Source organism: Myxocyprinus asiaticus, chromosome 13 (genome assembly GCF_019703515.2).
Source record: "Myxocyprinus asiaticus isolate MX2 ecotype Aquarium Trade chromosome 13, UBuf_Myxa_2, whole genome shotgun sequence".
In the NCBI taxonomy this organism is placed as follows: domain Eukaryota; kingdom Metazoa; phylum Chordata; class Actinopteri; order Cypriniformes; family Catostomidae; genus Myxocyprinus; species Myxocyprinus asiaticus.
In genome coordinates, this window is record NC_059356.1 from 589,881 (window position 1) to 661,969 (window position 72,089).

The following is a 72,089-nucleotide window of genomic DNA, read 5'->3' on the forward strand; positions in this document are numbered from 1 at the left end:
GTGAAGCCAGGCTTACAACTGTCTCATACAGCTTTTTCCTCCTGTTGCAAACCAATTCTGGTTTTATCTAAGGGTACGTTTACAAGACAACAATGTACTAAAAAAAACGAAAAGTTTATCCTTTGTGTTTTTGAAAAGTTTCGCATTCACACGGATCCGCGAAAATGACTAAACGTACTGTATTATGCATGCCAGGCCAGTAGTTGGCGATGTCACTTTGTAAAGAAACACTACGTGCCTGCGCACATAAGCGCATCTATGGAGTCATGATTGCGATGAGTATGGCTGCTGCGTTGCGAGCTCCGACACAATATTGCAGTTTTTTTTGTTTACAATTCTTATGTTTTTTGTCTTGGATGTTGTCTACGACAGACAAACACTTTTGGACATTGGTTCTGCAATTGCACACCGTAAACTGTACTTCAAATTTCTCAATGCCGTCCCGCTGTTTACAAACACGGCAGCGGAGCCCTTTGTCTGGGCAGCCCGGCCACGGAAAAGCAGAAGGAAAAGGGGAAGGAGAGCTGGCATTCTCATCAGAGTTTTCAAAAGTTTGCGTTTTCAGGCCCCAAAACGCCGTTGTCGTGTAAACGAACAGCCAAAACGCATAAAAAGTTTTCAGTTTTCAGTTCAAAACATTGTCGTGTAAACGGCCTCTAACATTCAATGAGATGATTATTTAAATCCAAACGGCAAACTTACCTTGTTTAACATCTACAATATCCATGTGCTCCACGTGAATTCCAATTAACCACTTTAGAAATTATGCCCACGAGTTGGGCTGTGTTCAGGCCTGCACTGCAAAAAGTACAAATCAAACACGGAGAATTAATGCAAGCCCACATTATATTCATCAGTTGTATCACCGGTGTTGATCTGCAATTAGATTTCCAACTCGACCAAACGCTAACTTGGTGAGCTATACCGTTAATCACTGTGGTTACTTTCTTAAGCTACCGTTAGCTGCATAACTAATATTCATTTAGCCTAAGAAAATAACCACAATGTATGTTCAACGTAAACAAAAGTTACACTGCATAAATTACATATTCAGAATAAACATTTTAAAGCCTGCAAAACATATGTTTGAAAATGTCTACTGATATCTTACCTCATTTTCTTAAACTTGTTTCTGTTGAGGTAACATGTGAGCAGCTGAAGGTAATGCTGCTTCTATAAAGAGTAACATAACACCCTCGCACTTTCAATAAGCAGGAAAAAACAAAATAAATAACTAATTACATGTATAGGAAGATTGCACTATGATGCTGTATATAAAGACTTAAAAATATATATATATATACATTTTTAAAGTGACTGGATGGGTAAAGTTACTCACCAAAAACAGATGATTTCCCATGAAGACCCTAAGGGAGTACAGAATGTTAGGGAATACAAAGATGGCGGCGCAGTAGCTTCACTGTTGTGATGTCATGAGCAATCCAGTTATATAGATCAGTGTTTTCACCATTTTAGGTAGGACGTAACCCTACGTATAAACTGAATATTTACGGAAGCCTCCGACCAGGAGTAACGGATGGAATAAAAAAAGTAGACTCACTTAATGACATCAATGAGCTCATGTTGTAGGGTTGCCACCTGTCCTGTAAAATACGGGATTGTCTCGTTTTTAAAGATGAAAAGTCGCGTCCCGAATGGAATCAGTACGGGACGCGATTTGTCCCGTATTTTAAGCTGGTCAGATGGCGAAATTGTTCAAAATTGTTCATTTAACCTTGATATTAACTGTAAATGTTGCCTAATGCGGGTAAGGGACCGTCTGAAAAGTCTACACAAGCGATACACTGGGTGTCAAGTTTCAACATACGAAATATCTAAAATATTAAAATGAATAAATGTCTATTTTTCCAGCCTGTTTGTATTAGTATTTATTTATTATACCTTATTCATTTTAGATACAGTTATTGAATATTGTTATTTACATAGCTAAATAGCCTACATCATTAATTAAATCTTTTTTTATGTATCATATTTTAATGGGGATATAATTTATTACAGCTGACAGTTACGTGAGCAAACAAGGTTTGAACTTCAACCGTAACAAGATCAAACTGAAATTCACAGCTTTTTAACACTTTGGTGTACAAATGTTAAGGCTGTTTATTGGATAAATATAAACATCATATTATGCGACTATGTATTACTTTACGGAGAGTAATGCATAGTGCAGTTTATCTGGGATATGTGAAAACAAAGAAATGTCACTGTATATATGAACAAAGAAATTTGTTTCTGTATATATGAACAAAGAAAGTTCACTGGATATATGAAAAATGTATAATGTGTGACAATAATAAAGGCTTTCTTCTTCTTCTTCTTACGACCGGGTGTTGTGTCGAAGTCTATTTCCCCGTCAGATTATATTTCCTCCTAGCCCCGCCCCCGTCCTAACCGCGAAGGAAGGCGCATTCTCAAAAAACTCGCCCCCGAGATGCTGTGCTCGTACCACTGAGGTGCTACGGAGAGCGCTAAGGATCAAAACTAGAGTTTTGAACAAGTTTTATTTGTAGAATGTATTCTAGAAGTGAAAGGCAAATTTCATGACTGTCTAGTTATATTTTGAAAATGGGGTAACAGAACCTATGTTTGTTAGATTTGTATGTCTTTATGAACACAACCACCTACTGTTATTTCTATCAATAAATAATATTATGTTTGTTGCATTTTATGTCTTTATGAACACAACCACCTACTGTTATTTCTATCAATAAATAATATTATGTTTGTTACATTTTATGTCTTTATGAACCCAACCACCTACTGTTATTTCTATCAATAAATTATATTATATTTGTGAGAGTTTTCATTTTGAATGTTGTAGACTTTTGGATGTGCTCACTCACATAACTGTGATTTTATAGGCTAAATATGCGAACACTCTCACAAGGCACAATATCTGGACATATTGATCATATTTCTCTTTTTTCCCCTTAGCTTAGCTTAGCTTTTTTTAAATTTTTTTTTTTAGAAATGCAATTGCTTGATTTGGCCATAAGAGAGCTCAGATTCAGATGTTTAAGGTAAACTAAATCTGATGGTTTTCTGTCCCACTTTCAACGCAATAAGAAAATGTAGATTAAAAAAAATAACATCACACAAGTTTTTAGGTTTTATCTTTGTCTTAAAACCACCTCCATTATAGCAGGGGGTATGCATCCTGACAGCTGACAATGATACTGTCAGATACTGTTCCCCCTGTGATCAATAAGAAAGAAAGCTCACACGTGTGAAATTCATACTGCTGACTTGTTTCCCCAAAACAGATAAGTCCTGTGATTTGTAGCCTTCTATCCCTAAATTTGTCCATTATAGCAGGGGGAATGCATCCTGACAGCTGAGAACGTTACTGTCAGATACCGTTCCCCCTGTGTTCAGTAAGAAAGAAATCTCACACAAGTATTACATGGAATACTTTAATAACGTTAAAAAAATAAATTGTGCATACTTACCTTTTAGAATATACAATACTGCTCACTTAGTTGAAACCAGCATGGTAGCAGCTTGCCTTGCTGTCTACATTTTTTTCACAAAAGATATAGATGGTGATAATTTGTTATATATCACTACAAATTTCAGTAAATACAAAACTAAATGGCAAAATGGACAATATTTAACATTCCCAGCTGTCAGGATGTGTTTCCCCTGCTATGATGGACAAATTTAGGGATAGCAGACAACAAATCACAGGACTTATCTGTTGTGGGGAAACAAGTCAGCAGTATGAATTTGACACATGTATGAGCTTTCTTTCTTATTGAACACAGGGGGAACGGTATCTGACAGTAACATTCCCAGCTGTCAGGATGCGTTCCCCCTGCCATAATGGGGGTGGTTTTAAGACAAAGATAAACCTAAAAACTTGTGTGATATTATTATTATTTTTTTAATCTACAATTTGTTTTGACCTTTTCTCAGTAATTGTGGTGAAAGTGTACTTGTTGCGGCAGAAAACCATCAGATTTAGTTTACTCTAAACATCTGAACTAAAGTGGACAACGGAGCTCTTTTGTGGCCAACTCACGCAATTGCATTTCTATAAAAAAAATAAAAAATAAATAAATAAATAAAAAAATAAAAAAGCTAGGCTAAGGGGAAAAAGAGAAATATGATCAATATGTCCAGATATTGTGCCTTATGAGAGTGTTCGCATATTTAGCCTATAAAATCACAGTTATGTGAGTAAGCACACATTTATTCCAAAAGTCTACAACATTCAAAATGAAAACTCTCACAAATATATTATTTATTGATAGAAATAACAGTAGGTGGTTGTGTTCATAAAGACATAAAAAAATGCAACAAACATAGGTTCTGTTACCCCATTTTCAAATCATAACTAGACAGTCATGAAATTTGCCTTTCACTTCTAGAATACAACATTCTACAGATAAAACTCGTTAAAAACACTAGTTTTGAGCTTTAGCGCTCTCCGTAGTCCCTCAGTGGTATGAGCACAGTATCTCGGGGGCGAGCTTTTTGAGAACGCGTGCTTTCTTCGCCGTTAAGACGGGAGCGGGGCTAGGGGGAAACAGAATCTGACGGGGAAACAGACTTCGACACCACACCTGCTAGTTAAGTCTTGCCTTAAGAACAGATGGTGCAACCAAATTAAGCACTGACTTAGTTACAGACAAACTAGTAGTTACTAAGCCCTTAGTGTGAACTTTATGTCTCAACTTAAATGACACCTTACGCACAGCTGGTGCAACCCTACCCAAGTGAACAGAAACAGGGGCGACATCGAGTAAGTGTCGTTGAGGGCGGTGCTTATATGTTACTGACAACGAGGGGTGGGGCTTGTGCTACACTGATTGATTGAATCAAACAGCTGAGAAGGCGCGTCAACAGCTAGGGGGAATGTTGTGCTGCAGATGCTTGAAAGAAGAAATGCAGAGAACCCTGCAAAAAACATTAAAACATACACCCATGAAGACGAACCTTCTGCGGCGAACGTACCCAACTGAAGAAAGCGGACAATAGCCGTGTGTGTGTGTGTGTGAGTGAGTGAGTGAGTGAGTGAGTGAGTGTGCGTGCGTGCGTGCGTGCGTGCGCGATAAAGAATGAGGACGTTTGTCAAATGTCATATCGCGGTGGAAACTGATGAACGGCGCGCTGCAGCATAACTGAAGCTGAAGCGCGAGTGAGGATTCCGGTTTTATAAGGTTTTTTTTTTTTTTTTTTTTTTTTTTAATTATTATTCTCAACGCATTTTGTTTATGAATAGATGACATCATTTATTAATCAGATGAAGGGAATATTCAGCAAACGCTATATTGAGCTGAATAATTAGAAAAACAAGTAACCATCTTAAAGAAGGATTGTGGGATTGTTCGCATGTGTTAAGCAGCTGACACTGAACAAACGGAAATGTGACATTTTTCACGACCGCGACACGCACATTCAGCGATCACATCGGATTCTTTAATCGGTTAAGGTACGTGCACAGAGCAAGTATGAACATGAATAGTGAAATAAATAATCACATCTACTGTGTTCATTGCCGTTTTCTTGCAGTTATCATCTTTGTTCATTCTGATGTTATTTTTTTAAATGTGGGCAGTGACTACTGAAGGTCTCATGCTGCTTTAATTTGTAATTTTGAGGAAATTTTATTGAAGCTGAAACGATAATGAAAAGAGAGGGGCATGGACATGTCAACAAAGCTTTAGTTTTATTTATTTTTATCAGAACTCATTTCCTCTGGTATACAGAGTCTTTTATTATCTTAGTTATCCAGTGCCTTTTGTTATCTAATCAAAAATATTTGTAATTAATATACCTTATCATTACTAATTAATAATTACATGAGACATAGAAGAGCACATTATGTGATTTTCTTTTGAACAAAAAAGTAATCTTTGAGCGAATGCAGAAATGGAAGATGGGTTAAACATTGGCAGTTTTAACTGACACGTAAATTAGCATATGGCCATGCAGTGAAGTCACATGATGATGAGTTGTAATTAAGCAGGAGCTGGGATGCCTTCATGCACCACCATTAAATGCCATTTGAAAGAACTGGTTTTGTTTCTCTCTTAGCCTATGCATTAAATTTCACCAGCCATGTTTGTGGATGCTCAAACCCTGTGGCAGGAGATCTGTAGAGTTGCCTCCAACCCTAAACAAACACAACAGTGGGGTATGTGCCTGCATAAAAAAACAAGAAAAAAAAAACACTTTGTCTTTATTGGAAATATTAGGCAAAATAATTCCTGCCCTGAAAAAATTAGAAAAGCTATAAATAATATTTAACTATGTAAACACTATCACCATAGTGACTGGTCAAGATATCTTTATTGGTCAAGGGTTAGGTTAAACATATTAGAAAAGTGAAAGCGTACTGGGAAGTCTTTTAATATGACTTGGTAAGCAAATACTTAAAATGTTTACCATTGATTTTCAGAGCATGTGTTCAAAGAGACATCCGATAGCACAACAATTGCCTTTGAACAAAAATGACATGCTGTTTTATCTAATAAAGACAGTATTGTGCTAATGATTCAGAAATGCAGTCACCCAAAACAAATTGAACATCTAACATGATTGGTCATTAATGGTCCTAAACATAGGCTTCATTTTCTTAATTCAAAATAAAAATGTATTTTAATTTTGGGGTGAAATGTATGGTGGATTTGTTATGATAGGCACCTATGATTAATTTGGGGTTTAAAAAAGCTCATTGGTATGTTTATCTGTCTGTCATGATGTTTGCTTTAGTTAGAAAGACTGCACAGGCTCACATGACAAAGCCTCAATGTGAGCCATGCAGCAGAACTGGTGGGAGCTGGATCCTTTTTATGTAATAGGAGACCAAAGCAGCACAAAAGAGTGGGAGCAGATTGAATGGGGGTGCTTTGGAAAGCTTTGAGCAGAGGAGGGCAAAAGATGTCTCACTGGATATCTTCAAATGATTCAGAGATTTCAGGCATGACATACATTTTAAAAGCATATCAAACATTTACACAATATGTTGTGTTCAGATGCTGTGTGAAGCTTTCTCTTTTTTGGCTCAATTACTGACGTTACCATGGCAATCGCAGCACAATGGAACATGGCATCAGCTTTTCCCTCTTTTTTCAAATTGTGAAAAGGGGTGGAAAAATATAAAACAACTCATGACAAAAGAGTTAAACTTTGAAGATAGTACAAATTTACAAACTATCACTTGAGTCTTTAAAGATTCTGTGAAATCATAATTGTCGAGTGAACTGAATCATAAGGGAACTACATTGCGTCATGCTGACGAATATGGGAAAATCCTTTTCTGATGACCTAGATGAAACCCTTATACAATAACGGCAATTCTATGATTGGCTATGGTGTTTAAGCCCTGCCCTTTTAGGTGCGAAGCTGTCCGGTATATAAGCGGCTGCGCAAACACCATTCCTCAGAATTTTCTTCCTTCAAGACCTCACTCTCAGTTTGAAATTAATCTTCCCTCCTGAATTCACTAGATAGGGAAATTAATCATTATTATTAATCACACTTGAGGTGTGTATTAATTAATATTTTGCACAACCGCTTCCCGGTGGCGGGTGGCACTCAGTCTCATTTTGCGAGCTAGCCGACATACCCGTTATCCCGCTCCATGGATGCGTGGTGGGATCACACGGCTACACGATTCAGTTCGTACGTCGGCAACCTCGCTCTCAGTTTGAAATTAATCTTCCCTCCCAAATTCACTAGGTGGGGAAATTAATAATTACAAATCAAACTTGAAGTGTGTATATTGAAAGCTGTCACCGCCCTGTGTGGTCTGTGGCATCCTGAGTATTTCCTTCCTTATTACTAATCACACTTTGAGGCATGTATTGAATACTGTGCATAACCGATTCCCAGTGGTGAGTGACGCTCAGTCTAATGTAATCTTATTTCCTTCCTCCAGGACCGGGATATTACTCATTGTTGTTTCTGTGTATTGCGTTCAATAAGATCATTCTCACAAAAGAGCAAAGCACTCTTTGCATGAGATGCACACACATTCTGCTACACGCTCCAATATGGAACGCCAAAAGGGTCATATTTCACCAATGGTGTCCTATCATCCACTGTCCCATCGAAAAATGGGGTGTAGTGGTGCAGTGTGCAGACAATTCACAGTCTCCTCACAGAAAGCGTGATAGGGATTGTTTAGAACTGCAATGCTACATGCTCCAATATGGAAAGCCACAAGGGTCATATTTCACCAATGGTGTCCTGTCATCCACAGTCCCATTAAAAATGGGGTGTGATGGTGTTCAGAAAATTCACAGTCTCCTCACAGAAAACACGATAGACCCTATGGTCTGTCCCTAGCTCCTGGCACGTTCACGAAGTATATCAATGCGGCACTCACCCTGTTGAAACTGAACGGCATGCACATTCTGAATTACCTTGACAATTGGCTATTGCTAGCCTAATCAGAGGCTCTATTGTGTGAGCACAGAGATTTAGTACTTCAGCAATTGAACAGTCTGGGTCTCAATGTCAACTGAGCAAAGAGCAAACTTTCCCCCAGCCAACAAATATCTTATTTTGGGGGTCCGACTCAACTCTGCGAGCATGCGTGTGTACCTCACGAGCGAGTGCGTTCAGACCATTCTTCATTTCCACTGAAGTCTTTTCAAATAATGTTGGGTCTCATGACGGCAGCTTCCACCATCATACCGTTTGGTCTCTTACACATGAGACCTCTTCAGTGCTGGCTCATGCGTTGTGTGCCGCGGCACGCATGGCGTGGGGGGCACATTCACATTGCCGTAACTTCCCGCTGTCTGGCTGCTCTAGCACCATGGACAGCTCCAGCCTTTTACCATTAGGGTGTTATGTTGGCTCAGGTTTTCAAGCAGTGTGACCACAGACGTGTCCAACGCAGGCTGGGGTGCGCTGTGCTATGGACGTCTAGCCTGAGGCACCTGCACATCAACCGTCTGGAACTGTTAGCCGTCTTTCTAGCCCTGAAGGCTTTTCATTCTGAGATACAGAATCACCATGTTCTGATTCAGTCGGACAACATGATGGTGGTGGTGTATGTAAATCACCAGGGCGGAATTCATTCGCAGTCAATGAGGAGCCTGGCACAATGCCTCTTCCTTGGAGTGAACGCCATATCCTCTCACTGTGGGTGACATGTCCCAGGCCATCTGAATTATGGTGGGGACCTGTTGTCATACCAGGGAGTGATGCCGGACAAATGGAGAATTCATCCTCAGACTGTCCTGAGGATTTGGAAAATATTCTGCAAAACGGAGATCAATCTATTCCTCCATGGAGAACGCCCACTGTTCCCTCTACTCCAAGTCCCAAGCTCTGCTTGGACTGGACGCATTGGCCCACAAATTGCCTGCAAAACGCAAATACGTGTTTCCCCCGGTGTGCCTCCTTCACTCTGTCATATGCAAAGTCCAAGAGGACATGGAAACAGTTCTGTTTGTTGCGCCATAGTGGCCCAATCGGTCCTGGTTTCCAGAAATTATAGAGATTCTGGACGGCCTTCCATGGTAAATACTGCTGAGGAGGGATCTCCTCAAGTGCAGGGCACAGTCTGGCATCCTCAGCTCAAGCTGTAGAACCTGCATGTGTGGCCCCTGAACGGGCTGTTCAGGGCCCTGTTAAACCAGCCAGAATTGGCTCAGTCGGTAAAGAACACCACTTTATAGGCTAGAGTGCCATCTACGAGACGCCTTTATGCACTGAAATGGAATGTGTTCACTAATTGGTGCTTTTCATGCAGCAAAGACCAAGTGAACTGCCCCATACCTGAAATTCTTACATTTCTTCAAGCGATTGAATGCAGGGCTCACTCCGTCAATGCTCAAAGTTTATGTAGCAACTATCTCTGCATATCATGCACCTGAAGCCGGCACCTTAGGGGAGCAAGGCGGCTAAATCCCCCTCGCACGGCTACAGTCCCGGCTTGGGACCTAATTTTGCAGGGCCCCCCTTCGAGCCTCTGGACTGTGTTGAATTGCGTGTACTTTCTCTTAAGACCACATTACTGCTGGCTCTGGCCTCAGTAAAACAGGTCGGTGATTTGCAAGCGCTATCAGTCGAAAATTCATGTCTGGAGTTTGGTCCAGGTCTTTCAAAAGCCACCGTCAAACCCAGAAAAGGCTATGTGCCTAAGGTACTTTCTTTCCCATTTAATTCAGATGAGAAACAGTCCTTGCATTTGTTATGACCTGTGTGAGCACTACATGCAAACTGAACCGCCAGTTCAGACTGTCTGACCAGCTCTTTGTGTGCTATGGAGGACACACATAAGAAATGTCCATCTCCAAGCAAAGACTTTCTCACTCGATCGTTGATACGATCGCCCTGGCTTATGAGTCGCAGGGTGCGAATTGCCTAATTGGGGTTAAAGGACACTCAAATAGAGGCATGGCCTCTTCATGGGCATGTAAGAACGGTGTGTCCTTACAAGACATATGTTTTGCAGCAGGTTGGTCTTCTCAAAACACATTTGCAAGGTTTTACAAACTAGGCGTTACGGCTCTCTCTTCGCAAGTCCTCTCTGTGTAGAGCGCTTGCTATTTCGTTGGCCAAACATGATCTTGTGCCCCTTTTTAAGTACGGGCTCCCCCATCATTTTACACAACTGCCTGCATTCAGACCTTTGTATTTCCCATAAAGTTACAAGCACTTTTATTGTAAATAAAACTCACTTCCCGACTAGGTTCGTGAAGTGGTTAATTTATATTATATGACTATAGTTCATATATCCATTCTAAGTGCTCCCCTCCTGGCTCACCATGAGGGTCATTTTCACTTGCGGTATACTCATGTCAGTTGCCGTCCCGTTGCGTCAAGTTCTTTCGAGTATTATGCTTCGGTATCCCTCTCTGGGAGGTTTTGTCATGTAGTGCGGCATGATGGGACTCTGCATCATGCTGACACATATGGGAAACAATATCGAGTGAACTGAATTGTAAGGGAACGTCTCGGTTATGTATGTAACCTTGGTTCCCCGAGATGAATGGAACAAGACATTGCATAAACTGGTCGCACTACAGACTGTTTTTTGAGGTGCGAGCAATGCGCTCTTTCTCCCTCAGTCAGAAAATTCTGAGGAATGCTGTTTGCGCACCCGCTTATATACTGGACAGCTTTGTTCCTAAACGGGTGGGGTTAAAACACTATAGCCAATCTCAGATTTGGCGTTATTGTAGAAGGGTTTCAACTAGGTCATCGGAAAAGGATTTTCCCATATGCGTCGGCATGACGCAATGTCTCATTCCCTTCGTCTCAAGGAACCGAGGTTACATACGTAACAAAGACATTTTTTGGCTTTTAGTTGTAAGTTTCCCAAAATACAAAGTCTGGGGCAAAATAAAATCTGAGTGCTCAAGACCTCACAAATAAAATTCTGAACCTTCAACCAAAACTCTTGAATCTTAGTACAGAACCAAAAAACATGGGCTATGTCCCCATCCTCCAACTGGCATCACCAGTAAGTAGGTGCGTCGTTAAGGCCAAGCCTATGGGGAGAGACTGTAGTTGGTAGTTGAATTTTGGAATACAATTCATTTTTATAACATTAACATTTCCAGTCATAGATAAATGTAGTGAAGCCCACCTGTCCACATTGCTTTTATTAAAGGGTCAAAATTAACTCTGACTAAATCACATACATTTGCTGGGAATAAAATACCCAAATACTTAATGCCGGAAACGAATAATAAAATATAATTTGCGTAAAGCAAAAGCTTATGCGCCATACCTCCCACCACCACCCCTGGAAAATCATCTTCCTTATCATAGCTCCAGGGGCAAGGCAGAACAATAATGGGGAAAGAGGGCAACCCTGCCGGGTGCCCCTATCCAGAGTAAAATAATCTGAAATTAATCCATTTGTTTGTACCGCTGCTACCGGTTGTCTATTAAGTAACTTAATCCATCCAATAAAAGTTTTCCCGAACCAATATATTTCCAAAATCTTAAAAAGATAATCCTATTCTACCATATCAAATGCCTTTTTGGCGTCAAGTGTGATGGCAGCGACTGGAGTCTGATCATTCGCCACTGACAACATATTGATGAAACGCCTAATGTTATCAGAAGAGCTGTGGCCCCGAATAAACCCCACCTGATCTATATGTATAAGAGATGTCATAACATTACTCAATCGGTTAGCCAGAATTTTTGACAATATTTTAACGTCTAGCTGGATCAGGGAAATTGGACAGTAACTCTTACTCTCACTTGGATCTTTGTCCTTTAAGTATCAGACTGATCCAGGCTTGTGTCATGGTTGGTGGAAGCTTTCCATTCTTTAATGATTCCGTATAAACTTCTAGCAAAAGTGGGGCCAATTCTGTAGCATAAGATCTAAAAAATTCAGCGGTAAAGCCATCTGGCCCTGGAGCCTTGCCTGTAGGCAAGGCGTTAATTACCTTTCCAAGCTCCTCCAAGGTTGTCTCAGAATCAAGAGATTTTTTTTTTTGCTCAGTTGTCATTTTAGGGAGTTCTAATGGTTCCACAAAGTTTCTAATATCTTCATCAGTAGACAAAGACGTGGAACTACAAAGATCAAGATAGAATTCTTTTAAAAGCATTGTTAATATCAATGGCCGAGGTAAAAATTTCACCACCAGCAGATTTCACTGAGGGAATGGTAGAAAAAGACTCTGCTTTATATATCTAGCCAAAAGCTTCCCTGCTTTGTCCCCTGACTCAAAGTATGACTGTCTTGCCCTGAATAGCAAAAACTCCACCTTTCATGACAAAATAGTATTATATCTGTTTTTCAGTCGGGTCCATCAGACGACATTCGGACAAAGACATAGCAGAAAGTGCAAAATCAAACCACATGAAATCATAACTTCCCCCCGAACATTAACACAAACAAGCACTCCAGTGGTCAACAGCCAACTGACAAAGACAATAAAACAGCAACAAATATTTAGACCTAAATTTAATTAAAAAAAAAACACTAGTTCCTCTCTGCTGCCCCTCCCCAGAAAGGTCAGATAGCCACCCCACTTCCTGATGTATATATCCAGGTTGCCCAGCCTTCTATATACCATCTCCTCAAATGCCGCCACCCTGCCCAACTCGACGCCCCACTCACGAAATGAGGGCGCACCAGACGACCTCCATCCCCTGATCACGCCGGTCAGGACCCAGCTCTCCATATATCTATCACCCACATTCAGGACCGCCCCATCACCCAAAACACACAGTCTGGGGCAAAACGAAAACTGAGTGCCCACCACGTCACACACGAAGCTCTGAACCCTCAACCAAAATTCTTGGATCTTAGCACATCCCCAAAAAACACGGGTTGTGTCCCCGTCTTCTGATTGGCATCGCCAGCAGGTGGGTGTGTCTTTAAGACCAAGCCTGTACAATCTAGAGGGGGTCCAATAGAATCGATTTAAAATCTTAAATTGTATAAGGCGCACCCTTGCATCTCTAGATGCAGACTTGACGTTTTTAGAATCCTAGCCCACTCTCCCTCCTCCAATACCAAGTTTAAATCTTTCTCCCATAATCTCTTGAGAGAAGTTGAAGCTCCGTCCCCCAGACTCTGAATTAGCAGGGAGTAATACGCTGATGCCTCATGACCTTTTCCAAAAACAGTAATCACCAATTCCAGAGTATCTGTCGCATTATGGGGGTGTATGCTACTCCCAAAAATAGTACAGAGCAGGTGGCGCAGCTGTAAATACCTAAAGAACTGAGATCTGTGAATCCTAAAATGTTGAACCATGTTTTCAAAAGATCTCAGCACTCCACTGTCATATAAGTCACCGAGCGTCTTAGCCTCCCTCACAATCCACTCTGACCAGCAGAAAAGGGACTTATTCATAATTTTGGGTTCCGCCATATGCTTGAGGCAACATTTAAATAACTGTCCAAATTAAACACACTGGACACTTTTGTCCATACCACGTGCAAATGCAAGAAAACGGGGTGTGACTTAACCTCTCCAGTTAGTTTAATACATAGGCTTTGCAATGGAAAAATAGGGGCAAGAACTTTCTGTTCGATACAAAACCAGGGAGGGGCTCTCTCAGGTGGAAGCGACCAATGAGCCAAATGTCTGAGACTGGATGCATAATAATAAAATTAAATCTTGTGTAGGCCTAGCCCACCTTTGTCAATTGGCCTATGTAACTTATTGAAATGTAATCTGGGACGTTTACCATTCCAAATGAAGGACTTCTCTATACTATCAAATTGCTTGAAATAAGAGAGGGGGACATCTACAGGGAGAAATTGTAGCAGGTAGTTGAATTTTGGAATACAATTCTTTTAATAACATTAACGTTTCCAATCATAGATAAATGTAATGAAGCCCACCTGCCCACATCGCTCGAAAACTGTTTTATTAAGGGGTCAAAATTAACTTGAACTAAATCACACAAATTTGCTGGGAATAAGATGCCCAAATATTTAATGCCCTGTTTGGCTGAAAAGTCGTTACTGGGCAGTATGCTGTCAGAGCCAAATCTTCGGATTTAGACCAATTGACTCTGTATCCTGAGAACTTAGAAAAGGAATGAATAATTCTGTGGAGGCAAGGCATAGATCTAGTGGGGTCAGAGATGAATAAAATATAATCTGCGTAAAGCAAAAGCTTACTGTATGATCCGACCCCTAAGAACTGCCTTAAGTGCCTCCAAAGCCACGCCCACAGAGGATACTGAGGACCAGTTGGTCTCCATATAAACACTGATTTCAGCCTTTAACATTTGTTGGAAATCAGGATTTTGCAAAAGGAATACATTAAAGCGGCAACAATATGATTTCATTTTCTCCGTACTAAAATGTTTCCAATTGAGCAATCAACAACAGATGAAATGAGGGACTTGGATATATATATATATATATATATATATATATATATTCTAGAATAAATCTTATGGACTGATGGAAAAAAATGTGTAGTCCCTACCAGATGGGTTCAAAATTCTCCAAATATCTGTAAGACCAAGATTTGTACATGTCCTGTGAAGCGTCAAAGTTGCTCTAGGGGGCTTGCACACTTTTGCTTCACTATGATCAAGGACTGAGTCCATCAAAAGATTAAAGTCTCCTCCCAATATTATATTATGAGGGTGCCAGTGGCTTGCAGCATCCCTTCAGGATCTATAAAAAAGCCCTGATCATCAGCGTTAGGTGTGTAAATATAAGCCAAAATCAACCTTTGCCCCTGAATTTCTGCTAAAACAATAATGACTCTTCCTAATTTATCTTTAATCTGTTTGAGACATTTGAATTGTAGATGTTTCTTAAAAATGTAATGACTCCCCTGCTCTTACTTGAGCCAGCACTAAAGAAAACATGTCCACCCCCTATTTTCCCAAATTTTTCCGCTTCCTGCGGGGAAAGATGTGTTTCTTGAAGAAAGACTATATCAAATTTCTTATGTTTAAGAAAATAAATAACTTTCCTTCTTTTTATGGGGTGCCCCAACCCATTCACATTCCATGTGGAGAGAGACAATCCGCTTATATTAACATTTGACGTGAGAAAAAGTGGATTTTGTGTCAAAAATAAAATGATAAAGACCACATTCCAACATTGGTGCAACAATCAACCCCCGAATATCCCACAGAACTAAAAAAATAAAATAAAAAAAACCATAAAGAAAAACATGTGCATTAACCCCACGCATGAAAGCACCAACCAACCGGCGTCCATCCCTCTAAACTCAAACAGTCCATGTATGCCTACGAGAGTCCCCGTGGCAACTTTGCCAATGGATTGCTCAAGTTTGGTGCATCTATACAAATTTTGTGAGACAGAATTACACAACAGAAAATAATCTATAAAACAAACTCCAGCCAATAGGTGGAATAAGCACAAAAAATTTGTAGATTCATCCACATAACTGTCCCGAAGGTGTGTTCCTCCACAAAACAAGCTCTAGCGGAACCAACACAAAAAATAAAAAATACTACAGTTTCCTCGGGCAGTGAGCCGGCCCATTCAGCTGTTACATGTGTTGAACAGATGTCCTACTCACTCCAATGTTTGCAAGAAATATTCCACAAAACAAACTCCATCCAGTAGGTGGAATAAGCACAAAGAACGTGCAGATTCATCCACAAACTGTTATTCCACAAAACATACTCCAGCCGCTAGGTGAAACCAACACAAAAAGAAACTCATAAGGTGCTCAGTTTCCTCGGACAGTCAAGTGAATGTTCAGTGAGTCAGGTCCACTCGGCTGCATCGAGAGCATCACACAAGGAATTAATCATTCCATTGACTTTATAAAGGACATCGTTTGCTGTGAGCATGTAAATATTTTGCGACCATCCTTAGCATCTATTCTCAACTTGGCCGGGAACATAAGTGCAAAAGCGACCTTCTGTTGATGTAAGAGTTTCTTGCATTCAATCGCGGTCCTCTCGTCGAATTCGCAAAGTCTGGGAACAAGAAAATGCTGTGGTTCTTCCAAGAAAGCCTTCCTTTACTCCTCGCTTCACATAACACGAGATCTTTATTGATGATTTCAGAAATTTGGCCAGAATTGATCGGGGCCTGTCTCCCTCAGCGGATCTCCATGCCGGAATTCTGTGAGCTCGCTCGATTTCCAGCTTATGGCCTGTTATGTCGAGCAGACTCTGGAAGAGCTTGTCTAGGAATTTCACCATATCTCAGCCTTCTTCGTCTTCAGGAATTCCAACAATTTGAACGTTGTTTCGCCGGTTATGATTCTCCATATCTTCCAACTTTTCCCAAACGCATTCCAAGTCTGTCTTGGTCGCTAGCGGATTAGCAGCTAATTCCCTCTCCGATGACTCCAGATAAATGATCCGTTTCTCAACATCCGACACTCTTGTAACCAACTCGGTGAATTTTGTCTCCATTGCAGTGATTGATCGACATATTACAGCAAGATCCTCCAAGTCACCAACGACCTTCGTCAGTATTGCCATCATGTTCGACAGTTGACACTGAATCTTTTCCACCACCGGCCAAATTGAGTCCCGGGCTTTCGGCCTGTTGCTCAGGGGCCTCAGCTTGAGCACGTAAGTGTCTTTTAATGTCTCCAGAGCCTGAGGATTTTGAATTCTTTGACATTGTCTTCATAGAGCAGTTATGGAACAGGGTGTATTGAAGCTCACCGGTTTATGACACAAAGTATTAAAACTAGCAAAGTGCGCAGAGCTCGCCATTCACATGAACCTCGTATGGCACCACCTCTTCCATCATGAAGATTATTAAATTATTTTATTAAAGCATACTGTTGATGAAAATATGACGATAAAAATTATACTGCAATATATTAACAGTGCAAGATATAAACAGAGGAAAAAAGATCTTGAATCTGTATATAGAAAAAGATATTAGAAATGGATTCATCTGATCCATTAATCCAATATATTGGGGATTTCTCCGCTTGAGCTGTGTTAGTTGAACGCGCTAACACCGACAAAACTAACCGTTATAAAATGGGGTAAATACCTCATTCAAACACATCCTATTTAAACATGAGATTGATCAATATATCCACAACATTTATGGAACAATTTACATCTGCACAGTGAAGCGACGTGCTAGTCAGAATATGTGTAATCTGCATTGCGTAACTTGCATTGTGAATATGCTGTTTTCATAAGAAGCATACTACATGCAATGTTCATCCTTTCACGGAAAATGAATACGTCTCTAAAACATGAAGGATTCAGAATACAGTAGGCTAACTTCTAAAAAAAATAGATACTTCAGTCTATGCATTATTATTTCAGGAGCTCAAGTTTTTCTCAACAAGGACAGTATGTACATTTATGTTTAATACAAGTTTGGTCTGTTACAGCTTGACATTTTTTGTCCATTTTGCACATCAAGTAAAATATATTATTTTCATTGACTAAACTTGTCACTTTTGTCAGAGTAAAACTGACTAAAATGAATGAATATGACAATTATTTTTCATAAATACATTTCAAATAAATTGATTATTTGTCGAAATATTTACTATTTTTAAAGGACACAAACTATGACTAAAACGAAAAACTGTGAAACAAACGAACACTGGTATAGCCTCAGTTGAACTGTAATAACGTTGTAAACTATAAACAAAACGAGCAATAATGATGGGGACAAAATATACTTTATTAGACATGAAAATAATATACTTTAATATGCAATATAACAATGAAAAGAAGTCAATTTCAGAAGTCGTACATTTAGTAAACATGCACAATAACTTCACAGCACAACGTAGATACATCGCGATTGGTAAATGCATGGGTAATGTTTGATTCATAAAAGCATGACTACCCTACCAGACAACATACTGTATTCAAGCTTTATAGCAGGTAAACAACTTCGCCAAATGGATAACAGATAAACATCCATCCAGATTGCAGCGATGCTCTCCTGAACAGTGTGAAAGTGACTGACTGAACTGAACAGCGTCCTCAGCCGGAAGACGAGACAGCTGGTACCTCTTTCTTGATGTAATGATGTAAGGAGGAATGACATAAGCCAGGGATTTTGCATCAAATCCAACACGACAGCTCAAAATACAAATACTTTTTACAGGCTTACTGTAGTGAATCAGGGTAAGTACATTGTTTTGAACAATGATTGTTTATGTACTCAATCAGTAATGGCAATTTGTTAATTTTTAACCAAAAAATCTTACATAGTGCAGTTTGAAGTGATAAGAAAGCACTTAAGTCAGTTGTCAAAGTCTGAATCAACCATCACTAATGGATGGAAGAGTTACATGGTAGAACTTTCAGGAAAAGCAAGAGCAACCTAATAAAGCTCAAAAGCAACGTAAGAAAATAAAAATTGGTAATTTTATAAGCACAATTTGTTGTAACCTTATACGTTTAATTTATTCAATCTAATTCTAATCTAATTATGAGATACTATAGGCCAGGGGTCGGCAATCTTTTTGACATGGAGTGCCATTTTTTATTTTCCTGGTCAATGGCTGTGCCGTGAAAATTTTGTGTAAAACCCGATGATTATGATATAATCATGATCCTTCATGTGAATTTTCACAGAGCATCTTAAGTGCTTTAATGAAAGAAAACCTGTCCTTTTGTACAAAATGAGTTAACACAGATTTGCTTATTTGATTACTGATCACTAAATTGTTTAGAATCTTAAATATTTCTTATATTATGTCATTGTAATCACTAGCATGCAAGCAACAGCAGTCTATTTTAATTATATGAAGTTTTTCGCACATGTATTACAATATACATATTGATGTAATCCTTCCTCATGATCATGCAGCGTGTTTTCATGAGGTGAATGGGAGGCTAAACACTTAAAGTGTGATGAGACTCACGCAAACCATTCGTGCATCACAAGCCGATCAACTATTTAGACCTTTTCAGTGAATCACACCTGCAAAATCCTAAAACTTTATTTCCAGGTTTAATTTATATTTTGTATAGACTTGAAAAGATTTTTGAACCCCACGATGTGGGTTTATGTTTTCTCTTTTAATCGTTTAATGTAATTTTGAGTGTGACCATGTTTTAAGGAGGGTGTACTTGTATGCTGGGTTGGAAATCTCAAGGATTAATAGTGGTGTTTTCCTTATTACATCACGTGTTGTTTTGAAAGCAAAAAGAAACAAATGAAACGCGGAATGTAGGCTGTCATCCTCACAGACTGACTGAAGCAAAGTGGACACGTTTACTCGTGTGATTAACTGAAAGTGAAGCGCTGCCAGCTTGTGATGGGCTTGCACGGGCTGCACAAGTCTGTTGGGTATACTTCAGTCTCGTCAAATTTTAAATTTTTATTTAGCCTCCCATTCAGCTCATGAAAAAGCGCTGTGTGATCATGAGAAAGGATTACATCAAGATGTAGATTGGGATGCAGGTGCGGAATTTATATAAATAAAATAGTCTACTCCTCTCTCGCCGTTGCTGGCATGCCAGTGATAGGCTGTTGTGAAATTAACATTAATTGATATTTGTAGGGCTGGGTAGTGGCACTGATTTCCGGATTTGATTAGATTCAAATAGTTTCCATTTCCAATTTTGATTTGGTTTAGTATGGATTCATTTCATGAATACAATTCATGATATTCAACAAATATCATCATGATGGCGCCTCGGTGTGGAGCTCCTCAGTTCTTTTGTTGTTTTTGTTGTTCCTGTGTTTAGTAATCTTTTTCCAGTCAGTTTTACCAGAGATGAACTGCTGAACATTCGACAGCATGTACCAGATGATATTTCCCATTTTTTGAATATTCAGATGTTTTGCTAGACATTTTAGTTGGAGGCACGGCTTTGTTGTTCAGGAGACCCAGGCAAGGAAGATGAGCCGGTGCGCTGGTCAAACTCTTTTGAACTTTCGAACAACGCTGCCGAGTATTCACTTAGCGAATCTCCGCTCTCTTCCTAACAAAACGGACGAACTACATCTCCTCACCCACACAAACAAGGACTTTTCAACCTCTGCTGCCTTGTGCTTCACAGAAACCTGGCTGAGTGAAGCCATTCCGGACAGCACGTTACATCTGCCGGGTTTTCAGCTGTTCAGAGTGGATCGCATCACGGAGTTAACGGGGAAAACGAGAGGTGGTCTTTTATATCAATGAAAGTTGGTGTACAGATGTAACAACGTTAAAGAGGATGTGCTGTCCTAATTTGGAAGCACTCTTTATTAACTGTAAGCCTTTCTACTCACCGCGGGAGTTTTCCTCGTTTATTCTGGTGAGTGTGTATATCGCGCCAAACGCGTGTTTGAACACAGCGCTGCAACAGCTGACTGATCAAATCACAGACACGGAACAACAATACCCGGACTCAGTTATTATTCTTGGGGATTTTAACAAAGCAAATCTCACACGTGAATTGCCCAAATACAAACAGCACATCACATGCCCCACCAGAGACAGGAACATACTGGATCATTGTTACACAACAATAAAGGATGCATATCGCTCTGTCCCTAGAGCAGCTTTGGGACTCTCTGATCACTGTCTGGTTCATCTTCCAACCTACAGGCAGAAATTAAAATCAACCAAGCCAGTAGTAAGGAATGTAAAGAGATGGACCAATGAAGCAGAGCGGGAACTACAAGCCTGCTTCGATTGCACGGATTGGAGTTTTTTTTGGAGGCTGCAGCCACAGAACTGGACGAGCTCACAGATACTGTTACATCATATATCAGTTTCTGTGAGGATATGTGCATTCCTATTAGGACTTATTTAAAGTTCAACAATGACAAACCGTGGTTTACAGCAGAGCTCGGCAGCTTCGTCAGGCCAAAGAGGATGCTTACAGGAGTGGGGATAAAGTCTTGTACAATCAGGCCAGGAACACACTGAACAGGGAAATCAGAGTGGCTAAAAGAAGATACTCTGATAAGCTGAAAAACAAGTTTTCAGCTAACGACCCTGCATCGGTGTGGAGTGGCATGAAACAACTCAAATTACAGGACTCCTATCCCCAACCCTGTAGGGAACCAACAACTGGCTGACGACCTAAATGTGTTCTACTGCAGATTTGAAAGGCACCCCACACCCACTCTGACCTTCACTTCACACAAACACCAACACCTCCTGCAACCCCCCTCCTGCTACTCAACCTGTACTTATGACCTTTGAGGATGATGTGAGCCGTGTCTTCTGGAAACAAAAGACAAGGAAGGCTTCAGGCCCAGATGGCGTCTCACCTGCATGTCTTAGATCCTGTGCTAACCAGCTGGCCCCCATCTTCACACAGATCTTCAATAGATCACTGGAGCAGTTGTGAAGTCCCATGCTGCTTCAAATGCTCAATCATTATTCCTGGCCCAAAGAAACCAAAAATCACAGGACTTACTGACTACAGACCTGTCGCCCTGACGTCTGTGGTCATGAAATCATTTGAGAGACTGGTGTTGGCCCACCTGAAGAACATCACTGGACCCTTTCTAGATCCCCTTCAATTTGCTTATCGAACAAACAGGTCTGTGGATGATGCAGTCAACATTGGATTGCATCATACCCTGCAACATCTGGACAGACCAGGGACATATGCAAGGATCCTTTTTGTGGACTTCAGTTCAGCTTTCAACACCATCATCCCACCTATTCTCCGGACTAAATTACACCAACTCTCTGTTCCCACGTCTATCTCTGCACTTCAATAACTGTCTGGTTTGGTTCAGCTATGAAATCAGACATCAGAAGACTACAAAGGACAGTTCGGACTGCTGAGAGGATTATTGGTTGCCCCCTGCCCCCCCTTCAAGAACTATACACTTCCAGAGTGAGAAAAAGGCTGGAAAAATCACTCTGGACCCCACTCACCCTGCCCACTACCTTTTCGAAATGTTGCCTTCTGGCTGACGCTTCAGAGCTCTGAGCACCAGAACTGTCAGGCACAGGAACAGTTTTTTTTCCCTCAGGCTATCCATCTCATGAACAGTTAAATTGCCCCATTGAGCAATAACTATGTGCAATACACAGTTTAGTCTTTTTTATATTTATCCAACACATCCAACCTATTCTGCCATTTCATTCCTCTGAAGAAAAAAAAACAAAAATCATTTGCACTGTACATAACAGATTTGTATTTGCACTACCCATGTGTATGTGTGTATGTATGTATGTGTGTGTCTGTACGTATGTGTATAATTAGTTTTTTATTTTTTATTATTATCTGTGTCTTGCTGCTGTTTTTGTATTGTTGTACACTGGAAGCTCCTGTCACCAAGACAAATTCCTTGTATGTGTAAGCATACTTGGCAATAAAGCTGATTCTGATTTAAAAATGTTATAATGTCAACAGTCATGTTTCAAAGTTAATGATAAGTAATAAGTTATAAAATCATTTAACTAAGCCTAGAACTATATCAGATGTTATAAATAATTAAATAAAACAGGAACTCATGTGGGGGCATTTTTTATCCCCATATTTTGAATTTCCAGGGCATTTTTGTAAAATTTTTACCCCGAGCCCCCATTCATTTCTGCCCCTGATTCAAGCGTGAATCTTATTTTTGGCCACCACTGTATATTATGTTTCAGGTTATTTATAAAGCAGACCATGTGTGCACTATATATATCACAGATGTTTTGATCTGTCGCATAGCCCAATAGCATAAACACAAACTGTTACATTTCTTATTCAAATTTTGTACCAGGAGCATAAAATACATATACACTACTGTTCAAATGTTTTGAAATACTTGACTGAAATGTTTCTCATGATCTTAAAAATCTTTTGATCTGAAGGTGTATGCTCAAATGTTTGAAATTAGTTTTGTAGACAAAAATATAATTGTGCCACCATATTCATTTATTTCATTATAAAACTAAAATTAAAAAAAAAAAACAAGTTTTTTAAATTGATGACTTGGTCCAAATAATAAAGAAAAGCAGCCAATAAGTGCCCAACATAGATGGGAACTCCTTCAATACTGTTTAAAAAGCATCCCAGGGTGATACCTCAAGAAGTTGGTTGAGATAATGTCAAGAGTACATGTCTGCAAATTCTAGGCAAAGGGTGACTACTTTGAAGATGCTAAAATATAACAGTTTTGATTTATTTTGGATTTTTAGTCACAACATAATTCCCATAGTTCCATTTGTTATTCCATAGTTTTGATGACTTTACTATTATATTAAAACTTAAAAAAAAATTATAATAAAGAACGAGTGTTTCAAAACTTTTGACCGGTAGTGTACACTGATCAGCCACAACATTAAAACCACCTGCCTAATATTGTGTAGGTCCCCCTCGTGCCACCAAAACAGTGCCAACCCGCATCTCAGATTAGCATTCTGAGATAATATTCTTCTCACCACAATTGTACAGAGCGGTTACCTGAGTTACCATAGACTTTGTCAGTTTGAACCAGTCTGGCCATTCTCTGTTGACATCTCTCATCAACAAGGCATTTCCGTCCACAGAGCTGCCACTCACTGATGTTTTTTTTTTTCTTCTGGAGTAAATTCTAGAGATTGTTGTGTGTGAAAATCCCAGGAGATCAGCAGTTACAAAAATACTCAAACCAGCCCATCTGGCACCAACAATCATCCATGCAATTAACTAATCAACCAACCATGTGGCAGCAGTGCAGTGCATGAAAACATGCAGATACGGGTCAGGAGCTTCAGTTATTGTTCACATCAACCATCAGAATGGGGAAACAAAATTGATCTCGGTGATTTGGACCGTGGCATGATTTTCGCACACAACAGTCTCTAGAATTTACTCCGAATGGGCCAAAAACAGAAAAACATCCAGTGAGCGGCAGTTCTGTGGACGGAAATGCCTTGTTGATGAGAGAGGTCAACAGAGAATGGCCAGACTGGTTCAAACAGACAAAGTGTACGGTAACTCAGATAACCGCTCTGTACAATTGTGGTGAGAAAAATAGCATATTAGAATGCTATTCTGAGATGTGGGTTGGTGCTGTTTTGGCAGCATGAGGGTGACCTACACAATATTAGGCAGGTGGTTTTAATGTTGTGGCTGATCGGTGTTGTTTGAACTGTGTTCACAGCGCAATTTATTCATGTGTATGGAATGTGAAATATGCAAAATTTAAAAACTTTCTTTTGCTGTGCAGGGGTCCACCACAATTTTCAAGAGAACTCTTCTGCCACTGAATAAACAGTATCTCATACTAAGGTAAGCTGTTTACATTGTTGTATGAGTTGAGTCAAGATACTATTAACTCATGAAACCCTTTTACTGCACATGCTGTTATATGGCACATGTGGAGAGTATTACTTGAACAGTATTACAATAAACCTGACAACATTTTAAAACTTATTGTAAATAAAAAATATTTGGACACTTAAGTCACACTTAAAATCTGTGGATGTTATTGCATTAGATCAAATATCAAAGTGTCATCTGCAAATGAAATTTAGGAAAAAAGTTCTCAGATATAGAGTTCTTAGAATTCTTTCTAGCAATACTGGTGTTCCAGTGATTTTAGTGGATGTATAAAATCTGTTCCCCTTAAGTCTACACGGGTGTCCAAGAAGAGTAACCTCAGGTGTAGTTCATAACATTAACCAAGAATGTGCTCCACTAATGTTTGAAAACCATGAGGTTTCATAATACTTTTCATCATTTTCAACACTATATATCTATTGTTTTTCATCTTAAACTTCTTTTTTGAAGTGTTTTGCTCCAGTGTGTTTGTGCTATTTTTCAGTGAAATTATTATTTTTTTTAAGTCGAGTCAAGGTTTACATACAAATATTAGCTAACGCTATAGATAGATATGTTGTCAATCCACCAAATGCTGAATAAGGAAGAGAAAAAGAAAAAAACAAAACGCTTGGCTTGACAACGCCTCCAATCAGATCAGCTGGCAGCTGCACATGTGTGCATGCTCTAAATAAATGTAACCGGTTAATAACATGGAGACTGACATAAAAGACACCAGTAATATTTCCATTGCAATTGTACAGTGTGATTGTAGCTCAGATTCGTCCATTATGCATGTATACACCAGCTTAATCAGAACAGGCCTCCGCGTTCTGTGCATGTTGATGACCGGTCTCCTTTTATTGAAAGACCCATAACAAAGTGTTAGTTACTTGACAGTTACGAGTGCTCCATATCAAATCAAATGGAGAGGCTATAAATGGGAGAATCAAACATCCACCAATACTACTTTTACCATGATGATTCAAAAGATCACTAATTATTGCTTTGTTCTGTGATGTTTCAATTGTATTGCATCGATAGCCAACATTTGGGTAGCAATCATTTTGACAAACTTTGCGAGTTGAATTGTAAAGATAAGTCATTTCATATTGTTGAATTACTCAGCGTGTACCGCTAGAGGGCGCTGTGTGCTCACACAGCACTGACTGAAATAGTGAATGCAGATTATTAGATTTTAAAACACAGCCTTTTGCTTTTAAATAATCACACAAGACAATATTGTTTGACAATATTTTTTTTTTAAGATTAACATTTTTATCGATTCAAAGACAAAGAAAACATATATATATATATATATATTACAATAAATCAACATTTCCCATCAAATGAATCCCAGATCCCCAGCCTTCTACACAACACCTCCTCGAAAGCTGCCACCCTCCCATCTCCTCACACCACTCCTGAATTGAGGGCGGTCCAGCCGACTTCCATCCCCTTAAAACAACGCCTCTCTCTCCACAGTCCCTCCCGAGAATCCCCCAAAAATGTCAAATAACTGCCCCATTTCCCATCAAATGAATCCCAGATCCCCAGCCTTCTACACAACACCTCCTCGAAAGCTGCCACCCTCCCATCTCCTCACACCACTCCCGAATTGAGGGTGCTTCAGCTGACTTCCATCCCCTTAAAACAATCTGCCTGCCTATCATAACACTGGTCAGGACCCAATTTTTAATGTATTTATCTCCTATGTCGATGACCGCCCCATTGCCCAAAACACAGAGTCTGGGGCAAAACGAAACCCGAGTGCCCAACACGACACACAAAACTATGAACCTCCAACCAGAATTCTTGGATCTCAGCACACCACCAAAAAACGTGGGCCATGTCTCCATCCTCAAATTGGCATTGCCAGCAGGTGGGTGTGTCTTTAAGACCAAGCCAATACAAACTAGAGGGGTTCCAATAGAATCTATGTAAAATCTTGAATTGCATAAGGCGCACCCTTATATCTCTAGATACAGACTTGATGTTTTTTTCAAATCCTAGCCCACACTCCCTCCTCCAATACCAAGTTAAAATCTTTCTCCCATAATCTCTTGATAGAAGTTAAAGCTCAGTTCCCCCAGACTCTGAATTAGCAGGGAGTAATACACTGATACCTCATGACCTTTTCCAAAAGCAGTAATCACCACTCCCAGAGTGTCTGCTGCTTTAGTGGGGTGTATGCTACTCCCAAAAATAGTAGAGAGCAGGTGGTGCAGCTGTAAATACCTAAAGAACTGAGATCTGGGAATCCCAAAATGTTGAACCAAATTTTCAAGGATCTCAACACTCCACTCTCATATAGGTCACCAAGTGTAGCAACCCCCCTCACAATCCACTCTGACCAGCAGAAGGGGGACTTATTAATACATAATTTTGGGTTCAGCCATATGCTTGAGGCAACATTTAAATAAATGTCTGAATTAAACACTCTGGACACTTTTGTCCAAACCAAGTGCAAATGCGAGATAACGAGGTGTAACTTCTCCGATTAGTTTGATAGAGACACTTTGCAATGGCGAAATAGGGGCAAAAACATCCTGTTAAATACAAAACCAGGGAGGGGCTCTCTCAGGTGGAAGTGACCAATGAGCCAAATGTCTGAGACTGAATGCATAATAATAAAACAAAATCTTGGGTAGGCATTGCCCACCTTTGTCAATCGGCCTATGTAACTTGCTGAAATATAATCTGGGATGCTTACCTTTCCAAATGAAGGACTTCGCTATGCTATCAAATTGCTTGAAATAAGAGAGGGGGACATCTACAGGGAGAGACCATAACAGGTGGTTACATTTTGGAATACAATTCATTTTAATAACATTAACCTTCCCAATCATAGATAAATGTAATGAAGCCTACCTGCCCACATCGCTCAAACGGTGAAAATTAACTCAAACTAAATCACACAAATTTGCTGGGAATAAAATGCCCAAATACTTAATGCCCTGTTTGGGCCACTGGAAGACGCCTGGCTGAAAAGCCGTTACTGGGCAGTATGCTGTCAGAGCAAAGGCTTCGGATTTAGACCAATTTACTCTGTATCCTGAGAATTTAGCAAAGGAATTAATAATTCAGTGGAGGCAAGGCATGGATCTAACAGGGTTGGAGACGAATAATAAAATAACAACAACGTAAAGCAAAAGCTTATGCGCCATACCTCCGAACACCACCCCTGGAAAATCATCTTCCTTTCTTATTGCAGCTGCTAATGGATCCAGGTCAAGACAGAACAATAATGGGGAAAGAGGGCAACCCTGCCGGGTGCCCCTATCCAGAGTAAAATAGTCTGAAATTAATCCATTTGTTTGTACTGCCACTACCGAGTGTCTATAAAGTGACTTAATCCATCCAATAAAAGTATTCCAGAACCCATATATTTCCAAAATCTTAAAAAGATAATCCCATTCTACCATATCAAATGCCTTTTCAGCATCAAGTGAGATGGCCGAGACCGGATTCTGATCATTCACCACTAAACACATAATATTGATGAAATGCCTAATGTTATCAGAAGAGCTGTGGCCGAGAATAAACCCCACCTGATCTATATGTATAAGAGATGTCATAACTTAATCGGTTAGCCAAAATTTTAGACAATATTTTAATGTCTAGCTGGATCAGGGAAATTGGATGATAACTCTTGCACTTGTTTGGATCTTTGTCTTTTTTTTAAGAATCAGACAGGTCCGGGCTTGTGTCATGGTTGGCGGAAGCTTTCCATTCTTTAATGATTCCATATAAACTTCTAGCAAAAGTGGAGCCAGTTCTGTAGCATAAGATCTAAAAAACTCAGTGGCAAAGCCATCTGGCCCCGGTAGGCAAGGCTTTAATTACCTCGCCAAGCTCCTCCAAGGTTATCTCAGAATCAAGAGAATTTGCTCAGTCATCAGTTTAGGGAGTTCTAATGGTTCCACAAAGTTTCTAATATCTTCATCAGTAGACGAAGACGTGGAACTATTGAGATCAAGATAGAATTCTTTTAAAAGCATTATTAATATCATTGGCTGAGGTAAAAATTTCACCACCAGCAGATTTCGCTGAGGGAATGGTAGAAAGACTCTCTCTGCTTTATATATATATCTAGCCAAAAGCTTCCCTGTTTTGCCCCCCGACTCAAAGTATGATTGTCTTGCCCTGAATAACCAAAACTTCACCTTCTGCGACAAAATAGTATTATACCTGTATTTCAATCAGGTCATTTCTCTGAGGTCTCTGATGGGTGTGTTCTGAGACTATGTTTCCAATTGAGCAATCAACAACAGATGAAATGAGGGACGGAGATACAGTATATAAAAATATTTTCTAGAATAAATCTTATGGACTGATGAAAAAAATTTATAGTCCCTACCAGATGGGTTCAAAAGTCTCCAAATATCTGTAAGACCAAGGTATTTACCGGCATCCATCCCTCTAAACTCAAACAGTCCATGCACGCCTACGAGAACCCCATGACAATTTTGCCGTCGGATAGCTCAAGTCCGGTGTTTCTATATAAAAATTTGTAAGACAGAATTACACAACAGAAGATAATCTATTTAACAAACTCCAGCCCTTAAGCACACACACACAAAAAAAAACGTGGGGGCTTGGGTAGCTCAGTGAGTAAAGACGCTGACTACTACCCCTGGAGTTCGCGAGTTCGAATCCCAGGGCATGCTGAGTGGCTCCAGCCATGTATCCTAAGCAACCAAATTGGCCCGATTGCTAGGGAGGTAACTTCCTCGTGGTCGCTATAATGTGGTTCACTCTTGGTGGGGTGTGTGGTGAGTTGTGCATGGATGCCAGTGGATGGCATGAAGCGCACGTGCGCTATGTCTCTGCGGTATCAAAAAATCCGCAGAGACGGTATCAAAATCATTAAAAAACTAAATCTGCGGCTCAACAAGCCACATTATAAGATGCGCGGATTGATGGTCTCAGATGCGGAGGCAACTGAGATTCGTCCTCCGCCACCTGGATTGAGGCGAGTCACTACGCCACCACAAGGACTTAGAGTGCATTGTGAATTGGGCATTCCAAATTGGGGAGAAAAAGAGGAGAAAAAAAATGTTTAGATTCATCCACTTAATTGTCTCAAAGGTGTGTTCCTCCACAAAAAAAAAAAACTCCAGCCGCTAGCAGAACCAGCACACACACACAAAAAAGGGCCGTTCAGTTCTTCGGGCAGTCAAACTCACTCCAATGTCCTGCAAGAAATATTGCACAAAACCAACTCCAGCCAACAGGAGGCATAAGCACCCAAAACGAGCAGATTCATCCACAAGCTGTCCCGAAGAAATTATTCTACACAAAACAAACTCCAGCCGCTAGGCAGATCAAGCACAAAAAGAAACGAAAAAGGCACCCAGTTTCCTCGGACAGTCAAGTGTATGTTCAGTGAGACAGGTCCACTAGGCCATCCTTAGTATCTATTCTCCGTTTTGCCAGAAACATCAGAGCAAAAGCAATCTTCCATTGATGTAAGAGATTCTTGCATTCCTTGAATCGATCACGTTTCCCTCTTGTCGAATTCGCAAAGTCTGGGAACAAGAAATGCTGTGGTTCTTCCAAGAAAGCCTTCCTTTACTCCTTGCCTCGTGTAACACAAGATCTTTATCGGATGATTTCAGAAATTTGGCCAAAATTGATCGGGGCCTGTCTCCCTCCATGGATCTCCGAGCCGGAACTCTGTGAGCTCGCTTGATTTCCAGCTTATGGCCTGTTATTTCGAGCAGCTCATCTAGGAATTTCACCATATCTCGGCCTTCCTCATGCTCAGGAATTCCAACAATTTGGACATTGTTTCGTCGATTACGTTTCTCCAAATCTTCCAGTTTTTCCCAAAAGCATTCCAAATCTACTTTGGTCACTAACGGATTAGCAGCCAATTCCGTCTCTGATGACTCTAGATAATCAATCCATTTCTCGACGTCCGTCAATCTTGTAACCAACTCAGTGAATTTCGTTTCCATGGCAGTGATCGATCGACGTATTACAGCAAGATCCTCCAAGTCAGCAACGACCTTCACCAGCATTGCCGAATTGTTCGACAGTTGACGCTGAATCTCTTTCACTGCACTGGCCAAATTGAGTCCTGGGCTTTCGGCCTGTTGTTCAGGGGCTTCAGCTTGAGTACATAAGTGTCTTTTAATGTCTCCAGAGCCAGAGGATTTTGAATTCTTTTGACGTATTGTTTTCATAGAACAATTATAAAACTGAGTGTATCAAATCTCGCTGGATTATGACACAACAATTATTTAAAACTAGCAAAGTGCGCAGAGCTCGCCGTTCACATGTCTGAACCTCGCATGGCGCCACGTGACTCTGTGTTTTCATTCTTAATTCAAACTAATCTTGCAGCCTTAATGGATACCATGCTGATATTTTAGAGGTCAAAGTCAGCAGGTTTCACTTTTTTTTCCCCCTTTTTTCACATATGTTTTTTCACATCCATAATGCAAGTTTTCACAATCTAAACTGGAAAAAACAGAAAAGATTCTGATATCTGGACTCTATCTGCAGGGGTTTATGATTGTACATACAAATTGTTTGATATACATTGAGTATGCCTACTTATTTCTAGATAGCTTTCTAGATATAATTGGTTTAGATAAAACTTAATACCTAAGAAGTATTTAGCAGTCTTATTTTATACTATTATTTCTTAACATCTGGGTAATTTTAAATAAATTAGATTTTAATTAATTTTAAGTTAACACTGTTGACAACTTCCTGTGTGGTGCAGTTGTTTGTGTGCATTTTTTCTTGCACACCTATGTTTCTTGTAATGAGAAGAACCTTATGCAAATGCTTCACATTCTAATAAAGAACATATTTTTGAATAACGTTGGAGTTACATTTTAGTTGAGTACATTTAAAAGTTTAAAAATTGAATAGTCCATAATCCATATTGCCCACCCCTATCTATGCATTTAGACATTTTTAAGTGTGACTTAAAGTTGTTGGGCCTCATGTATTCAGATAGAAGACAAAGGCAGGCCTAACACAGTCGTAAAAGCCTGACTCAGGCCCACATTCATAAATCTTACTGATAAAAACTGTGCCAAAATCAAACAAAGGGAGTCCAAAACAGACTACAAATCCCAAAGCCTTGCTCACTAAAGGATCGAACTCTCAACTCCTATTGGATGAGGCACACAACAGAACGTCCCTCAAACATGACATCATCAGGAGTTGAAATACCTCTGAAATGCTTCCGGGATTTGCTTCCAGCAACTTTGTTCACCGGGTATAGACGCAGCTCATCGCTGCTCTCAGGTGCAACCTCGTGGCACAAGGAAGTAACGTCCGACTTGAAACTGTGGCCATACAATCTCCATCTCGCTGGACGAGTTGAGATTACTCTGTGTTCAACCGAACACTCTAACGGATCCAAAGGAGACCGCTGAGCAATCTACATCTTCATCTGTTTGCCTACAGAAGTGAAGAGATTAAAGATTTCTCTTCCATCTTCAATCAAGTCAACATTTCTGAGTTCTCCGCCAGCCCGCCGAGAATCAACAGCCGTACCGCCCGCCGACAGAGCGAGGAAACGGCCTCCCGTCATCACCCGAGCCTCAAGGAACCAGGTCAGAGTTAAAGGACGGAGGAAAACACATTCTACCTGTGTCCTCATGCGATTCAAGTAAGAGGTTTACGTCTGGGCAGAGATAGAATATTATAGTGTGTTATTCTTGTGTTTCAAGGTTTTTGCTTGTACAGTTTACGGACCCCCATGTCTGCTCATTATTAATACTCAGGGTATTAATTATCACGAATTTGTTTTGCTGTATTGTGGTCCAACCAAATTAGACTGTTGTGCATTTTTCGCCATCGCGGGTGAAACCGGCAAACTGAGTTATCCATTAAAGAGTCAAAGAACGTGGGACTTTTAAGAGTCGTCCACCGCGTCTCTGAGTGATGAACTAACAGCTGCTTTCTCTCCCACGATCGCGAAATCGGCTTTAGGGCCGTCACTTCTCTCTCACTCGTACTAACCACACACACACATACATGCACGCGACCCCTCACAATCATTCTGGCACATATTTTTGGCTCCTAGATAGCTTAATACTAAAGCCCAGCTTTGTCCTAAGCTATCGTACAAGCGAATACACACGGTAACTGGTAGACGCCATTGACTGGTTTCTCTCCGCCCACATTCGCGGTCATATTCCCTGGCCGGAAGTCTCGCGTGACATACTCTCCACGAGAGTCACGTCCGCCGTTTTGTGCGCGTCCCTCCATACACGCACACACACACACTTCACACACACACCTTATGTGTTATAGGATTATTTTTATTTCCATATCTAATCATATCACTGTTTAGTTTGTAGTTGTAAGTCGGAAGTTTATTGACTGCATTGTATTAATTATTAATTGATATTACTGCATAAATAAACTTTGTTTATAATACAAAGAGAAGTGTTTTGGTTTGTTCCCTGAAAATCGATATTCTTCGGATGTCGATTTTCCTAAGAAAACAATCTAATATTGAGACTGTTTTACTATGTGGTTATTAGTCCCTGATTCCAGGGTGGTGCCCCGTCAATGTTAATCCTTATTAATATTCTGTTGATTTTTGATAATTGATAATTATCTTTGATGATTGTTGAATTTGAATGATCAATAAGCTAGTGTTAATTTTAATTAATGTTTCATCGATGTTAACAATTAACGATTATCTTTGATAATTATTGATTTAAAGGATTAAAAAAAAGCTAACATTGATTCTCATCAATGTACTATTGATTTTAATAAATAATAATTATCTTTGATAATTATTAATTATTGCTAATAACCAAACTTGCTCCTAAACGTAGCACACTACATTTACTGGAGCCCCATATGAGGTTTTAATGAGTTAGATTCAATTAATTAAATTAAATATTAATTAATAACTAAAGAAATAATTATTAATTATTTCTGATAGTAACACTGATCTAAACAACCAGTAAAGCCCTACAAAGTTACCAAATACTTTAGGGCCCCTGTGTGTGTCTTATGCTGTATATGCATGGTTGGTTCCCCATTGACAAATCTCACAGCTCAACCAAAAGTAATGTTTGTGTTGAGATTTTCAAGGGAGTGTATAAAATTGTATTTTATTTTTCTATTTTACTGAAAAAAAAACTCATGTGCAATGACCCCAAAAAGAATTTGGAGATTTAAAAATGTCTAAATGTCATGGCATTAGATAACAAAATCTGAGAAAAGCTCCAGCATCATTTGTGTGCAGAGGACACATTATTTTTGTTATCTAACGCAATAAAATTAAGTGACTTGTGTGTTGAAATAGTTTATGGTGCTACTGTATGTGTTCATCTGTTAATCTGTTAATCTCATTTAATGTGTTTTCTCTCTTTCTCAGATGTCGCTTTTCCATGTGTTGTTTATACTAGTCGCAGGGCTGCATGTGAGTTTGTCTCAAGATGAGAAGCCGACAGTCCCATGGGGCTGTGAATTTGGTTTTCCAAGACCTTACACCCTCTTATGTGACCTGGATGCCCTGTGGGGTGTGGTGGTGGAGGCCGTAGCGGCGGCTGGTGTGATAGCTGCCATCTTGCTGTCTGTGGTGTTACTATGTCGCCTGCACTCAGTGACCGAGGCGCCGAAGCGAAGCGGCATTGGCCCGATTCTCCTGCTGTTGATGGGCATTATCGGGCTGTTCGGGCTGAGCTTTGTTTACCTTGTCAAGCACAACGAGAGCCTTTGCGTGGTGCAACGTGCCCTCTGGGGGGTGTTCTTTTCCCTCTGCTTTTCCTGCATGTTGGCCCAGGGTGTGAGGCTGCGCAAGCTTGCACAGGAATCTCGCAGCCCCAGTGGGTGCGCTCTCGCTGGGCTAGCGCTCGGGCTGATGTTGGTGCAAGGCATCATCACCGCGGAGTGGCTTCTGCTTACAGTGGTGCGTGAGGATCACCCGGCATGCCAGTACCAGCCACTGGAATTTGCGCTTGCTTGTTCCTACGTGCTAGCACTCCTGTTGGCCGCTCTCGTAACTGCATCGTCAGCATTGTGTGGGAAGACACGACAGTGGCGCTGTAATGCCGTGTGGCTGCTGGTCTCCTGTTTGCTATCTGTCTTTCTGTGGATGGCTTGGATCGGCTTCTACGCCTACGGAAACACAGTGCTCATGAAGTCTCCGGACTGGGATGACCCGGTGCTGGCTGTGGCGCTGGTGGCTCAGGGTTGGTTGTTGTTGCTGTTCCATGCGGCTCCTGAAGCTCACGCCTGCCTGCAAGCTCCACCTCAACCTTCAGCACCAGACTACTTTGACACATCCCAGAACTCCTCACACATGCGGGAGGCCAGCCTTGATGAAGACATCCCACTTTCACACAGACAGTTTGTGGAGAACCAGGGATATGCTTTCGATGAAAACACTGCAGGTAGCACAAAGATTTCTAGAATGTCCATACACCAAAAACAGATTGCTTAAAAAACAGCAAAAATTGCAAAAACAGACAGCTTACTCATCCTCTACTGTTGTAGGGTTGAGGAGTGGTGGCCATCATAATGGCAATACAGGGACGAGACCAAGTGCACCCTTCAGAAGTAATGTCTACCAGCCAACTGAGATGACCATGATACTAAATGGTGGAGCAGTGAGTATCTTTTCATAAATAATACAATGACCTACAGAAACCCTACTCCCAGCTTCTTTGCTACATCTGAAAGACCAAGTGGGTGAACCTTGATGCAGCTGGGTGGACCTCTGTTCTGTGCCTGTTCTGTAATTTCATTGTGAATATTATGCAGTGTACCCATTCTCAGCTGTTATGAGATAATATTTGCAAATTTAACACAGCCTAATATATAATTTTACAATTATTGATACAATAACAATAAGTAAATTATTTACAAGTTATGTGTCATGGTGCTTATTTCACTACTACTAATGTTCTTATTAGGGATGTTAATGATTAATTGAAAATTAAGTGTCTTTAATAATTTGAACGATTCAGTTTATCGATCGTCGATTAAATTTATGCGAAAAGATTATGCGTTCAGAAATGTGTTGAAGTACAACATGACAACAAGCACTGTTGTCATCTTGTTTCATCCCAACCTACAATTACATCAGCGATATTCAGCTGACATCATCACCTTAGAAACAGTATGTGAAGTACTGTGTTTACAGTGTTATGATTTGACTTAATTTCAAATAAGAAATGAGTTAAAAGGTCTGAAATATCCCACGATCCACAACGTGAAGTTTTTAATGGACTTGTATACAAGTTATACAGTATATCTTGTATACAAGTTATTTAAAACAGTAGCCTAATTCATTAACAGTAATTAAACAATTCACATGTTCGTACTAAACATAGCCTAAATGTATTAAAATACACTGAACTAAGAATATTTTAAAGAGGAAAATGCCAAAACTTGCATTCATTAAGTGAATTAATTTAAATTATATTTAAACAAAAGGTTACATGCACACGTTAATGATTAATCGATTAATTGGTCGTTAATTTCCTCGACAGTCGATTATGAAAATGTCTGAAAATTTACATCCCTAGTTCTTATGTATGTGGCTGTTGAGTGTTACCATCATAGTATAACACACTGAATTGTGTGCTGGATGTTTAGCACAATGGCCCCCACGACCAATCAAATTTCAAGTGCAAACACCCCCTGCCATTACACATGTGCAACTGTTTTTTCCAAGAATAAAAGGATGAAAACAATCAAGCGATTTACCAAATCCCCTAAAAGCACTTAGTCCAGGCAATCATTGATAGCTACATGTACAGTATATGTCTCAATTTACGTGAAGCATGCGATCAAACTACAACAGTTGTTCGACTGAAATAACAAAAGACAGCTGAACAAACAATAAACAACTGAACTTGATCATTTTGCCGGTCAGCCTTTTCACTGCTTAAATACTGTGTTAATGTTGGCCAAAATAAGGGACTTCTCGACTGATAAGAGACAGTAGAGACAGCTGGCAACCTTACTTGCATATGCTACACCATTGTCTTTTTGTGCACTCCACACTACGCATTCTTTTTACATAATAAAATCGTTTAATCTCAAATCAGTATTTCGTGAGCAATTATGTATTTCTTTGGTAAGTAACCATGTAACAAGCATGATCCGCTCTGGGTTAGAGGCCTGATTGTGGTTTATTTTGCTATAGAAATGGTTGACAACACAGTTCCTTACATATCCTTACATCCTTCCATATCAAACACAGACAGATGACACATTAGAATATATTTTTAACTCACTATGTCCAGTATAGTTTACACTGCTCCATCTTTCAATTTAAGTTTCTTTGTAAAGCCTGAATCTTGGCTCTCAAAAAAATCCATAGAGAAATGTGCTGAACAAACATAGTATAATCCCACATTGATAATGCAGTCGATTTAAAATAAATAAATAAAAATCATTTTTGCAGAGTGGAAACAATAAACGCTCCTTTTACACTTGAGAGGAGGTTTTAAGTCCTGAAACTTACAGTATGTTTTTATAGTACAATGACCTCTTATGTTAAATATCAAGTAAAATATGATTATTATTATTATTAAGAATAATACATATTTTTCAGCTCAATAGAATGTAGCAGTCAAGTCATTTTTATTTGTATAGCGCTTTTCACAACACACATCATTTCAAAGCAGCTTTACAGAAAATCATGCTTTAACAGAAAATGAAACCATAATATCTGTGAAGTCTTAGAGTGATCATTGTGTAGTTTGATTAAATATGATTGTACATTTTGTATAAAAATAAATAATTAAATAATAATTGTATTTAGAACCCCAGTGAGCTAGCCAAAGGCGACTGTGGCAAGGAACACAAAACTCCATAAGATGTTGGTTAATGGAGCAAAATAACCTTGGGAGAAACCAGGCTCACCATGAGGGCCAGTTCCCTCTGGTTAAACAGCATGAATATAATACCAATATTAGTTATTTGTGTGCAGTACAAGTCATGGTTTAAAATTAGTAAACTAAGTAAGTGTTAAGGGCCAGTGTTTAAACAAATATTTTGGGAGGAGTCACGTGGCACCATGCGAGGTTCGGACGTGTGAACGTCGAGCTAGTTTGCTAGTTTTAACATTTTTTGTATCATAAACCGGTGAGATTCTTAACTGTTCTAGGAAGACAATATGTCAAAGAATTCAAAATCCTCGGGCTCTGGAGACATTAAAAGACACTTTCGTGCTCAAGCTGAAGCCCCGAGCAGCAGGCCGAAAGCCCGGGACTCAATTTGGCCAGTGAGGTGAAAGAGATTCAGCGTCAACTGTTGAACATGTCGGCAATGCTGACGAAGGTCGTTGCTGACTTGGAGTAATACGTCGATCGATCACTGCCATGGAGACTAAATTCACTGAGATGGTTGACGAAATTCACTGAGATGGTAACAAGAATGGTGGATGTTGAGAAATGGATTGATTATCTGGAGTCATCGGAGAGGGAATTAGCTGCTAAACTGATAGTGACCAAGGCGGACTTGGAGCGCATTTGCGAAAAGTTGACCTTGAGAATCGTAACCGGTGAAACAACGTCCGAATTGTTGGAAAACCAGAGCGAGTAGAGAAATGTCCATATTCTGACCAGAATATGGTGGAATTTCTGGACAGGCTCTTTCCGAGTCTGCTCGACATAACAGGCCATACACTGGAAATCGAGTGAGCTCACAGAGTTCTGGCTCGGAGATCCGTGGAGGGAGACAGGCCCGATCAATTCTGGCTAAATGTCTGAGATCATCCGATAAAGATCTTATGTTACGTGAGGCAAGAAGTAAAGGAAGGCTTTCTTGGAAGAACCACAACATTTTCTTGTTCCCAGACTTTGCAAGTTCGACAAGAAAAACATGATCGATTCAAGGAATGCAAGAAACTCTTACATCAACGAAAGGTCGCTTTTGCAATGATGTTCCCAGCCAAATTGAGAATAGATGCTAAGGATGTCCTTCATAAAGTCAATGGAGTAAGTCATTGTGTGATACTCATTTTGCAGCTGAGTGGACCTGACTCACTGAACATTCACTTGACCATACAAGGAAACTGGGTGCCTTTTTTTGTTTCTTTTTAGCAGCTGGAGTTTGTTTTGTGGAATAACACTCCTTCGTGACAGTTATGTGGATGAATCTGCAGTTCTATGTGCTTACGTCTCCTGTCGGTTGGAGTTTGTTTTGTGGAGTATTTCTTGCAGGACATTGGAGTGATTAGGTCATGTGTTGCACTCATTTAACAGCCAGCTCACTGAACATTCGTTTGACTGCTTGAGGAAATTGAAAGGGTTTTTTTTTTTTTTGTGTGCTGGTTCCGCTAGCGGCTGGAGCTTGTTTTGCGAAGGAACACACCTTTAGGACAGTTATGTGGATGAATCTACATGTTCTTTGAGTTTATCCCGCCTATTGGCTGGAGTTTGTTTTATAGATTTTCTTTTATGTAATTCTGTCACAAAATTTGTATAGAAACACCGGACTTGAGCAATCCGACAGCAGAGTTATTGCTGGGGCTGTCGTAGGCGTACATGGACTGTTTGAGTTTAGAGGGATAGATGCTGGTTGGCGCTGTCGTGCCATGCGCAAGTAATGCGCAAGTTTTTCTTTTTTTTTGGGGGGGGGGGGTTTGGGGATTGATTGTTGCACTAATGTGGAATGTGGTCTTTATAATTTTTATTTTTGACACACAATCTATTTTTTTCTAATATGGCAAAATGTCAGATGTTAATATGTGTGGATTGTCTTTCTTCACATGGAATGTGAATGGGTTGAGGCACCCCATAAAAAGAAGGAAGGTTATTTCTTAAACGTAAGAAATATGATATAGTGTTTCTTCAAGAAACGCATATTTCCCCGCAGGAAGCGGAAAAATTTGGAAAGATAGGGGGTGGACATGTTTTCTTTAATGCTGGCTCAAGTAAGAGCAGGGGAGTCATTACATTGATAAGTAAGCATCTACAATTCAAATGTCTCAAACAGATTAAAGATAAATTTGGAAGAGTCATTGTTGTTTTAGCAGAAATTCAGGGGCAAAGGTTGATTTTGGCTAATATTTACGCACCTAACGCTGATGATCAGGGCTTTTTTTATAGATCTTGAAGGGATGTTGCAAGCCGCTGGCACCCCTCATGTTATAATATTGGGAGGAGACTTTAATCTATTGATGGACTCTATCCTTGATCATAGTGAAGCAAATGTGTGTAAGCCCCCTAGAGCACACTTCACAGGATGTGTAAATATCTTGGTCTTAAAGATATTTGGAGATATTTGAACCCATCTGGTAGGGACTATACATTCTATGATCTATACAGATCATACAGTATGCCTCATTCACCAAAAAATCCAAAGCACGAGAACTCGTGAAGTTGGAAGGGAATATTAAAATTGCCGAGGCTGAGCTGAAGTGCCGAATGTTGTCTGATGGCCTCAGAGAATTGACCCGATTGAAATACAGATATAATACTATTTTTTCACGGAAGGTTTGGCTATTCAAGGCAAGACGGTCATACTTTGAGTCAGGGGACAAAACAGGGAAGGTTTTGGCTAGATATATAAAGCAGAGGAAGTCTTTTTCTACCATTCCCTCAGTGAAATCTGCTGGTGGTAAAATATTTACCTCCATTGATATTAATAATGCTTTTAAAGAATTCTATATTGATCTCTATAGTTCCACGTCTTCGTCTACTGATGAAGATATTAGAAACTTTGTGGAACCATTAGAACTCCCCAAACTGATGACTGAGCAAAATAATTTTCTTGATTCTGAGATAACCTTATAAGAGCTTGGCGAGGTAATTGAGGCCTTGCCTACAGGCAAGACTCCGGGGCCAGATGGCTTTGCCGCTGAATTTTTTTTAGATCTTATGCTACAGAATTGCCTCCATTTTTGTTAGAAGTTTATGAGGAATCATTAATAATGGAAAGCTTCCACCAACCATGACACAAGCCTGGATCAGTCTGATTCTTAAAAAGGACAACTAGACGTAAAAATATTGTCAAAAATTCTGTCTAACCGATTAAGTAAAGTTATGACATCTCTTATACATATAGATCAGGTGGGGTTTATTCAGGCCGCAGTTCTTCAGATAACATTAGGCATTTCATCAATATTATGTGGTCAGTGGTGAATGATCAGACTTCGGTCGCTGCCATCTCACTTGACACCGAAAAGGCATTTGATATGGTAGAATGGGATTATCTTTTTAAGATTTTGGAAATATATGGGTTTGGGAATACTTTTATTGGGTGGATTAAGTTACTTTATAGACACCCAGTAGCGGTGGTACAAACAAATGGATTAATTTCAGATTATTTTACTCTGGATAGGGTCACCCAGCAGGGTTGCCCTCTTTCCCCATTATTGTTCTGTCTTGCCCTGGAACCATTAGCAGCTGCGATAGGAAGATGATTTTCCGGGGGTGGTGTTCGGAGGTATGGCGCATAAACTTTTGCTCTACGCAGACTATATTTTATTATTCGTCATCGACCTGACTAGATCTATGCCTTGCCTCCACAGAATTATTAATTCCTTTTCTAATGTCTCAGGATACAGAGTCAACTGGTCTAAATCCGAAGCTTTGGCTCTGACATCATACTGCCCAGCGACTGTTTTTCAGCTGGGCTTCTTCCAATGGTCCAAACAGGGCATTAAGTGTTTGGGCATTTTATTCCCAGCAAATTTGTGTGATTTAGTTAAAGTTAATTTTGACCCCTTAATAAAAAGGTTTTCGAGCGATGTGAGCAGTTGGGCTTAACATTTATCTATGATTGAGATGGTTAATGTTATTAAAATGAATTGTATTCCAAAATTCAACTACCTGCAACAATCTCTCCCTGTAGATCTCCCCCTCTCTTATTTCAAGCAATTTGATAGCATAGCGAAGTCCTTCATTTGGAATGGTAAGCATCCCAGGTTACATTTCAATAAGTTACATAAGCCAATTGACAAAGGTGGCCTACCCAATATTTTGTTTTATTATTATGCATTTGGTCTCAGACATTTGGCTAATTGGTCGCTTCCACCTGAGAGAGCCCCTCCCTGGTTTTGTATTGAACAGGAAGTTCTTGCCACTATTTCACCATTGCAAAGCCTTTCTATCAAACTAATCGGAGAAGTTAAGTTACACCCCGTGCATTTACACTCGGTTTGGACAAAAGATCCACACATCTCAGTTCTTTAGGTATTTAGAGCTGCGCCATCTGCTCTGTACTATTTTTGGGAGTAGCATACACCCCCGTAAGTCATTTTTATTTGTATAGCGCCTTTCACAACACACATCGTTTCAAAGCAGCTTTACAGAAAATCATGCAATTTCTGTAAAGCGTGGCGGGTACTCTGAGAGTGGCAATTACTGCTTTTGGAAAAGGTCATGATGCATCAGTGTATTACTCCCTGCTAATTCAGAGTCTGGGGGACTGAGCTTTAACTTCTATCAAGAGATTATTGGAGAAAGATTTTAACTTGGTATTGGAGGAGGGAGTGTGGGTTAGGATTCTAAAAACATTAAGTCTGCCTCTAGAGATGCAAGGGTGCACCATATGCAATTCAAGATTTTACATAGATTCTATTGGACCCCCTCTTGATTGTATGGGCTTGGTCTTAAACACACACCCACCTGCTGGAGATGTCAATCAGAGGATGGAGACACAACCCATGTCTTTTGGTGGTTTGTTAAGATTTCAGAGTTTTGTGTGTGACGTATTGGGCACTAGGGTTTCATTTTGCCCCAGACTCTGTATTTTGGACGATGGGGCAGTCATCGATGTAGAGAATAGACACACAAAGAGTTGGGTTATAACCAGTGTCATGATCGCCACACAGATAGTTTTAAGGGAATGGAGGTCGGCTGGAGCGCCCCCATTTCAGGAGTGGTGCTCGGAGTTGGGGAGGGTGGCGGCTTTTGAAGAAGAGTCATCTAGAAGACTGGGGAAATTGTACTAGTTTGTGGGGAAATGGGGCAGATATCTGGTCTTTTTGGAGGGCACTCGGGGAGAGGCAGTGGAGAGAGTGGTGTAGTTGTTAAAATGTGTGATTTTATTTTATTTTTTATTTTGTTTGTGTGTGTGTGTGTCTATAATTATGTATGACCACTGGGATGTTGTTGAGGCCCAGGGTGGGGTTGGGGATTGGGAGGGGGAGGGGTAATAGTGGGGGTTAAATATTGATTCTGTGTTTAATATATGAATCAATAAAAAATTGTTTATCAGAAAAATAAAAAGAAAAGATTTTGTATTGATATTTTGGTCCCTGTATCAATATCAATTAAGACGAAGCAAGTCATCTAAATAATTGCAGAGCGGAGTTTCTCAGTGCAGTCGCTTCTATGAGGCATGAGAGAGACTGAAACTGAGCCTGGTCCTCACTCACGCGTTTAACACTAGGGGAAAATTATTGATTTTCTGACTAACCGCGATCTTCATTTCATTATATCAATATTGATTCTTAAAATCCCAAAACCAATCTTTTACTCTATGCTTAGCACTTTAGAATAAGAGTATATCAGCACTTTAGAATAAGAGTATATCAATCACAGACGCGACTAAAATGTCTGTAATTAGCCACTACCTGGTAATATTTCAGATTTCACTCACCAGTTCAGCACAGAGTTCAGCATCCTTTCACTCTGTGTTGAGAGTAAACATTTGATTTGCCTTGTAATATGTGTCCACGTAATTTCATTTGTCATTGATGTCTCTTATAATTCCCTCTTTGGTCTTTACAGTTAGATGTATAAAATAAAATAAAAAAATAAACATTTTATTCTAATCAGACATGGCACTGATACTGTAAACAAGCCATTCTACTCCATTCACGTTAAAGTCCATGTTCTTAAAGAGACAGTACCGGGTTTTAAGCACGTGTTCTTCATATTGAAATACTTGTAAGTAGGACAAATTTGGCATCTAAAAAATAAACACACATAACACACTATTTATCCAGTGTGTGTGTGTGTGTATATATATATATATATATATATATATATATATATATATATATATATATATATATATCACTGTAAAAAATAATCCTGTATTATACTGTAAAAATACGGTATGTAACCATTCTTGAAATTAACAGCAAGATACTGTTTTTGACAGCTACAGCATACAACTGCAATTTAGCAGCATATTGCTGTTAAATTACATACTGTCTACTGTTGTTGAAATTAACAGCTATGTTCCCAGCATGCACTGCGGCATGAAGAATTTACTTCGATCTTTTACTATTTTCTGGTTTATTTTGACATTTGTTTTTGTTGTAGTCGAAGTTACTTGTATTTTAATGTTTAGCTTTTACTTTTTTACGTAAAAGTATGTTTGTTAAAATATATGTTTCAAAATGTCACTATAGCTTTCACCAAGATGATATCACGATTTTAAATGTTCATTTTCCCCTAATATCTTGCATAGAACAGCTATTTAACGTAAAACTAGTCACTTCACTGTGAGCTGCTCTTGATCTCCCAGAATGCAACATTTTTAACAGCAAACTACTGTATTTAAGAATCACAGTAGATTGCTGTAGGAATTTGGCCATACATTTACAGTAATTTTTTACTGTGTGTGTGTGTGTGTGTGTGTGTGTGTGTGTGTATGTGTGTGTATAACATTTATTGTGTAATGTACATGAACATTTTTGACATCATATTTATTGATGGAATACATGGAATTTGTTTATTTTTAAAAGCTAAAATGTGACCAAAGTGATAAACTACTGAGAAAAACATTAAACTGAGAGAGAATTTCTTACATACTGAATTTAAGCAGAATGGACATAACTGAAATATTCCAGTATGAACTGGAATGAAATTGAGAGCATGTGAATCATAAGGAAATCAAACCATGATATCATGATGTATCACAATATATCGAATCATGACATATGAATCGTGATACGTATTGTATCGTGAGGTGGCTGGCAATAACCAGCCCTAGTGTTTATTGTTTAAAATAATACAGGGAAGATTGAATGTCCCATTGGCTGGGGGTGCAGGTGTATCCCCTCCCTTGACCCTGACTATAAATAGAAAAAAAAAATACCAACAATGCAGCACTGTCCAGAGCCTCTTAAAAAGCTGAGCTAACGTTCATGCAAACAACAGCAATATTTAAGCCCACAGAGGATGAATCACTGCAGTCACATAGGTGAGTTATACACATGAAGCCCTGGAGAATTACAAGCATTTCCACTTCAGTCTTATTTCTACAATGTTTTTCACAGTAAATATTACTCAAAAGCAGTTTTACTGAAAATAGTGCCTTAACTTCCCCAGTGAACAACCCAAATGCGACTGGTAAAGATATTCTCCCAATTATGGGGAGAACATTTACTTAGGAAAGAATGAATTTAAGTTTTTTCCATTTATTATATGTAAAGCTTGACCTTTTAATGAGTCAAGACATTGGAGTAAACAAAATTATTTTTCACGTGGTGCTATATTTAAGAGACAGTCCAATAAGTAACAGGAAAAAATAACTAAAGGAACACTGCTCGATTCTAGTGTTTACACTGCAAAACAAATCACGTAGGCAGGAAACTGGATATGGGTCTTTTCCACTGTGATATGTGACTCCAGCCACCTGCATGATTGTGTTACATTGTCGTTGGCTAATTGTGTTTGTGACAGGTTCCATCTGCCCCCCCCACATACACAGGAAGACAGCTGTGGTGAAGGAGGAAGAGCAGGAGGTGGATAGCGCATGAAAGAGGGGTGAAGGGTCCTGAACTGAACTGAACTGAACTGAACTGAAGTGAATGAGGACAAACAGCCACCAGTGCTGCAGTGTGACTGAAACAGGACTCGGATGCTACTCTTGTCTGTGTGTTTATGTGTGTGTGTCCCAGAGTGATTTGACACGCATGACAGGAGGATGCTAATACAGGACAACTCTCGACACCAATCAATAGCTGTAGTGATTTTTAATTAGTAAATGGGTGAACATATTGAGCCATTTTCAAGCAATTCTATAGTAAAACCATTAAAAAAGCATTCTAACACTAATTTAATTACCATCGCACATACAGTACATGTGGATATACAGTATATCTGTGATTTTTGTGGAAAAGTTTACTTGGTAGTCTTTGTATTTTCACAGATGTAGAGATTGGACATGTGAGTATACTGTGCGGACAGGATGCTTTGGTCTCTGGTGAAAGTTTTTCTCTTTGTGTGGTCGTCTGTGTGTAAATGGCATATATGTGTGACTACAGTGCTGGGCTCTATGCGACAAATCAAAAGTTTTTGTTTCTATAGTCTTTCAGAGTCTGGAGTCCAAATCACACTCAATTCTCAATTAAGTCCCAGCAACACTCTGCTCCATCTGATCCAACAGGGGGTTCTGCACTTAAAATGAATGTAGAACTGAAATATCCCCTTAGTTTTGTTTAAGCTGTTTGATGTAACACAGTAAACTTCAGATACCTGCTATTGCTGTACAGATGGGATTTGGTGACCCGTTAATGTGAGAGTAAATGGGGTGATGGTGGTGATATGGAGAAAGTTGTTCATATAGATCAGATGGCTGCTTGTGTCTGAAACATGATTTAGGAAAATTTGATCCCAAAATGAAAATTCTGTCACACCAAAGTAAATGTCCGGCAGAATATTAGCCTCAGTCACCATTTACCTTTTGTTTCACATTTGGAATGACATGAGGATGAGTAAATGATGACAGAAAGATCATTTTTGGGTGAACTATCCCTTTAAGAACTGCAATACTCACTGGCAATACACCAGAATTGACTCGATTCTGGATTGATCCATTCCTCAAAGAACATCTTGAAGTTGCAGTCATAGCAACATAAACCCGTAAGATCTTGTTTATTTAATGTAAACAGGATTAAATTGCAGCTTTTTTAGTGGAAATGATACTGGAAGTTTGTCCGCGTCTTGGCATCTTTCTTTTGAGTGCACCCTTTGGAGCAAGGGGCTCCATTATTTAGTATAATAAAAATAATTTAAATAATTTAAAAGTATTTTGAAAATAATAATAATAATAGGCACACCCCATTTTACTCATTAAGACTCATGAGGGAGTGATTTACCTTATAAATGTATTGGAGCCTCAAATGTACAGCTCGTCTGAGCCATACATTAATAGTCTGCATTGGCCTAGGTTCTTTCTGCGCTCTACATCTTAAAGGGGTCATGAAATGCTATTTTTTAAATAATTTTATTATCTTCCCTGAGGTTCATGTCAGTAAATTTTGCATGAAAACTGTCATAGTTTAGTAATAAATTATCATTTTCCTCCCTGTCTCTGGCCCTCTGACTGAAACACTCGGTTTTGGCCACAGCCTCTTCTTTAAACTTCAATGTAAACGCTAACTGTTCTGATTGGCTAGCACCTTCACTCAAGCACATCAGCACCATAACTATCAAACAGTCATGACATATGAACAGGGGTGGAAAGAGTACAGAAAAATAATACTCAAGTAAAAGTACTGTTTACTATTATTAAAAAAATATTGTTATTAAAAAATGTCACTGTTTTATTCTATTACATTAATACTTTTAAAGCTACTCAAGTTATTCAGCCAAAAGTAGTGATTGGTTTTCTCGTTCCTTGTTGTTGTTTGATTAATAGCCTTTATATGACATAGCTTACTAGACAGTGCTCAATTTGGTTACATGTACACTTAAAGTCCAACATTTTGATGCAAATACGCTTTTTGTCCCACTGTTTACGTTCACTTTAGACTAAACCGACTGTGTTTACGTTAATGCCTCACCAGGATGGGCATTGGCGGAATTATGAAGTGTATTTAACCGTTTAGGTGTGTACCCACATTAGCCGACTGTCATTCACACAGCTACAGGTGTCAGGAAATAAAAAGTCAGTCTTTTATATTTTATCTAGATCAACCAACCAGTGGTTGTCGTGCTATTGTGATTGATGTAATGAACACCCATGGTCTAGATGTAGAACATAGGCTACATATAGAAAATTACTCAAAAGTTTATCATCGATACGAAGGACATCTCTCTCTCTTTGTTTTTCTTTCAGATAAACATCAAGATTGTTTTATTGTTGTATTGATAACATTGCCTTAATCTCTCACATCATCCCAATAATCTCAGTGATAAATAGCTAATATACAGGCTACATTATAGACACACAGAATCTAGTAAGCAGAAATATTAAATTTACCTTGATATGTTTCTTAAAATTAGAGGCAGGATAAATGCTGATATCTGGCTTAAGCAAGTTAAATTTACATGACACAGTCAAGCAATTGGCCTTTTTAATTGTGAAAAGCCCTGTCAGGTGCGGCCGTGGGTGTTCATGTGTTGAAATGTGTTTGAGGCATCCTCCACATCCATCACAGTTGGCGCCTGATCTACAGCTGATTTGATTTGTCACGAGACTCTCCCTAGCCAATCATGTTGATTGATAAAAATAAAATCAGGACAGGGAAGTAGCGAATACAGACGGTGGGAAAATAAAAAAAGTACATTAAAAGTACAGTTACATCACGTAAAATGTACTCAAGAAAAGTATACTTTTTTTTAAAAACTACTTAAATGACAATTCCTGGGAAAAACTACTTACAGTAATGTGAGTATTTGTAATTCGTTACTTTACACCCCTGCATATGAAATATTCATGAATGAAACTGTTCACTCACAGTTTTGCTGTCTAGTACAAGTGTTTTTAACAGTCCCATTCTTCAATAACATTTCCTTTGCAAAGCTTGAATTGTATTATGACTGGTTCACAAGCAGTCCACGCTGATATTAGCCACACAAACACAGTCCATATCACGGTAAAACATGATGCACACACAGTGCACTGAGGTGGCAGAAACGCATCCAAATGGTCAAAGACGTCCAGCTAGTGCTTGTTTACAAACACCAACAATTAAAAATAGCGCAAGAAGAGCAAGACGCAGAGCAGCTGAATGAAGCCGAACTGAGTCTCCTTTTCCGAAATGTACCTGACACTGTCTTTTAAGCGACGCGATAAACATGACAATGGTCAAAGACATCTGTGTAATGCATGTTATATGAACAAAAACTTCAAAATAGTCCAGATGAGTCCCCTTTAGGTGTTCAAGAATAGTTGGTAACACTATGCCTGTCACTCTTCCTCTCTGTTTAAGAACTGAGTGCAAGTGGGTGGCGCCAAGGGTGTGATGACATGTTGTGGGGCATGTAAATACAACTGAGCAATGTCTTTTGACATCATGAACACACAGTTTTGAAAATTAGACGTTTCAGCAGGGTGGGAATTATAACATCTTTCTAGACAGAGGAGGAAGTTTTGAGTTCTGAAATCAAAGTCTTTATAGTACAGTTACATCTTATACAGTATGTCTAAATATCAAGGAATATTTTATTTTCCATTTCATGACCCCTTTAAGAGATGCAGAGAAGTTAGCAGGCTTCTAAAAAGAGATTATGCTATCACGCAACTCACGCCACTGTACAATTAAATTATTTGTGATATTCATCTCAGTACATTAATATCTCTGACATTTAAAATAATAAAAAAAGTAAAACCAAAAGTGGTTTTGAGTAAATGTGCCTTTTTCAGTAAACACAGGAACACGCATTTATCTCTGAAAACTCAATCCAGAAATAATAATTAAATCTGCATTTGCATTTGAAGAACAAAATTAGCTACAGAGGAATTATCACAATTAGAAAATCTGGAATGCTTCATATCCCAGATGCATTAAACAATGTATGGGCAAATATGAATGGGATCCTGGAGTAAATAGGGCTTCAGAGGACAAACAATGCCATATTAAGCTGTGTAATATGGCCACATCAGTAAGCTGTGGAAAGAAAGAGGGTTTGATCACTTGATTTTGTTTTTATTTTATTTCACTTTTAAGAGTTTAGCTTTGAGGGTGATAATGTTATTAGTCAGATGTGTTCTTTTAAAATGAAAGTGTTGTGTGTTGTTGTTTCCTTCTGACACTGGGCTGTGACCCTCTGAAAGGGATGGTGTGCATTAAGGAGATTAATTACAGGTGTGCTGTTTGTAGATGTGAACACATTCTCTTCTACCTTGTCATATAAATGCTGAACTCTCACATTAATATTCAACATCCTGTGCCATAATGGAGTTTTAAATACTGTAGGGTCAATACAACAGCATCTTTAGTAAGATATTATTGATTTTCTTTTTAAAAAATTTTTTGTATATACTGATTAAGATAGGTGAGTATATATTTTGTGTTGTATTTGGTTATTGGGATGTTTTCAATTGTAGGGCTTTACTGGTTGTTTAGATCAGTGTTACTATCAGAAATAATTAATAATTATTTCTGTAGTTATTAATTAATATTTAGATTAATCAATTGAATCTAACTCATTAAAACCTCATATGGAGATTGTATGGCCACAGTTTCAAGTCGTACGTTACTTCCTTGTGCCACGAGGTTGCACCTGAGAGCAGCGATAAACTACGTCTATACTCGGTGAACAAAGTCGCTGGAAGCAAATCCCGAAAGCATTTCAGAGGTATTTCAACTCCTGATGATGTCATGTTTGAGGGACATTCTGTTATGTGCCTCATCCAATATGAGTTGAGAGTTCGATCCTTTAGTGAGCAAGGCTTCATGAGATTTGTAGTCTTTTTTGGACTCCCTTTGTTTGATTTTGGCGCGATTTTTATCAGTAAGATTTACTACTTGGAATGTGGAGGCTTGAGTTAGGTTTTTACGACTGTGTTAGGCCTGCCTTTGTCTTCTATCTGAATACATGAGGCCCAACACAATTTAGTTTTTATCTTAGAGGTTGGTTCATCATTACAAAGTAACTGGACTAAACCCAAAACTTATTAAATATTTAAACTTTTAAATAATCAAATTGTATCTTTATTATTATTTATTTGCTCGAAAATGGCTTAAAACTGTGTATTTTCTGTAATCAGAGGAACTATCATTATGACCTAACAGACGCTAAGTAGATTCAGAATGTTTTATGCATGTAAAATACAGTATAAATATAGTTAATAATAATCAAGTTGTTTTCCACACTGTTTCCACATGCCAGCAAAATCATTGCAACTATATTGCAAATATTTGCTCAGCCCTCAGTGTAATAGAAAAGCTCATAAGAGTAAAGAAAATCTTACTATTACTCATCACAAACCAAAATAGGTTACTATTTCTAGTAGCAGCATAACTCATGGACTAAAGAGGGAACATCCTTCTGAGAGGTGTTGTGGTAATCACAACACCTCTCAGAAGGATATTCCCTAGATTAAGTATTAGGATTTAACTAGATTGTTAATCCCATGCAGGTAAACAATGTTTCTAAATATCTACTAACGTATTTGTGCAGAGAGGAGACGAATGAAAACAATGAAAACATCACATGAAGTAAATAATTACAAATGCAGCTTTGGTGTGGCACATTAAGTTTATTGTCATTCTATAGAACGATGTGTAAGTTTCAAAAGACAATTAGCACTTTCATATGTGAGTTTTAAAGCAATATGAGATGGGAATAAATGGCGGGACAGAGCACAGGTGGGGCGAATTGTCAATGACATATGTCTGCTGGTCGGCTATGAATGCTCTAAAAAGGCCTAATAAACTCAGCAAAAAAAAGAAATGTCCCTTTTTCAGGACACTGTATTTTAAAGATAATTTTGTAAAAATCCAAATAACTTTACAGATCTTTATTGTAAAGGGTTTAAACAATGTTTTCCATGCTTGTTCAATGAACCATAAACAACATCGCCTATGGGCACACACCCACCTTCGCTGGACCAGACAGGACTGGCAAAAAGTGCTCTTCACAGACGAGTCGCGGTTTTGTCTCACCAGGGGTGATGGTCGGACTTTCGTTTATCGTCGAAGGAATGAGCGTTACACCGAGGCCTGTACTCTGGAGCAGGATCAGTTTGGAGGTGGAGGTTCCATCATGGTCTGGGGCGGTGTGTCACAGCACCATCGGACTGAGCTTGTTGTCATTGCAAGCAATCTCAGTGCTGTGCATTACAGGGAAGACATCCTCTTCCCTCATGTGGTACCCTTCCTGCAGGCTCATCCTGACATGACCCTCCAGCATGATAATGCCACCAGCCATACTGCTCGTTCTGTGTGTGATTTCCTGCGAGACATGAATGTCAGTGTTCTGCCATGGCCAGCGAAGAGCCCGGATCTCAATCCCACTGAGCACGTCTGGGACCTGTTGGATCGGAGGGTGAGGGCTAGGGCCATTCCCCCTAGAAATGTCTGGGAACTTGCAAGTGCCTTGGTGGAAGAGTGGGTTAACATCTCACAGCAAGAACTGGCAAATCTGGTGCAGTACTTAATGCAACTGGTGGCCACACCAGATACTGACTGTTACTTTTTTGACCCCCCCTTTGTTCAGGGACACATTATTCCATTTCTGTTAGTCAGATGTCTGTGAAACTTGTTCAGTTTATGTCTTAGTTGTTGAAACTTTTTATGTTCATACAAATATTTACACATATTAAGTTTGCTGAAAATAAAAGCAGTTGAAAGTGAGAGGACGTTTCTTTTTTTTGCTGAGTTTAGTTGGTCCCTGAAATGCAGGTTCATTATACACAAAAACAACAAAATTATTTAGACTGGAATAGATTCAGTGGAATAGATGGACAATGGTTTCATGAACACCAGTAGATCTCATGGCATCATGTCACCAGTAGGTCAAAGGGGTCATGACATTCCTTTTTTAATTATTTTAATAGGTTCTTTGAGGTTCACTTATAATATTATTAGTAAAGTTTCTTTGCACAAAAAACTAATATATTTGTAAAACATGATAATTTACCACCCTCATTCTGACTCTCTGTCAGAAACGCTGTTTTGGTGCTACCTCTCCTTTAAGACTTGACATTAAACACTGTTCTGATTGGCTCTCTGCTTTTGACTGACCTGTAATCTCACTGCTCACCGCTACTGAGTGGGACTACAGAGGTGATAAGGTAAAGTAGGCATTGATGTGTTTTTGAGGCGGTCAGAAGCAAATGTCTTCCACAGTGTGACAATGTGGAGGAAGTAGAGAAATTCCTTTTGGCAATGATCTTTTATATGTTAAAAGATCAAGGTAAATTTGATTCCTCATGTCATGACCCCAGAAGTTCAGCAGGGCATTTTAGATTTACACCTTGCTCAAAGTATGAGGATCTATTTAGGCTTAAACATACTATACATAAGTACGCAAGGTTGATTTCACACATTCTTGCATTCAGAATGTGTCTGAGCTCAATTCATAATGCAGAGCATGTTACATTCTCAGCGTTGTCGCAAGGGGCACTATAGGCTGGTATATTTCAGAATACTGAAGCTATTATGAAAAGTGAGAAAGGTCCTGGCTCATTATGAAGGCCTTTATATTGATAAATTGTTCTTTGTGTCTTTTATATTGTCAAGCTCCTGTATGTTTGTATGAACATGTGTGTGTGTGTGTGTGTGTGTGTGTGTTTTAAGCTCTGTATTTTCACATGACTCACAAACAATATCTGCTATACTGTATGTAGTATCACTACACTGAGAAAAAAGCATGTTTCAAATGGCTATTGACAGATTTTATATTCTTCAAAATAATTTATATGTAATATATATTCATAAAAGTTAGTAAAACAGTGGTGAGTGGTATGCAGAACATGTCTGTTTCCTGAATCTGAATACTGAATTGCCCTGATTTCTGTATTCTTCACTTCTCTTACCATCTCTAAACTGTTTTGCCCTCGACTGTTTTTGGAGCTGTACTGTACTGTAGCATGTCTGTGCATAGAATGATTCCCCCAAAAAATCAAGAAATATGTATGGAATAAAAAATTCGACAACCAAAGAAAGTGTGCTCTGTATTTAATTATTTCTTTTAACCCCAGTCTTCTGTTGGGGTCTTTTTTGACCCCTTTTGAACTTTGTTTCTTTAAAAAAACATGATTCCCTTCATCTCAGTGGGATGAGGTTTGGTGACTTTTCCTACAATTACTATCTATTCACACACACAAAAAATTGGGCTGGTTTCTGTTGTGGTGTGAAGAAAAACAAATTAACAATAGGGTCAAATTTGACCCCCTATTGGAAATGAATGGGTGAGATGATAAATCTGTGCATTTTTTTTTTTTCATTAATATTATTTGTCAAATAAAACCAATAAATCAGCCACAATGCAGAAAACACACACACTTCAAAACCTAAAAAAAAAAAAAGCTAAACTTTGACAAAAATAATGATTTCTTAATGTTTTTGATTATGTATAAACACATATCTAAATGCATAACATAAGATCTAAAAACAAAAATCAGTTTTCTACAATTTGCTACAGGCAAATGTGTTGACCTCTGCAGCCATCTGCTTGTTATATGTTGTCATTTCCTGTCTAAAGCTTTTTATTTCCTCTCCAACAGATGTCAGTAATCTGCCCCCAATGCATATATGTATGTGTATATTATATATATATATATATATATATATATATATATATATATATATATATATATATATATATGTCCCTAAATAAAATTGTGTGACATGGAGTTAAAGTGTAAAAGTGAATTTAACATAAAATGTTCTTATTTTATATAAAAATGAATGGTTTTGTTTAGTAATGTATAGGTAAATAAGGTAAAAATAATAATAAATAAAAAAATTCTAGAAACCCTCCAAAAACTTCACAACTTCAAAGTTTTTAAATCATTGAAGTATAAATCTTGTCAATGGAAGATATAATAGTCCTCTGCAGTTTGGTTCTCAGATTAATGTATTTATTTTTGAGGATGTTCAGGCTATATGCAACATAAGTTACAAAATAAGTTATGGATAAATTAATATTGGATAAATTCCATCTATTAATTTTTTTACCCACTTATGTAAGGTTGCCCCATTGCAGGTATACCTCGGGCTGAATGAAGGCAGCCAGGGAAACACTAGCAGGTGGATTAACATGTAAAATGTACTTTTTCCATTAATACATAAGAATTGCTGAAACGTGTATTTTTTTTTTTATCTAACATTGTACCATACTGAAAACTGAACCTTGATTTTTGCATTTCTTCAGCTACCTCAGCATTATGCAGATATTAAAGTAAATTATTTCAAATAATAAATTATTTGAATACATATGAGGGTTTTTGAAATCAGAAATGTATTGACACAGATTAAAAATATAATAAACATTCAAATAATCTTAAAGGCTAACATTAGATTAATTTCTTACCTCTGAAGTTTACAGTTTAACGGAGACATATGTGCCTCATCATTAGTGGCCAAAAAACAACAAAAATGTTCTAACAAATGTTCTTTTCGATTAAATAAGTCAAATCTTTTTCAAATCAATCCCATATTTATTTAATCTCACATCTAGAAGCAAACATCAAATATATCAACCTTATTCCTACACCCCGTGATGCTTTGTGTGAAATGTTTGTGGTACTTCCCCTAAGAAGTAAACAGTTGCATCATACGTTCATTCATTTTTTCGTTGCTGTGTTGATCATTCTTTCATTCTTCTAGATGTGTGAGCACAGCCTGGCGGATCTTAATAAGGACAATATATGGATAGCCGTTCCATCTTTAATAGAGGTTTGAGAGGATGATTTAAAGAAGTGGCCTCGAGATGTATGTAGAAAAACGAACTGCACGTTATCCCTGAGCTCTGTTAGGGCGTGGCTAAGTAGTTTTTCAAGTGGATACATGTAGACTGATTGTTCAGCCAGGTGAAATAAGCCAACTGTCATGTCTGTAGTACGTTCTGATCCAAAGATATCCCTCTCAGCCATTTTTAATGTAAGTCAATAGGGCTGGTTGCTAGGGTGCACTAAATGGTTGCTAGGGCATGGCTAGCCAATGACCAGAGAGAATCTTATTGACTGATTACTAATCTGATTCAAAAGAGCCAATACCCAAGTGTCTACAGCATTCTGTTCTGAAGATATCCTTCTGAGCCATTTTGAATGTAAGTCTATAGTTGCTAGGGTGCCGTAAATGGTTGCTAGGGAGTGGCTATGCCATTTCCAAGATGATCCTTAAAGACTGATTGGTAGCCGATCAAAATGAGACCGCCCCCATGTCTCTACAACATTCTGATTGGGAGATATGATCCCTCAAAATTCAGTATCTTGTCATAGTAGGAAAAAAACAATTGTTTCATGGGCGAGACCCTTGCCATAGTATGCCTATGGGACATTTTCGGGACGTTTTTTGCCCCCCAGGGGTGCACCGTACCCCAGACCCCTTAGAAAAGTCATAGCACAAGTGTCGTCAATAGGCCGGTCGATTTGACATTTAATTTGTGGGTCTACTACAAATGCTGCGGGACGAGTTAGGTGCCAAAATTTGTATGGAATAATAATAACAACTAGATAGGTAGATTTCCTGAAGAAAATGTGAGTGGTGCTTGACGTGTCAAAATTTCTCACCACAATGTCCCATAACTGCCCCAAGTTGAAAGAGGCAACCCCCATGACAGTAGGATTTTCTGGTGCAGAGATACTGGTGTTGTTTTATAGTTGCTAGGGTGTTCCATCTGGTTGTTAGGCAGTTACCAGTGTGATACTAAAAATGCTCCTTGCTAGACTGAGTCAAACAAGCCAAACAGGAAATCTCTACAATATTCTGGTGCACAAATATGTGATTTGTTACTTATTTGCTAGGGTAACCCCATCTGGTTGCTAGGTAGTTACCAGGGTGATACTTAACAAGGCTCCTTGGAATCCTGAGTGAAATATGTCAACACTGAAGTCTCTACGATGTTTTGGTGCAGAAATATTTGATTTGTTACTTGGTTGCTAGGGTAACCCCATCTGGTTGCTAGGCAGTTACCAGGGTGATACTTATCGAGGCTACTTGCCATCCTGAGTGAAATAAGTCAACCCGGAAGTCTCTACGATTTTCTGGTGCAGAGAAATGTGTTTTGTTACTTTTTTGCTAGGGTAAGCCCATGTGGTTACTAGGCAGTTACCAAGGTGATACTTAACATGGCTCTTTGCTATCCTGAGTGAAATAAGTCAACCCGGAAGTCTCTACGACATTCTGATCCTGAGATACCCATCTTAGTGATTTTGTAATTAAACTTTTTTATTGATTCAAAGAGAAAGCACAATAGAGAAAAACACAACATAAACACACCGAATCAACATTTAATTTTAACACTCATTAACATCCCTCCCCAAACACCAACCCCACCCTACCCCAAAGAAAACCCCTGTGGTCACATAAAATAATACACATACACAAACAATAAAATAAAAATATAAAAATAAATAAAAAATAAAATATATAATAAATATACATAATTAAACTAAACATCTCCCTCCGCATCCCTTCCCCTAGAGTCCTCCAAAACTGCCAAATACCTACCCCACTTCCTGAAAAATAAGTCCTCTCGCCCCAGCCTTCTATCTATCATCCTCTCATAAGCTGCCACCCTCCCCATCTCCGCACACCACTCCGGAAATGGTGGTGCTCCGTCTGACTTCCATCCCCTTAAAATAACTTGTCTACCGATCATCACGCCAGTCAGAACCCAATTTTTTATATATTTGTTGCCCGACTTTATAACTTCCCCATCGCCCAAAATGCAAAGTCTGGGGCAAAGCAAAACCCGAGTGCCCAGAACGTCATGCAAACAATTCTGAATCTTTAACCAAAAATCTTGGCTCTTAACGCATCCCCAAAAAACATGGGCTATGTCTCCAACTTCTGACTGGCATCGCCAGCATGTGGGTGTGTCTTTAAGACAAAGCCTATATACTCTAGAAGGGGTCCAATAAAATCTTTGTAAAATCTTAAATTGCATAAGGCGAACCCTTGCATCTCTATCATCTTAGTGATTTTGAATGGAAGTCAATGGTGTTTGGTTGCTAGGGTGCTCTAAATGGTTACTAGGTCATGGCTAAGTAGTTCCCATGATGATAGTTGTAGACTGATTGCTCACCCAATTAAAACAAGCCAACTGTCATGTCTCTAGGACATTCTGATCCAAAGACATCAAACTCTGAGTGAAAGCAATAGTGTTGGTTGCTAGGGTGCTCTAAATGGTTACTAGGTTGTGGCTAAGTAGTTCCCATGATGATAGTTGTAGACTGACTGCTCACCCAATTAAAACAGCCAACTGTCATGTCTCTAGGACATTCTGATCTGAAGATATCACACTCTAAGTGAAAGCAATAGTGTTAGTTGCTAGGGTGCTCTAAATGGTTGCCAGGGCGTGGCTAGCCAGTGAACAGAGAGATTCTTATTGGCTGCTTACTAACCTGACTCATAAGAGCCAATCCCCAAGTGTTTATGACATTCTGTTCTGAAGATATCCTTCTGAGACATTTTGAATGGAAGTTAATGGGGGGTGGTTGCTAGGGTCCCATAAATTGTTGTTAGTGCGTGGCTATGCCATTTCCAAGGTGATACTTAAAGAGTGATTGGTATCCCGATTGAAATGAGCCCGCTCCCATGTATCTATTTCATTCTGATTGGGAGATTTGATCTGGCAACTTTCTTGCATTGACTGCCATAGTAGGAACAAAATTATCTTCCCATAGCACCCTATGGGACTTTTTGGTACGTTTTTTGCCCCCCTTTTACCCCCTGGGGTACATTTTCCCTCCAAGCACAGGGTATGTTCGAACACGGCTTGATAGCCCGAATCAAATGAGAGCACCCACATGTGTCAAGGACATTCTGACAAGAAAAAATCATACTCATCCATTTTGAATGGAAGTCAGTGGGGATGGTTGCTAGGGTGCTCTAAATGGTTGTTAGGGTGTGGCTAAATAGTTTTTCAAATGGATACATGAAGACTGATTGCTCACCCACGTGAAATAAGCCAACTGCCCTGTCTGTAGTATGTTCTGATCCAAAGATAACCCTCTCAGACATTTTTAATGGAAGTCAATAGGGCTGGTTGCAAGGGTGCTCTAAATTGTTGCTTGGGTGTGGCTAGCCAGTGACCAGAGAGATTCTTATTGGCTGATTACTAATCTGACTGAAAAGAACCAATCCCCAAGTGTTTTGTTACTTGGTTGATAGGGTAACCCCATCTGGTTGCTAGTGTAAGACTGTCACAAAAATTATCTGCATCACTTCTGGGAAAGTCAAAGAACTTTGCGAGAACCAACATCATAAAACTCTCACACAGAGGAGCATCTCCACCTGAGAAAACACACCCCACTGATTGGGGACCATAAAACGCAAATCACACTCACATCTGCTCTCTCTCTCTCACCTTAGGTCACTTTAAGGACACTAAAAACTAAGTTATGACATCCTGTTCAGTAATGTAAAAGGTTTTCTGATCATACATGTTTGGTATCATTCAAGAGGTCTCAGTGCAACTGGTAAAATGGTCTCATTCCCTTTCAGCAAAGTCAAATCACAAGTAAGATTTAAGAACTTAATAAAATACAGTATTCTATCCAGATGCAGATTAGGTGTATTCTCTGTAAACATCAAACAACCTACTCAATCAAAGGTCGACTTACAACTCCCTAAATTGTAAACCAAATCCTAAATAACATCAAACACACACATCTGAAATAACAATGGAATCGTTTGGTACTTAAGGAAGGATGGCAGAGAAGCTCGGGGAATCTGTAAATCAGATCTCCCATGCTTCGTCGTTTGCATGTAGTTTTTTTCTCTACCAGGTATTTCTTATTATTGATAAATGTTTGAAGGAATCTGTAATTCAGATCTCCCATGCTTCGTCGTTTGCATGTAGTTTTTTCACTACCAGGTAATTGCAATTTGTGTTTCTTAAGTTTGGTAAATGTTTGAATGGAATACAACTTTAATTATATTATTATGCTTGGTTCACTGATAGCTTTGAGTTTGATTTATTATTTTAATTGCATTGTTTGAATGTATCACTATTGTTGGGCCTCATGTATTCAGATAGAAGACAAAGGCAGGCCTAACAGTCATACAAACATTCCTCAAGCCCCCTCCTTCTAAGTCGTAAATTTTACTGACAAAAATCGCGCCAAAATCAAACAAAGGGAGTCCAAAACAGACTACAGATCCATGAAGCCTTGCCCTCTAAAGGATCGAGCTCTCAACTCCTATTGGATGAGGCACACACAGAACTGTCCCTCAAACATGACATCATCAGGACTTCAAATAATTCTGAAATGCTTCCAAAGTGGCTTCCAGCGACTTAGTTCACCAAATACAGACGTAGCTTTTTGCTGCTCTCCGGTGTAACCTCGTGGCTTAAGGAAGTAATGTCCGACTTGAAACTGTAGCCATACAATCTCCATCTCGCTGGACGAGTTGAGATTACTCTGTGTTCAACCGAACACTCTGACGGATCCGAAGGAGACCGCCGAGCAATTCACATCTTCATCCGTTGGCCTACAGAAGTGAAGAGATTAAAGATTTCTCTTCCATCTTCAATCAAGTCGACATTTCTGAGTTCTCCGCCAGCCCGCCGAGAATCAACAGCCGTACCGCCCGCCGACAGCGCTAGGAAACGGCCCCCGTCATCACCCGAGCCTCAAGGAACCGGGTCAAAGTTAAATGACGGATGAAAACACATTCTACCTGTGTCCTCATGCGATTCAAATAAGAGGTTTACGTCTGGGCAGAGATAGAATATTATAGTGTGCTATTCTTGTGTTTCAAGGTTTTTACTTGTACAGTTTACGGACCGCCATGTCCGCTAATTATTAATACTCAGGGAATTAATTATCACGAATTTGTTTTGCTGTATTGTGGTCCAACCAAATTGGACTGTTGTGCATTTTCGCCATTGCGGGTGAGACAGCAACTGAGTTCATCCATTAAAGAGTCAAATAACAAGGGACTTTTACGAGCCCCGCTCATAAAACCGCGTCTCTGAGTGATGAACACGGCTGCTTTATCTCCAGCTATCGCGAAATCAGCTTTCGGGCTGTCACTTAATCATCTCTCTCTCTCTCTCTCTCACTAACCACACTGACACACACACACACACACTGTCACACACACACCTTGTGTTATAGAATTATTTTTATTTCCATATCTAATCATATCACTGTTTAGTTTGTAGTTGTAAGTCGGAAGTTTATTGACTGCATTGTATTAATTATTAATTGATATTACTGCATAAATAAACTTTGTTTACATTACAAAGAGAAGTGTTTTGGTTTGTTTTGCATACGCCTGTGTCATGCTGACGGGATGTCAGTGCTCGGATTCAAACCTTCATTCATTGTTTTTTTTTTCCCGAAAATCGATATTCTTCGGATGTCGATTTTCCTAAGAAAACAATCTAATATTGAGACTGTTTTAATATTCGGTTATTAGTCCCTGATTTCAGGGTGGTGCCCCGTCAATGTTAATCCTTATTAATATTCTATTGATTTTTGATAATTGATAATTATCTTTGATTGAATTTGAATGATCAGTAAGCTAGTGTTAATTGTAATTAATGTTTCATCGATGTTAACAATTAACGATTATCTTTGATAAGTGTTGATTTTAAAGGATTAAAAAAAGCTAACATTGATTCTCATCAATGTTCTATTGATTTTAATAATTTATAATTATCTTTGATAATTATTAATTATTGCTAATAACCAAACTTGCTCCTAAACGTAGCACACTACATTTACTGGAGTCCCATATGAGGTTTTGAGTTAGATCCAATTAATTAATTTAAATATTGATTAATAACTACAGAAATAATTATTAATTATTTCTGATAGTAACACTGATCTAAACAACCAGTAAAGCCCTACACTATTACCTGGTAAATAAATTGTTATTATGATTCATTCTGAAGGACTGTTTTCTAGTATATTTCTTGTTAACTACAAATCTATGGTCAGAGTTGGCTTAATTAAGCTACTTCAGAAGTAACCCATTAGTTAAGTATGTAAAAGGCTAAACGGTAAACCGAGAATCTATTATAGATCTTAGCCAAGTAGAATTAAATGGGAATACTAAGGGTAGGACCGAGAATCTGTAAAACAGGACTTAATTGACTGGGGCTAAACGGTAAACCGAGAATCTATTATAGAACTTAGCCAAGTAGAATTAAATGGGAATACTAAGGGTAGGACAGAGAATCTGTAAAACAGGACTTAATTGACTGGGGCTAAACGGTAAACCAAGAATCTATAATAGAACTTAGCCAAGTAGAATTAAATGGGAATACTAAAGGTAGGACAGAGAATCTGTAAAACAGGACTTAATTGACTGGGGCTAAACGGTAAACCGAGAATCTATAATAGAACTTAGCCAAGTAGAATTAAATGGGAATACTAAGGGTAGGACCGAGAATCTGTAAAACAGGACTTAATTGACTGGGGCTAAACGGTAAACCAAGAATCTATTATAGAACTTAGCCAAGTAGAATTAAATGGGAATACTAAGGGTAGGACAGAGAATATGTAAAACAGGACTTAATTGACTGGGGCTAAACGGTAAACCAAGAATCTATAATAGAACTTAGCCAAGTAGAATTAAATGGGAATACTAAAGGTAGGACCGAGAATCTGTAAAGCAGAACTTAATTGACTGGGGCTAAACGGTAAACTGAGAATCTATTATAGAACTTAGCCAAGTAGAATTAAATGGGAATACTAAGGGTAGGACCGAGAATCTGTAAAACAGAACTTAATTGACTGGGGCTAAACGGTAAACCGAGAATCTATTATAGAACTTAGCCAAGTAGAATTAAATGGGAATACTAAAGGTAGGACCGAGAATCTGTAAAACAGAACTTAATTGACTGGGGCTAAACGGTATACCGAGAATCTATTATAGAACTTAGCCAAATAAGACTAAACGGATAAAGCCAAGAACCTATAGGGACTTAGTATATAACTTACTAATATCTGAAACTGATGAATTTGTAGTTAAAGGACCTGTGTCTGGCCAGCACAGGACCCAAATAACATTGAAATAACAAATGTATTCTAGAAGAGAGAATTACTAAAATTCAGAGCATAGATACATCAACGAGGTTTTTTCATAATTGGAGTCAGATGAAATAAAGAAAAGAATTAATGATAAGATTAATAAAACATGGAACTCAAATCAAATAATCAAAGTATTATTTAATGTCACGCACGATAAGACAGAATATGCAGAAGACCTTCAGCCACGCCATTGGATACCGTCCTTGGACCAGTGGGTGACTTCCCCCTTACACTAGGCAGTTACCAAGGTGATACTTAACATGGCAACTTGCCATCCTGAGTGAAATAAGTAAATCCGGAAGTCTCTACGATGTCCTGTTGCAGAGATATGTGATTTGTTACCTGGTTGCTAGGGTAACTCCATCTGGTTGCTTGGCAGTTACCAGGGTGATACTTATTGAGGCTACTTGCCATCCTGAGTGAAATAAGTCAACCCTGAAGTCTCTACTATTTTCTGGTGCAGACATATGTGATTTGTTACTTGGTTGCTAGGGTAACCCCATCTGGTTGCTAGGCAGTTACCAGGGTGATACTTATCAAGGCTACTTGCCATCCTGAGTGAAATAAGTTAACCAGGAAGTCTCTACGATTTTCTGGTGCTGAGATATGTATTTTGCTACTTGGTTGCTAGGGTAACCCCATCTGGTTTCTAGGTAGTTACCAGGGTGATACTTATCAAGGCTACTTGCCATCCTGGGTTAAATAAGTCAACCCCAAAATCTCTACTATTTTCAGGTGCAGAGATATGTGATTTGTTACTTGGTTGCTAGGGTAACCCCATCTGGTTGCTATGCAGTAACCAGGATGATACTTAACAAGGCTTCTTGCTATCCTGAGTGAAATAAGTCAACACAGAAGTCTCTACGATGTTCTGTTGCCGAGATAAGTGATTTGTTTCTTGGTTGCTAGGGTAACCCCATCTGGTTGCTAGGCAGTTACCACGGAGATACTTATCAAGGCTACTTGCCATCCTGAGTGAAATAAGTCAACCCAGAAGTGTCTACGATTTTATGGTGCAGAGATATATGATTTGTTACTTAGTTGCTAGGGTAACCCCATCTGGTTGCTAGGCAGTTACCAGGGTGATACTCAAAATGCTCCTTGCTAGACTGAGTCAAACAAGCCAAACAGGAAGTCTCTACGATGTTCTGGTGCAGAGATATGTGATTTGATACTTGGTTGCTAGGATAACCCCATGTGGTTGCTAGGCAGTTACCAAGGTGATACTTATCATGGCTCATTACCATCCTGAGTGAAATAAGTCAACCCGGAAGTCTCTACGATGTTCTGGTGCAGAGAAATGTGATTTGTTACTTGGTTGCTAGGCTAACCCAATCTGGTTGCTAAGCAGTTACCAGGGTGATACTTATCAAGGCTACTTGCCATCCTGAGTGAAATAAGTCAACCCATAAGTGTTTACGATGTTCTGGTGTAGAGATATGTTATTTGTTACTTGGTTGCTAGGTAACCCCATCTGGTTGCTAGGCAGTTTCCAAAGTGATACCTTATGAGGCTCCTTGCTATCCTGAGTGAAATAAGTCAACCCGGAAGTCTTTATGACATTCTGATCCTGAGATACCCATATTAGTGATTTTGAATGGAAGTCAATGGTGTTTGGTTGCTAGGGTGCTCTAAATGGTTGCTAGGGTGTGGCTAAGTAGTTACCATGATGATACTTGAAGACTGCTTGCTCACCCAATTAAAACAAGCCAACTCTCATGTCTCTAGGACATTCTGAATCGAAGATATCACACTCTAATTGAAAGCAATAGATTTTGTTGCTAGGGTGCTCTAAATGGTTGCTTGGTCATGGCTAAGTAGTTAGCCGTACCCCCAGTCCCTTAGAAAAGTCTTAGCACAGGGTGTCGTCAATAGGCCGGTCGATTTGACACCTCATTCGTGGATCTACGACAAATGGCGCGAGTTAGGTGCCGAAATTTGTACAGAATAATAATAATAATAAAAAGAATAATAATAATAATAATAAGTATGTGAGATTACAATAGTGATGCTTTACACTGCAAGCACCACTAATAACTAGAAGCTAAAGTTTGTGAACAAACTTTGATGTTGGCTTGAGAAAGTCCGAACCTTGAACCGGGACTGGAACTCGGGTACTTTTGGCAATGTGGCAAAAATAACAACTCAGAACCGAGACAATGTTTCATATGTGCACTTAATTGGTCTGCATTTGGATAATGTAAATGCTGGACAGAAACATCGCAACAAAGCACCTGATGGAGATGACAACATTGTCTATATTGAAAGGTCAGAAGAACCGCTAAAAAGAAAGGCAACAGTTCGCAGACAATTTCTCATGAAGCTTGCTTTCACATGTACCATCCATAAAGTGCAAGGAATGACAACTGATTGTGCTGTTGTATCTCTGAAGCATATATTCGAACCAGGCATGGTATACGTTGCACTCAGCAGAACAACATCACTCAGCGGACTGCATATCATTGAGTTTGATGAAAAGAATATTTTCTGTGATCCGGAAATAAATGCCTCCTTAGAGAACATGCCAAAAGCTGACTTTAACAATGTCCAGCCCATCCTACACATATTACAAGATTCAAGCCTAAACTCAGCTCTTTAAACACATACTATTAACAAACTTTCGTGAGGACGCAAGCGAAAGTGAGACACGACACGGCTCGGCGCGCTGTGTCACACAAAACAGCTTGCGCGTTGTCAGAGACACAACGCGGCTCAGCTATCTGTGTCACACAAAACAGCGCGCTCTCGGAGTATGCATGTATTTGTCATTTTCAGTGGATGGAAAATGAAAGTAAAAGAAAGGATTTGTTATCCTGGGGCTCCACCCTCTACTGGATAGTATTGCTCCACTAAAGGGGGCATTTTTGCTCAGCCAATGTAAGTTTGAGTTTGGTGCTTGTAGCATTAAGTTCTAGGAGTAGCCTTGAACATTTTAGTCTCAGAAGAATAAGAATAAAATAGAATAAGTTTAAATAGTATAACAGTATGTTGGCTATCTCAAGCCAACATAATAATAATAAGCTTAAATAGTAGATCAGTATGTTGGCTTTGTCAAGCCAACATAATAAGTTTAAATAGTATAACAGTATGTTGGCTTTCTCAAGCCAACATAATAATAAGTATGTGAGATTACAATAGTGATGCTTTGATCCGTAAGCACCACTAATAAAAATAAGTATGTGAGATTACAATAGTGATGCTTTGCAAGCACCACTTAAAATAAAAATTTAAATAAAAAGTACGTGAGATTACAATAGTGATGCTTTGCTCCGCAAGCACCACTAATAATAAAAATAATAAGTATGTGAGATTACAATAGTGATGCTTTTCTCCGCAAGCACCACTAATAATAATAAGTATGTGAGATTACAATAGTGATGCTTTGCAAGCACCACTGATAATAAGTATGTGAGATTATAATAGTGATGCTTTGCTCCGCAAGCACCACTTATAAGTTTAAATAGGATTTCAGTATGTTGGCTTTCTCAAGCCAACATAATAATAATAAGTTTAAATAGAATATCAGTATGTTGGCTTTCTCAAGCCAACATAATAATAATAATAATAACAATAATAATAATAATAATAATAATAATAATAATAATAATAATAATGAGTTTAAATAGAATTTCAGTATGTTGGCTTTCTCAAGCCAACATAATAATAATAATAAGTTTAAATAGAATTTCAGTGTGTTGGCTTTCCCAAGCAAGGTTTCACAGTATACCTAATTTTAAAACAGACGGTTATCATACCGTTGAAATCTTCTTATGGACAGTATTGCATGAATATTTTTTTCAGAACGTTTCTAAAATACAAATCAGTTTAATTAAGACACAACTGGCAACATTTACAGCATCATATAAACTTGGCGAGATAAAATATATCTTTAAATTGCGCCTTCCTCATGTTTCATTGGACTGTCGCTCATTTTTAAGGTGACATGCAGGTGTCACGAACGCAGCGCACCACGAGCACATCAGAAGTGCAGCACGAGCGGTGCACAGCATGAGTGCAGCACGAGCGCATCATACAGACAAGTCCTTTATTTCCACCGCCAAAGCGGTTGAAGTCCGCTGTCTGAGATTACTTTGGGTATGTTAAGAAGACCCATGAGGCACCATCAATATGTTGATGGTTACCCAGTCTCTAAAGTTTGTCGCAAAAAAGTATCAGCTCAGGCGGGAAATACTTTAAACCTTAATCATCATCTTCATGAGCACTATCCCACGGAATTTGCGAAGATGAATGTAAGTGGAAATACAGTATACAGGATAATAAATTATAGCCCCTATTTAATAAAAACACCAGACTGCCATGGTTCCAGTGAGTTTGCTGGTCTGTTTCTACTTGTTTTGTTATTTCTCTCCCTCATGTGTCTCTGGCACTGTTGGCGTGCGTGATCAGTGTTTCCATGGTAACACTGATCACGCCGCTGATTAGCTTGCAAGCAGCACCTGTCTCTCCACTAATTCACTGCCCATTTAAGCCCTTTGTAGTGTCATGTTCTTTGCTAGATTGTTGTTTGGTGTTAAATAACTCACCTCGCTCTCTCTGCATAGTTGGTCCTTCTCGTGAATCTGTTTTGGTTGCCCATCTCTGACCGCGTGTCGGGAGAGTGGTTGCCTTCCAGTTTGCTGTATGTACACATCTCTTCAATGGAGGATTCCTCATGAATCTGCTCCTGACTTCCACAACGCATGCACTCGTTTATGAAAACACTCTTCACAAAGGATTCCTTACGGATCTGCTCACTACACGGTTGGCACACACTCATCGTCTACACACCCATCACCCTCTATTGCAGTCGGTGCCGGGATCTCCACACTTCATCTGGATCTGCTTAAGTTATAATTTATTGTAAATAAATCCTTTGAACTGTCCCTCTGCTCAGAACAATCAGAACAATCTAGCCATCTACTCTTCGCTCCACCCTGTCTCAGCAGGGAGCCTTACTAGGACATCAGCAGGATCAGATCTCTGCTTCTAACCGGGCTCTGGAGATGATGGTGTTGCAGCTCGCTGAGCTCACCTCTATCGTTCAACAACTCTGCCAGTCTCCCGATTCCAGTTCCACCCAGGAAGAACCCTCACTGGCTTCTGCGGTTCCTAATGTTTCTCAGGTGAGGCGGGGTCCTGCAGCACTTTCATTTCACAATGTTCTTTGTTCTTCACTGTAGAGCCGAGGAGGGCGGGGCCGGGCTGGAATGAGACACACCCGGTCCCCAATCAGCCTGATGGGGTGCGCGAGGGATAAAGGCGGCTGGGGATGACAGTTCGAGAGAGAGAGAATTGCAGACAGCTGTACTGTGTGTTTTTAATTGTGTGTTTTGGTTGTGTTTTTTGGTTAATAAATTGTTATTTAAGTTGTCAAGCCGGTTCTCGCCTCCTCCTTTCCACTGAACCCCCCTTACACTGGTGCCGAATCCCGGGAAGGAGGAGGGATTCCCGTCGCAGGATCCTCGACACCGCCTTCCACCCAGGGGAGCGCCGCTGCCGTCCGACGGGGGACGGAGTAGCCCGACCACCCGGACGCGGGGAACGGCCGCCGTCCGCGAGGCGAGTGGGGACGGGACTCCCCGACCGCCTGGAGCGAGGGAGCCGCTGCCGGGGGCAGAGGAGTGCCCTGCCATCCCCTGGGAACACGGAGGGGTCGAGAGAAGACCGCCGTCCACGGGGGGAGGAGGGAAGCGACTCCCCGACAACCTGGAGTGGTAGGGCCGCTGCCAGGGGCGGAGGAGAGTCCCCACGGGACGCCGGGAACGCGGAGGGGCGTTCTGTCCGCTGGGGGTCGGAGGTCTGACTCCGGTCCGCCCGGGGAGGAGCGGCTGCAGTCCGCCTGAGAGGGTGGAGTAGTGATCGGGGACCACGCGATGGCGCATCAGAGAACCGGTGAGTTTCTCTTTTGTCTCTCTCTCCTCTCTCTCTCTCTGTCGCTCCGTGTTGGCCTTTCCCTCGCCATTTTGTGTTGTTTTTTCCCCTCCTGTTTCCTCCCAGGTCGAGGAAGGCGGGGAGGACCCGCCGGCAGTCGGGGCATAAGGCACGCCCCCCCCGGAGAGGAAGGGTGGGGGGGAATGTACATCATGCCGGGGGCTCCCCGGCCTGAGGCAACGCCGGGAGGAGTGTAGAGCCGAGGAGGGCGGGGCCGGGCTGGAATGAGACACACCCGGTCCCCAATCAGCCTGATGGGGTGCGCGAGGGATAAAGGCGGCCAGAGACGACAGTTCGAGAGAGAGAGAATTGCAGACAGCTGTACTGTGTGTTTTTAGTTGTGTGTTTTGGTTGTGTTTTTTGGTAATAAATTGTTATTTAAGTTGTCAAGCCGGTTCTCGCCTCCTCCTTTCCACTGAACCCCCCTTACATTCACGTTGCAGCCCGCTGCTTTCCTGTCGGAGACAATGATGGTGGCATGCATTATCATGCTCCTCACTGAAAGGGCTGGTGAGTGGGGCACCGCCATGTGGGACAACAGACATCCCTAATGCTCATCTTTTCAAGCATTCACCATGGAGCTCCACTGGGTGTTCGATCACTTGGCTCAAGGTCATGAAGCAGTGAGGGTTTTATCTGTTCTGTCTCAGGGAAATCGGTGGGTCGCGGACTATAGCATCAAGTTCCACAACCTTGCTGCATCTAGTGAATGGAACGATCAAGCCATGTGGGATCGGTTCCTGCATGGGCTTTCCGACGACATCCAAGATGAAATCTATCCCTTGGATCTGCCTTCCCGCTTTGATGACTTGGTGGATCTGGCCATCCAAGTGGATCAACGTCTGGCCCTACGCCACCGTCGCCATTCTCCATCGACCCGGGCAGCTGACCACCATTCCCAGTCCACTGTTTTAGCCAGGTCACCGGAATCACGGTCCAAGGCAGAGCCCATGCAGGTCGGTAGGGCTCAGATCTCTTATAAGGAGAAGCAGCGACACCTCATTCAAGAACTCTGGTTTTATTGTGCCCATCCTGGTCATGTCTCCATTTCTTGTCTAGTAAAAAACACAGCTCGTCAGTAGGCAGGGGGTTGCTGGTGAACGCAACACCCCTGGACAAAACCTCTGGATAACATATGCTTCTCCCGGCCTGGCTGCAGTATGGATCAACCAGTCACACTATCTCCACATTGGTGAATTTCGGAGCCGAAGGAAACTTTATGGATTTTGACGTGGCTTCCAAGTGGCGAATCCCAATGTTCCAGTTGGATTAACCTGTCACAGCCCACACCCTCAGCAGAACACCCTTGAACGTCATCACCCATTCCACCAAGCCAGTCACCTTTGTCTCTGGAAATCATGTGGAACAGTTGTCCTTTTACCTGATCCAGTCTCCATCAGCGCCAATAGTACTGGGGCATCCTTGGTTGGTAATGCACAACCCACACATAGACATAGGTCAACCAATACTGTTCTTGCTTGGGGTTCTTACTGTTTGTCGCACTGTCTTAACTCTGCAGTCTCCCCTGTCCAGTCTTGTGTTTCGTTGCAGGATGAACTGGCGGATTTATCCGGAGTATCGTTGGCATACCACGACCTGAGTGCAGTGTTCAGCTGGTCCCATGCCGCGACCCTTCCTCCTCATCGCCCGTATGACTGTGCCATTGAATTGCTCCCTGGCACTTCCCCTCCTCGTGGACTGCTGTATTCACTCTTGGCTCCTGAGAGGGAGGCCATGAGCAGGTATATCAATGATTCTCTGGCAGCCGGTCTCATCTGCCCCTTCCTCTTATCTGGCAGGGGCGGGGTTCTTCTCCGTGGAGAAGAAGGACAGTTTGCTTAGACCTTGCATAAATTATCGGGGGCTGAATGACATCACGGTGAAGAATCGTTATCCTTTGCTGTTGATGTCCTCAGCCTTTAAACTCTTGCAGGGAGCATCCGTCTTTACGAAGTTGGACTTACGCAAAGCTTATCACCTTTTCCGGATTAGGGAGGGGGATGAGTGGAAGATGGCTTTTAACACCCATAGGGGTCACATTGAATATTTGGCTATGCCTTTTGGATTGGTCAATGCCCCAGCCGTCTCCCAGGGGCTTGTGAATGACGTGCTTAGAGACATGGTTGACCATTTTGTGTTTGCCTACGTAGATGATATTCTGATCTTCTCCCAGAATATCCAGGACCACGTTCAGCATGTCAGGTAAGTCCTTCAGTGACTGTTAGAGAATGGGCTGTTCGTCAAGGCGGAGAAGTGCGCTTTTCATGCACAGTCGGCTCTGTTCCTGGGGTTCATCATTTGCCGAGGGAGTGCGCATGGACCCTGCCAAGGTCAGATCCGTCTTCAATTGGCCAACCCCAGATTCTTGCAAGGCTTTGCAGAAGTTTCTGGGGTTCGCTTATTTCTATCGTAGGTTTATTCATAATTACAGCCTACTCGCCACACCTCTGACGGATCTGACGCATTTTCTAAATTAAAGAAGCGGTTTTCTACTACACCAATTTTGATAACTCCCGACCCTGCATGTCAGTTTGTGGTGGAGGTAGATGTGTCAGAGGTTGGTGTCGGAGTGGTCCTGTCACAGCGCTCCTCCTTGGATGGAAAGATGCATCCGAGTGCTTTTTTTCGCACTGGTTAACACCAGCTGAACGGAACTACAATGTCCATAACAGAGAATTGCTGTCTGTCCGACTGGCTTTAGGCAAGTGGCATCATTGTTTAGAGCAGTGGTTCTCAAAGTGTGGGGCATGCCCAGTAAGGGGGGTATGGAGGTATTGCAAGGGGGGGCACGGAAGACTGACCCATCCTCAAATCTCGTTCACTTTCACACATTCAACAAAAATAGTGAAAATACACATAAGAACCAATGTGTGCAATTTATTTTCCTCTGCCTTTAAACTTTAGCCTGGCACAACAACGCATCCTGCGTGCACAGCTCTTGACACCCCAAAGCACTGATGCCAAACCTTTTTTGTCAAATGAAGATTATTTATTTTTTTAGTTTAATCTTTTAAAAGCATTTTTCTCAGTAAAAACAAATGTATTTTTGATTAGATTATTTGGAGGGGAGGGGGCATGAAAGTTTTTCTTGTTTCAAAGGAGAGGTGACTCAAAACGATTGAGAACCACTGGGTTAGAGGGTTTGGGGTTACCTTTCGTGGTCTGGACTGATCATGAGAACTTAGAGTACATTCGTAGTGCTAAATGTCTTAACTCTAGACAGGCTCTCTGGGCACTATTTTTCACCCATTTCAACTTCGTCCTATCGTATTGCCTGGGCTCTAAGAACATCAAGCCCGATTCATTATCTCAATGTTTCGAAGTCGAGACCTCTACCATCCCACCGGATACCATTCTACCCGCCACTCGAGTAGTGGGCATGGTATCCTGGGATGTGGAGGCTAAAGTCTGTGCTGCGCTACGTAACACAGCGTCTCCAGTGAATCGTTGTTCGTTTCGCGATCAGTTCAGATGCATGTCCTACAGTGGGGCCACTCATCTAACGTCGCTTGTCATCCAGGGGCGAATGGCACCCAGACGTTCATTAGACAACGATTCTGGTGGCCATCGCTTGTGCAAGACATACGTCAGTTCGTAGCCGCTTGTCCCATTTGCGTGACTAACAAGATTTCCAGTAACCTCCTGGCTGGGCTCCTTCAACCGCTGTCAGTCCCTTCGAGACCCTGGTTGCACATACCCACAGAACCTGAGGAGAGGGAGGGAGAGAGAAAGAGCGAGTGGGGGAGAGAGACAGAGAGATAGAGAAAAACT

At 40.0% G+C, this 72,089-nt stretch overlaps 1 protein-coding gene and 1 long non-coding RNA gene across 11 annotated transcripts in view; one reads left to right on the forward strand and one right to left on the reverse strand.

The window, feature by feature from the left end:
- LOC127450433 (uncharacterized) overlaps window positions 1-1,763 on the reverse strand; it is an 8,066-nt gene extending 6,303 nt beyond the window's left edge. For 5 of the 6 annotated variants that reach the window (XR_007898978.1, XR_007898976.1, XR_007898979.1 and 2 more), the window contains exons 1-3: window positions 1,340-1,763; window positions 1,112-1,173; window positions 703-798 (exon numbers count right to left, since the gene is read on the reverse strand). This is a non-coding gene — a long non-coding RNA (uncharacterized LOC127450433). The remainder of the gene's footprint in view (window positions 1-702; window positions 799-1,111; window positions 1,174-1,339) is intronic. The other variant, XR_007898977.1, reaches the window with a different exon arrangement.
- Window positions 1,764-4,550: 2,787 nt separating this feature from the next.
- On the forward strand, window positions 4,551-53,326 carry gprc5ba (G protein-coupled receptor, class C, group 5, member Ba). Of its 5 annotated transcripts, XM_051714459.1 has the most exons (7): window positions 4,552-5,455; window positions 16,829-16,985; window positions 18,323-18,524; window positions 24,499-24,560; window positions 33,955-34,972; window positions 35,076-35,188; window positions 45,179-53,326. In XM_051714459.1, exons 5-7 carry the CDS (start codon window positions 33,955-33,957, stop codon window positions 45,221-45,223), a joined length of 1,176 nt encoding a protein of 391 aa, XP_051570419.1. In that variant the 5' UTR covers window positions 4,552-5,455; window positions 16,829-16,985; window positions 18,323-18,524; window positions 24,499-24,560; the 3' UTR covers window positions 45,224-53,326. The 5 variants fall into 5 exon arrangements, with proteins under 5 accessions (XP_051570422.1, XP_051570419.1, XP_051570420.1 ...); XM_051714460.1 differs by lacking the exon at window positions 18,323-18,524; XM_051714461.1 differs by lacking the exon at window positions 16,829-16,985.
- The last annotated feature ends 18,763 nt before the right edge of the window (window positions 53,327-72,089 follow it).

What these genes read in the sequence shown, in the direction of transcription:
- gprc5ba (XM_051714459.1), top strand. Translation starts at nt 33,955, where the DNA reads ATGTCGCTTTTCCATGTGTTGTTTATACTAGTCGCAGGGCTGCATGTG. An exon ending in TTTCGATGAAAACACTGCAG is followed by an intron (nt 34,973 to 35,075) that starts GTAGCACAAAGA and finishes CTACTGTTGTAG; the next exon opens with GGTTGAGGAGTGGTGGCCAT. An exon ending in TGATACTAAATGGTGGAGCA is followed by an intron (nt 35,189 to 45,178) that starts GTGAGTATCTTT and finishes TGTTTGTGACAG; the next exon opens with GTTCCATCTGCCCCCCCCAC.